The sequence below is a fragment of the Rana temporaria genome, chromosome 5 (assembly GCF_905171775.1).
Source record: "Rana temporaria chromosome 5, aRanTem1.1, whole genome shotgun sequence".
In the NCBI taxonomy this organism is placed as follows: Eukaryota; Metazoa; Chordata; class Amphibia; order Anura; family Ranidae; genus Rana; species Rana temporaria.
This window is the reverse complement of record NC_053493.1, coordinates 231,347-288,454: the sequence shown is the minus strand read 5'-3', so window position 1 is coordinate 288,454 and position 57,108 is coordinate 231,347. Positions and strand designations below refer to the sequence as shown.

Here is a 57,108-nt window from a genome sequence, read left to right as displayed (position 1 = left end):
CACAGCATGGGCGAACTTACAATTACACATCTCCCAAAACACATTCTGCTCCTCCTCCCAAGTATTGGCATACCACATGTGTGACTTTTTCACAGCCTAGATGCATAGAGGGGCCCAAAATCCAAGGAGCGCCTTTCGGCTTTCCAGAAGCATAAAAATTACACATCTAACTTCCTGATTACCTATCACACTTTTGGAGGCCCTGGAGCACCAGGGCAGTGAAAACACCCACAAAATGACCACATTTTGGCGAGTGAACAACTCAATATAAAGGAGGGATGGAGAGGCTTTTATAGACTTAATTTGTTTGCCACATGTTTTTGGAAAAAGCAGAATAAAAATGATAAATTATTTTTTTACACAAAGTTGTAAATTTTAAGATACATCTCACACACAGCATGGGTGTGCTTAAAATTACACCCCGAAACACATTCTGCTACTCTTCCTGAGTATGGGGATACCACACATGTGACTTTTTTTTTACAAGAGGGGCCCAGATGCATAGTGGGGCCCAAAATCCAAGGAGCACATTTGGGAGCATCAATTGAGCACCTGGACAGTGGAAACAACCACAAAATGACCTTATTTTGGAAAGGAACCACCCCAAGATATTTTCTGAAAGGCATGGTGGGTCTTTTGAACAGGTCATTTTTTCGCTACAAGTTTTGGTAAATGCAGAAAGAACATGAATTGTTATATTTATTTTAAAACAAAAGTTGTCATATAAGATATTTCTCACACACATCATGGGCGTACTTACAATTGCACCCCAAAACACATTCTGCTCCTCCCAAGTATGGGGATACCACGTGTGAGACTTTTTAACAGCCCAGCCACATAGAGGGGCCCAAAATCCAAGGAGCACCTTTGGGCTTTTCATAATAATAAGAAAATATTTGTCAAATACATCAAGGGCACACTTAGAATTACACCCCAAAACACATTCTACTACTGTTCCCGAGTATGGGGATACCACACATGTGAAACTTTTTCACAACCTAGATGCATAGAGGGGCCCAAAATCCAGGGAGCGCCTTTGGGCTTTTAAGGAGCATAAAGTACGCATCTAATTTCCTGATTACCTATCAAATTTTTGGAGGCCCTCGAGCACCAGGACAGTGGAAAACACCAACAAAATGACCACATTTTGGAGAGTAACCACCCCAATGTATTTTCTAAGAGGGATGGAAAGGCCTTTTTAGACAATTTGTTAGCCACAAGTTTTTGGAAAATACACAAAGTTGGGGCTCAAAATCCAAGAAGCATGTTTGGGCTTTTAATAATAATAATAATAATAAAATATTTCTCAAATACATCAAGGGCACACTTAGAATTACACCCCAAAACACATTCTGCTACTCCTCCCAAATATGGGGATACCACACGTGTGAAACTTTTTCACAACCTAGATGCATAGGGGGGCCCAAAATCCATCTCTTTCTTTGAAGGGCCACCCTGCCGCAGTAGATCTGCTCGGGACGGTTGATATCACAATGCGCAACTACAATCATTACTACCATAAAAATCCATATAAAATATACTGTATGTGCGTGGAAATCAACAGGCAATAAATTCAAAATCAAATCTCACTTATCTTAAAAAATATGTAAAAAAAATTATGAAAGAAATAAAACAAAAAGATACAAAAAAACAAAAAGGATACAATTCATTTTTTTATTTATATATAAAAGGAGGGGGGTAGAGGAAAAAAAAAGGGGGGGGGGAGTATATACACCGGAGGAGGGCTGTATAGTTATTTTATCCAATATACAAAATAAATAAAAAAACAAACACTTAAACATTGTCTAATTTATTCGATATGACCTAGGAACATAGGGAAAAACAAACCCAAGGGAACAAACAAGCCTAAGGGGGGGGGCGGGGCTTCCCGGAATTACTGCTAAAACAATTCAAGTCAAATACTATATATTTAACCCTTTCGGGGGATAGGACCCAAGTACTGTATCCTGCAGGACTCCATTTGGCTTAGCACCACAATAACATTTCCTTCCCGTCAATGTTTTTGGTAGTTCCTCCAAAACCTCAGACCCTTCGGATCACTTCTACGACGAATTCCAAAAATGGAGCACAGGAGATCCCCTGGATGGTTTTGTTCAATGGACGGAGTCCATGGCGCGCGTGGGGGTGTCACTGCTCTTCCGCCTCCTGAAGTTTTTGGGTCAGGTCCGTTAGACACCCCTCAATGTCTTCTCTGCCGTGGTAAACCCGATCCAGTCCTCGGGGAACGTTTCGGCAGGAGGACAGGTCCAGGTGGGTGAGGGACCGGCAGCTGAGGAGGACATCTCTGTAGAGAGAAGGAGGGGGGGGGGGGTCAGTACTCCGCAGGGGTGGGGGGCAGAATATCACTACAAATATCTATATTGCGGAATGATCACCTGACAGCGTGGGGCGTGGCTCTCGTTCCCGAAAGGTTCAGGGATTGGAGGGTGTCATTTCTGAGGGCGTCGTTGGCTCCGCCGCTTCCTTTGCAGAGATTATGCAAGGCCTCCGCCAGATCCTCCTCTAGGTATCCATGACCCGTCAGGTCCAGTTCCTGCAGGCTGTGCCGCCATTTATGGGTCAGCAGATGGGACCCCGAAACGATCGATGAGGACACCATAGAGCTGCAGTACAAGCCCAGGAAGAGGCGCTCCACATCTGACAAAGACAAGCAAAGATCAGACCCAGAGAACCCAACTGAAGGCTCCATACAGTGTCAGAGGAGATCATAGTACACAGGTAGATAGGAGGTTTATGGGATTTTAAAAGGTGCATATTAACCACTTAAGAACCGGACCTTTAGGCAGCTAAAGGACCCGGACAGTTTTTGCGATTCGGCACTGCGTCGCTTTAACTGACAATTGCGAGTGCGACGTGGCTCCCAAACAAAATTGGCGTCCTTTTTTCCCCACAAATAGAGATTTATTTTGGTGGTATTTGATCACCTCTGCGGTTTTATTTTTTTGCGCTATAAACAAAAATAGAGCGACAATTTTGAAAAAAATGCAATATTTTCTACTTTTTTCTATAATAAATATCCCCCAAAAATATATAAAACATTCTTTTTTTTCCTCAGTTTAGGCCGATACGTATTCTTCTACCTATTTTTGGTAGAAAAAAAAAAAAGAAAATCGCAATAAGCGTTTATTAACCACCTCCATACCGGGCCTATTCTGCCACTTCTCTCCTACATGTACAAATCATCATTTTTTTGCTAGAAAATTACGCAGAACCCCCAAACATTACATTTTTTAGCAGACACCCTAGGGAATAAAAGGAAGGTCATTGCAACGTTTTATCTTGCACGGTATTTGCGCAATCATTTTTCAAACGCTTTTTTTTTTGGAAAAAAATTGTTTCATGAATTAAAAAAAAAATAACAAAACAGTAAAGTTAGCCCAATTTTCTTGTAAAATATGAAAGGTATCTATTTACTCGGTGTAACATAATCTAACACGTCACGCTTTAAAATTGCGCACACTCATGGAATGGTGCCAAACTTCGGTACTTAAAAATCTCGCTTTGAAAATGTTTACAGGTTACCAGTTTAGATTTACAGAGGAGGTCTAGGGCTAGAATTGTTGCTGGCGCTCTAACGCACGCGGCGATACCTCACATGTGTGGTTTAAACGGCATTTACATATGTCGGCGGGACTTGCGTGTCCGTTTTCTTCTGCGCGCGAGCTACCGGGGACAGGGGCGTTTTATTATTTTTTTTTGTACATATTTATTTTTTTACACTTTTTTTTTTTTTTTATTATCACTTTTATTCCTATTACAAGGAATGTAAACATCCCTTGTAATAGGAATGTGTGTGACCGGTACTCTTTATGCGGGGTCAATGAGACCATCCCCTCCCCCCACATCTCTCCTCCAGGCTGGAAAGCATGAGATCGGTGAAAAAAAAAAATTCACCGATCTCATGATTACTGTTGCTTAGTAGCCGCAATCGCGGCTTTGTTTACTTACGGGGACCCGGGCGTGACGTCATCACAGCGCGCCCGGGTCCTCCGACGGTCATAGAGATGACTGGTGACCATCTATGCTTCCTGCCAGCCCTGAACGATTCTTTCTCTGGGCCCCCGATGGCACAGGAGAGCCCGGAGAAGCACCGGATGGCGGGCATCATTGAGATATCCCCCCACAAAGTCCAGGACGTCTTATGACATCCACCCAGGATGGGAGATCCCCTCTGTGGACGTCATATGACTATGGGCCGGTATTGAAGTGGTTAAAATAAAAGGTTGATGAGCGCTATCTCAAGCACATCTAATGTGAATGAATAAGTGTATGGGTCCCTTTAAGTACGTTCACGATGAATAACAATGTGAGTGAATAACTATTGCTGTGATAGTGATATATAATCAACAATCACACAATATGAGTGCAAACAAAACAGCGCGACCGTGACTGCGTGACTGTGTCAGTGAAAATAAAAGAAAAAGAAATAGGGGCAGATCCACAAAAGAATTACGTCGGCGTATCTCTTGATACGCCGGCGTAATTTTAAATTTCCCGCGTCGTATCTTTGTTTTGTATCCACAAAACAAGATACGACGGCATCTCGGGTCGATCCGACAGGCGTACGTCTTAGTACGCCGTCAGATCTAAGCTGCAATTTTTCGGCGGCCGCTAGGTGGCGTTTCCGTCAAAATCCACGTCGAGTATGCAAATTAGCTAGTTACGGCAATCCACGAACGCCCGGCGCATTTTTTTACGTCGTTTGCGTTCGGCTTTTTCCGGCGTATAGTTAAAGCTGCTGTTATGAGGCGTACTCAATGTTAAGTATGGCCGTCCTTCCACGCGTAGAAATTTAAAATGTTTACGTCGTTTGCGAATAGGGATTTGCGTAGAATGACGTCACCGTCAGAAGCATTGGCTTGTTCTGGGATAATTTTGAGCATGCGCACTGGGATACCCCCACGGACGGCGCATGCGCAGTTTAAAAAAAACATTGTTTACGTCGAGTCACGACGTATTAACATAAAACACGCCCCCATCACAGAGATTTGAATGGCGCGCCATTACGCCGCCAAAAGATACACTACGCCGCGAATTCTTTGAGGATTCGAAAAAAAAAAAAAGTTACGGCGGCGTAGTGTATCTTAGATACGCTGCGCCCGGCGTATTATTGCGCGCAGGTACGTGGATCTGCCCCATAATATTGAAGAGAAAATGACAGCTGCTTATACAGTGAGGAAAATAAGTATTTGAACACCCTGCTATTTTGCAAGTTCTCCCACTTGGAAATCATGGAGGGTTCTGAAATTGTCAGCGTAGGTGCATGTCCACTGTGAGAGACATAATCCAGAAATCACAATGTATGATAACTATTTATTTGTATGATACAGCTGCAAATAAGTATTTGAACACCTGTCTATCAGCTAGAATTCTGACCCTCAAAGACCTGTTAGTCTGCCTTTAAAATGTCCACCTCCACTCCATTTATTCTCCTAAATTAGATGCACCTGTTTGAGGTCATTAGCTGCATAAAGACACCTGTCCACCCCATACAATCAGTAAGAATCCAACTACTAACATGGCCAAGACCAAAGAGCTGTCCAAAGACACTAGAGACAAAATTGTACACCTCCACAAGGCTGGAAAGGGCTACGGGGAAATTGGTGAAAAAAGGTCCACTGTTGGAGCAATCATTAGAAAATGGAAGAAGCTAAACATGACTGTCAATCTCCCTCGGACTGGGGCTCCATGCAAAATCTCACCTCGTGGGGTCTCAATGATCCTAAGAAAGGTGAGAAATCAGCCCAGGACTACACGGGAGGAGCTGGTCAATGACCTGAAAAGAGCTGGGACCACCGTTTCCAAGGTTACTGTTGGTAATACACTAAGAAGTCATGGTTTGAAATCATGCATGGCACGGAAGGTTCCCCTGCTTAAACCAGCACATGTCAAGGCCCGTCTTAAGTTTGCCAATGACCATTTGGATGATCCAGAGGAGTCATGGGAGAAAGTCATGTGGTCAGATGAGACCAAAATAGAACTTTTTGGTCATAATTCCACTAACCGTGTTTGGAGGAAGAATGATGATGAGTACCATCCCAAGAACACTATCCCTACTGTGAAGCATGGGGGTGGTAGCATCATGCTTTGGGGGTGTTTTTCTGCACATGGGACAGGGCGACTGCACTGTATTAAGGAGAGAATGACCGGGGCCATGTATTGCGAGATTTTGGGCAACAACCTCCTTCCCTCAGTTAGAGCTTTGAAGATGGGTCGAGGCTGGGTCTTCCAACATGACAATGACCCAAAGCACACAGCCAGGATAACCAAGGAGTGGCTCTGTAAGAAGCATATCAAGGTCTCCAGACCTAAACCCAATAGAGAATCTTTGGAGGGAGCTCAAACTCCGTGTTTCTCAGCGACAGCCCAGAAACCTGACTGATGTAGAGAAGATCTGTGTGGAGGAGTGCGCCAAAATCCCTCCTCCAGTGTGTGCAAAGCTGGTGACAAACTACAAGAAACGTTTGACCTCTGTAATTGCAAACAAAGGCGACTGTACCAAATATTAACATTGATTTTCTCAGGTGTTCAAATACTTATTTGCAGCTGTATCATACAAATAAATAGTTATCATACATTGTGATTTCTGATTATGTCTCTCACAGTGGACATGCACCTACAATGACAATTTCACACCCCTCCATGATTTCCAAGTGGGAGAACTTGCAAAATAGCAGGGGGTTCAAATACTTATTTTCATCACTGTATATGAGCAAAATACATAATATAAAGCTGGTGGCTGATGCATAAAGTGATTTATACATTAGCTACCAGCTTTATTTTATGTATCAATATTTGTTATTTTATTTTCACTGACACGGTCACGCTGTTTTGTTTGCACGCATATTGTATGATTGTTGTGATTGTTGATTATATATCACTATCACAGCAATAGTTATTCACTCACATTGTTCTTCATTGTGGACATACTTAAAGGGACCCATACACTTATTCATTCATTCACATTAGATGTGCCTGAGATAGCGCTCATCAACCTTTTATTTTATTTCCACATTAATAGCGATTTGTACACTTTTAGATTTGAGCAGCAGTCTCATTATATTTGCACTTTTGCATTATTTCCTATTTTATATAGTTTTCCCTATATTCACTTGGCTAGCGCAGAAGATTTTCCCACTTTATAATAAGCGTTTATTGATTGGTTTGCGCAAAAGTTATAGCGTCTACAAAATAGGGGATAGTTTTATGGCATTTTTATTACTAACTTTTTTTTTTTTTACTACTAATGGCGGCGATCTGCGATTTTTTTTTTCGTGACTGCGACATTACGGCGGACACATCGGACACTTTTGACACATTTTTGGCACCATTGTCATTTTCACAGCGAAAAGTGCTATAAAAATGCACTGATTACTGTGAAAATGACAGTGACAGTGAAGGGGTTAACCACTAGGGGGCGCTAAAGGGGTTAAGTGTGTCCTATTCTGTGATTCTTACTGTAGGGGGGCGGGGCTGGACGTGTGACGTCACTGATCGTCGTTCCCTATGACAGGGAGCAGACGATCAATGACAAGCCACAGAGAAGAATGGAGGTTTGTTTACACTCACCTCTCCCCGTTCTTCAGCTCCTGTGACCCGATCGCTGGATACCGACGGCGATTGGGTCCACGGGTCCCGGAGCTTCGGACCGGGTCGCTAATGTGTCACTGCCGGCGCGCTCGCAACCCACGGCTGGGTTCTTAAAGGGGACGTACCTGTACGCCCTTGTGCCCAGCCGTGCCATTCTGTCGACGTATATCGTCGTGCGGCGGTCCTTAAGTGGTTAAATAAACTGGAAGGGACGTGGTTCTCTTTAACAAACCTCAAGGAGCCAGCAAATTGAGGTGCCACAGACAGACCTACAAGTCCAGGGACAAGCAGACTGTGCCAGCAGTGTGACCACGGGGCCCTGGGGGAGGAGGCCCAATTCTTACCCCCAAAAAATCCCCTTTGCCTCCTATGCAGTTCTCAGGAGGACCCTCACACCAGGAATAGGGGGGGGGGTGTGCTCAGATACTGACCAGTACATGGGAGCGCCGACAATCCCTGCGGCGAGATCTTGTAACATCCCCGCAGGTCTAGAACTCGCAGCTTCCTGGAATTTTTCAGCAACCTCTGGAAGGCGGCATCGTTGACGGAGGAGTAGAAGAAGCTGGCGATGAGTTCCTGCAGCTCAGGAAAACCGGGGGTACTAGTGGCGATTTTAGGTTGGGGTTTGGCCTGCCACGGGATGTTTACCAGTCTCAGTACCTGCAATGGAGAACAGAGGAACCTGAGAAGTAAGCTCATCATATGACCATCCCAACAGCATGAACTATAAAGAGGACCTGTCACCTACACAAGACATCTGAACACATTGCATATAACAGAGTTGATCTCTCACTGTAATGGCGTCCTTGGACCCTGATCAGCTGAAAAAGTGGATGATCCCTCATTTCAGCAAAAAGCATTTGGTCGCATGACAGAGCTTTGGAATCCCAGAGCCGCAGCTTCTCTTCTACAGAGCTCTATTTCAGAAGATCTTTTCATAGATTTGAATTTCAAGTTAAAAAACACTTTGCTGCCACGCAGGCTTTTACTTCAGAAACGGCTCCGAATGAAAAGGATTCTCCTCTTCCTTCCTCCCAGATCTTGGTGTTCTGGAGCCCTCTTCCTTCCACCCAGATCTTGGTGTTCTGGAGCCCTCTTCCTTCCACCCAGATCTTGGTGTTCTGGAGCCCTCTTCCTCCCTCCCAGATCTAGGTGTTCTGGAGCCCTCTTCCTTCCACCCAGATCTTGGTGTTCTGGAGCCCTCTTCCTTCCACCCAGATCTTGGTGTTCTGGAGCCCTCTTCCTACCTCCCAGATCTTGGTGTTCTGGAGCCCTCTTCCTCCCTCCCAGATCTTGGTGTTCTGGAGCCCTCTTCCTTCCTCCCAGATCTTGGTGTTCTGGAGCCCTCTTCCTCCCTCCCAGATCTTGGTGTTCTGGAGCCCTCTTCCTTCCTCCCAGATCTTGGTGTTCTGGAGCCCTCTTCCTTCCTCCCAGATCTTGGTGTTCTGGAGCCCTCTTCCTCCCACCCAGATCTTGGTGTTCTCGAGCCCTCTTCCTTCCAAAACCCAAATCTTGGTGTTCTCGAGCCCTCTTCCTTCCACCCAGATCTTGGTGTTCTGGAGCCCTCTTCCTTTCACCCAGATCTTGGTGTTCTGGAGCCCTCTTCCTTCCTCCCAGATCTTGGTGTTCTGGAGCCCTCTTCCTTCCTCCCAGATCTTGGTGTTCTGGAACCCTCTTCCTTCTACCCAGATCTTGGTGTTCTGGAACCCTCTTCCTTCCACCCAGATCTTGGTGTTCTGGAACCCTCTTCCTTCCACCCAGATCTTGGTGTTCTGGAGCCCTCTTCCTTCCACCCAGATCTTGGTGTTCTGGAGCCCTCTTCCTTCCTCCCAGATCTTGGTGTTCTGGAGCCCTCTTCCTCCCACCCAGATCTTGGTGTTCTGGAGCCCTCTTCCTTCCACCCAGATTTTGGTGTTCTGGAGCGCTCTTCCTCCCACCCAGATCTTGGTGTTCTGGTGCATTCTTTCTCCCTCCCAGATCTTGGTGTTCTGGAGCCCTCTTCCTTCCTCCCAGATCTTGGTGTTCTGGAGCCCTCTTCCTTCCACCCAGATCTTGGTGTTCTGGAGCCCTCTTCCTTCCACCCAGATCTTGGTGTTCTGGAGCCCTCTTTCTCCCTCCCAGATCTTGGTGTTCTGGAGCCCTCTTCCTTCCACCCAGATCTTGGTGTTCTGGAGCCCTCTTCCTTCCACCCAGATCTTGGTGTTCTGGAGCCCTCTTCCTTCCTCCCAGATCTTGGTGTTCTGGAGCCCTCTTCCTTCCACCCAGATCTTGGTGTTCTGGAGCCCTCTTCCTTCCACCCAGATCTTGGTGTTCTGGAGCCCTCTTCCTTCCTCCCAGATCTTGGTGTTCTGGAGCCCTCTTCCTTCCTCCCAGATCTTGGTGTTCTGGAGCCCTCTTCCTTCCACCCAGATCTTGGTGTTCTGGAGCCCTCTTCCTCCCTCCCAGATCTTGGTGTTCTGGAGCCCTCTTCCTCCCTCCCAGATCTTGGTGTTCTGGAGCCCTCTTCCTTCCACCCAGATCTTGGTGTTCTGGAGCCCTCTTCCTTCCACCCAGATCTTGGTGTTCTGGAGCCCTCTTCCTTCCTCCCAGATCTTGGTGCTCTGGAGCCCTCTTCCTCCCACCCAGATCTTGGTGTTCTCGAGCCCTCTTCCTTCCAAAACCCAAATCTTGGTGTTCTCGAGCCCTCTTCCTTCCACCCAGATCTTGGTGTTCTGGAGCCCTCTTCCTTTCACCCAGATCTTGGTGTTCTGGAGCCCTCTTCCTTCCACCCAGATCTTGGTGTTCTGGAGCCCTCTTCCTTCCACCCAGATCTTGGTGTTCTGGAGCCCTCTTCCTTCCATCCAGATCTTGGTGTTCTGGAGCCCTCTTCCTTCCACCCAGATCTTGGTGTTCTGGAGTCCTCTTCCTTCCACCCAGATCTTGGTGTTCTGGAGCCCTCTTCCTTCCTCCCAGATCTTGGTGTTCTGGAGCCCTCTTCCTTCCTCCCAGATCTTGGTGTTCTGGAGCCCTCTTCCTTCCACCCAGATCTTGGTGTTCTGGAGTCCTCTTCCTTCCACCCAGATCTTGGTGTTCTGGAGCCCTCTTCCTTCCTCCCAGGTCTTGGTGTTCTGGAGCCCTCTTCCTCCCACCCAGATCTTGGTGTTCTGGAGCCCTCTTTCTCCCTCCCAGATCTTGGTGTTCTGGCGGCCTCTTCCTTCCACCTAGATCTTGGTGTTCTGGAGCCCTCTTCCTTCCACCCAGATCTTGGTGTTCTGGAGCCCTCTTCCTTCCACCCAGATCTTGGTGTTCTGGAGCCCTATTCCTTCCACCCAGATCTTGGTGTTCTGGAGCCCTCTTCCTTCCACCCAGATCTCCTTCCAGACTGCCCACCTTATTATTCAGCGCACACTTTCTGTTCGCCTTCATGAACCAGTTAAACAAGTTCATTAGCATTTTAGCATTTATATACAGGATGCCCAGATTCTGAATTCGAGATGGTAGATAAAAATGTATCATTTCATTTATTAGTTTGCTACTCTTTTTATGCTTTACAATATTGCAGTTTATCCAGCTGCCAACACGCCAAAGAAAATGCCTGGAATCAGCCAATCGAGGATGGAATTCTCCGTTGGTTGCACCTGCTGAAATTTCTGGTCCAACAACTATATTTCAGCAGAGCTCAGGTATACGGCGTATCTAGGATGGTACAATGTGTGGTCACTGATAGCAAAATACTTCCCATTTATTAGGGACTGTGTAGGCAATGACACTCTAAGTATAGTGATTGTTAAGTTCTGTTGACTCCCCGGGAAAGATACAAGCTCCATTTATATACAAGTTTCTTCTAGAAAAGTGGATATCCCATCTGGTGGAAGTAATGGGCCATTGTGAGGTTCCTCCGATTTTACAGGAATACAAAAACATACAACTCTGACAATCATCGACTATCCTCCACCGCATATAATGAGGACCTGTATTCTACTCACTCACCTCCAGCTTGGGGCAGGAAATCTGAAACTCTTCAATGGGGAGCTGAAAGTCCATCACCTTTGAATCCAAGGGAAGATTCACCTCCAAAAGCCTCAGTTCTGGGCACCAGCCATCCTGTTATTACAATATAGACACTATAAGAGGCATGTAGGAGCGAAGGACAAAGAAAAGGAAGAGGATAGACCTGGGTAGGGATATATAATGGAGAGGAGATGAGGGAAGGAGGAGGATAGACCTGGGGAGGGATATATAATGGAGAGGAGATAAGGGAAGGAGGAGGATAGACCTGGGGAGGGATATATAATGGAGAGGAGATAAGGGAAGGAGGAGGATAGACCTGGGGAGGGATATATAATGGAGAGGAGATAAGGGAAGGAGGAGGATAGACCTGGGGAGGGATATATAATGGAGAGGAGATAAGGGAAGGAGGAGGATAGACCTGGGGAGGGATATATAATGGAGAGGAGATAAGGGAAGGAGGAGGATAGACCTGGGGAGGGATATATAATGGAGAGGAGATAAGGGAAGGAGGAGAATAGACCTGGGGAGGGATATATAATGGAGAGGAGATGAGGGAAGGAGGAGGATAGACCTGGGGAGGGATATATAATGGAGAGGAGATAAGGGAAGGAGGAGGATAGACCTGGGGAGGGATATATAATGGAGAGGAGATAAGGGAAGGAGGATAGACCTGGGGAGGGATATATAATGGAGAGGAGATGAGGGAAGGAGGAGGATAGACCTGGGGAGGGATATATAATGGAGAGGAGATAAGGGAAGGAGGAGGATAGACCTGGGGAGGGATATATAATGGAGAGGAGATAAGGGAAGGAGGATAGACCTGGGGAGGGATATATAATGGAGAGGAGATGAGGGAAGGAGGAGGATAGACCTGGGGAGGGATATATAATGGAGAGGAGATAAGGGAAGGAGGATAGACCTGGGGAGGGATATATAATGGAGAGGAGATAAGGGAAGGAGGAGGATAGACCTGGGGAGGGATATATAATGGAGAGGAGATAAGGGAAGGAGGAGGATAGACCTGGGGAGGGATATATAATGGAGAGGAGATAAGGGAAGGAGGAGGATAGACCTGGGGAGGGATATATAATGGGAAGGGAAGGGAAGGAGGAGGATAGACCTGGGGAGGGATATATAATGGAGAGGAGATAAGGGAAGGAGGAGGATAGACCTGGGGAGGGATATATAATGGAGAGGAGATGAGGGAAGGAGGAGGATAGACCTGGGGAGGGATATATAATGGAGAGGAGATAAGGGAAGGAGGAGGATAGACCTGGGGAGGGATATATAATGGAGAGGAGATAAGGGAAGGAGGAGGATAGACCTGGAGAGGGATATATAATGGAGAGGAGATGAGGGAAGGAGGAGGATAGAACTGGGGAGGGATATATAATGGAGAGGAGATAAGGGAAGGAGGAGGATAGACCTGGGGAGGGATATATAATGGAGAGGAGATAAGGGAAGGAGGAGGATAGACCTGGGGAGGGATATATAATGGGGAGGAGATAAGGGAAGGAGGAGGATAGACCTGGGGAGGGATATATAATGGAGAGGAGATAAGGGAACGAGGAGGATAGACCTGGGGAGGGATATATAATGGGGAGGAGATAAGGGAAGGAGGAGGATAGACCTGGGGAGGGATATATAATGGAGAGGAGATGAGGGAAGGGAAGGAGAAGGATAGATAAGGGAGGGATATATAATGGAGAGGAGATAAGGGAAGGAGGAGGATAGACCTGGGGAGGGATATATAATGGAGAGGAGATAAGGGAAGGAGGGGGATAGACCTGGGGAGGGATATATAATGGAGAGGAGATGAGGGAAGGAGGAGGATAGACCTGGGGAGGGATATATAATGGAGAGGAGATAAGGGAAGGAGAAGGATAGATAAGGGAGGACACACCGAAATTCCGGCCATAATGGACTTCATATGAAGGCTGTAGGACAGCGACAGACGCCTGAGCCGGGCTCCGTACTTCTCCAGGAATCTTTGCACGGCATCGAATTGAACCTATGGAGACAACACACCTGTCGTTACAAGATAAGAAGGTGAGGGAAGTATCAGCTGACAATGATCACAGTTAAGCTGTTCCCGTAGCTTAAGACTTCGAATGGAAAAACATAAAACAGTGGGACATTCCCCCATACCGTTGCGTTGCGGATTCTGCAGGGTGTAGAGTGATGCACATCGTACCTTGGAGTTCTGAAGGTTGAGATTCTGTAACTGCGGACAGCAACGTCCTATAGTCAGCAGGTCTTCCACGGTCACCTGATTACAATGCGACAGCGTAAGAGACGACAGCAGGGGGCAGGACTGCGACAAATTCTTAAAATAAAACAGAAAAGACAGTGAGAAGCACAATACGAGGCAAAGTTGTCAGGACAGACATTTTGGGGGGGAGGGCAGGGAAAGAGACAATATTCCCTTTGAGAGTCAGTGACAGGGTGGAGGCCCGGTGGCATTTGGAGACATTTTGAAAACCATCTTGGCATCTAGGGACAGACATGGACCCTTATATCATCTGGGATCAAGTGGAGGTGGAGGTGCCCCAGGGGCCTCAAGGTACAGGTGGGGAGAGCCGCACTCTGAACAAGTTATAGCCTTTATTTAGTGCTGTCCTTTATTAAAAAAAAAAAAAAAAAAAAAAAAAAAAGGACAGCACTAAATAAAGACTATAACTTGTTCAGAGTGCGGCTGTCCAGAGACAATCTTTGTTCCTGCTTTGCTAAGTGCATTGCCTGCACCTGTTGTCTGCAACGGAGGATATTCATCTGGGTTCCCACCTGGAGCGGCTCCTCCCTTTTCCCTTACAGGTGGGGAGACCCCTGGCTTTTGAGAACAGGAAGACACCCCTGATGGCTTGTGTGGGACACACAGGTCACTATGGCATCCAGGCACAAGTCCCCATGGCATGCAGGGAGATGTAGGAGGAACCATGGCACCCAGGAGAAGCTGGAAGGCACCTGTGGCATGTGGGGACAGGCAGGAAGTCACTATGGCATCCAGGGACAGGAGCAAGGACCCAGTGGCATTGGGGGCGGGGAGAGATAGGAGGGACCCGTGGCTCCCAGGTGTAGGAGGGAGGCACTCTTGGCATGTGGAGACATGCAGGAAGTCCCTATGGCATGCAGGGACAAGTGTGAAGGTCCTGTGGAATCCGGGGAGAGTCACCCACGGCACCAAGGGGTATGTGGAAGGCACTCCTCCACCCACCCCTGGGCATAGGGGGTAAACGATTGCACTTACCTGTAGTACAAGAGACACAAAACTCTTCCATTGATGGAGGGAAAAGTCAGAGACCTGAGGAAGCCTAGAAGAAAAACTTGATTACAGACGGCAGCAATGAAGGGGAGGACATGGTTGTCAACATTCCAAACAAATTCTACAACTGGTCGGTGCCAACCCTGGACACAGCTATAGGGATGACCACTATATATGCAACAACAACAAAAGTTTGCAGACAGCAAATTAATAACAGCCATATTGGCCAGATGAGTTTCAGCAGTTTTTTTAAAATAAGATTTTTGTACTTTCCATGAAATCTTTTTCTTGGAGTGCACTGACGGCCAAAGGACTCCTTCCGTCATTGGGTTATTCTGCCGCTTAGAGGTTTGGATTAGGGTTGTCCCGATACCACTTTTTTAGGACTGAGTACAAGTACTGATACTTTTTTTCCAAGTACTCGCCGATACCGAATACCGATACTTTTTTTTAAATGTGTCCCCAAATGCAGCCATGTCCCCCCCATATGCAGCCATGTCCCCCCCCATATCCAGCCATGTCCCCCCACATATGCAGCCATGTCCCCCACATATGCAGCCATGTCCCCCCCATATGCAGCCATGTCCCCCCACATATGCAGCCATGTCCCCCCCATATGCAGCCATGTCCCCCCACATATGCAGCCATGTCCCCCCCATATCCAGCCATGTCCCCCCACATATGCAGCCATGTCCCCCCACATATGCAGCCATGTCCCCCCCATATGCAGCCATGTCCCCCACATATGTGCAGCCATGTCCCCACACATATGCAGCCATGTCCCCACACATATGCAGCCATGTCCCCCCACATATGCAGCCATGTCCCCCCCATATGCAGCCATGTCCCCCCACACATATGCAGCCATGTCCCCCCACACATGCAGCCATGTCCCCACACAGATGCCGCTATGTCCCCACACAGATGCCGCCATGTCCCCACACAGATGCCGCCATGTCCCCCTTAGAAGCAGCCATGTCCCCTTTAGAAGCAGCCATGTCCCCCTTAGAAGCAGCCATGTCCCCCTTAGAAGCAGCCATGTCCCCCCTTAGAAGCAGCCATGTCCCCCTTAGAAGCAGCCATGTCCCCCCTTAGAAGCAGCCATGTCCCCCCTTAGAAGCAGCCATGTCCTTAGAAGCAGCCATGTCCCCCCTTAGAAGCAGCCATGTCCCCCCTTAGAAGCAGCCATGTCCCCCCTTAGAAGCAGCCATGTCCCCCCTTAGAAGCAGCCATTTCCCCTCTTAGAAGCAGCCATGTCCCCCATTAGAAGCAGCCATGTCCCCCCTTAGAAGCAGCCATGTCCCCCCTTATAAGCTGCCTTCTCCCCCCCCCCCCCCCACCTGCATGCTGCCGCGCCGCATGGTTAAACAGCGTGCGGGGAACATTACAGCTTTCATTTGAATAGCTGTAATGATTCGCGCCGCGTATAGACACTCCCCCTCGCTCCGGATTGGACAGATCACCCGAGCAAGGGGGAGTGTCTATACGCGGCGCGGCGGGAAACACTACAGCTATTCAAAGGAAAGCTGTAATGTTCCCCGCTCGTATTAACCAAGCGGCGGGATGCGATGTGGCGGCGGGGGGGAGGACGGGGGCTGAGTATTCTATTTAGGCATCGGCGGTATTTGCGGGAGTACAAGTACTCCCGCAAATACTCGGTATCGGGACAACCCTAGTTTGGATACTGGCAAAGAACGTAAGCCAGTCTCCAGTTTAAACGTTCCTCTACCCAGCAAGTTTTATAAGCAAGCAGAACAAGGGCAACCTGTGCCCCTTACAGAGGGGTGCAACCTGTGCCCCTTACAGAGGGGTGCAACCTGTGCCCCTTACAGAGGGGTGCAACCTGTGCCCCGTACAGAGGGGTGCAACCTGTGCCCCGTACAGAGGGGTGCAACCTGTGCCCCTTACAAAGGGGTGCAACCTGTGCCCCTTACAGAGGGGTGCAACCTGTGCCCCTTACAGAGGGGTGCAACCTGTGCCCCTTACAGAGGGGTGCAACCTGTGCCCCGTACAGAGGGGTGCAACCTGTGCCCCTTACAGAGGGGTGCAACCTATGCCCCTTACAGAGGGGTGCAACCTATGCCCCTTACAGAGGGGTGCAACCTGTGCCCCTTACAGAGGGGTGCAACCTGTGCCCCTTACAAAGGGGTGCAACCTGTGCCCCTTACAGAGGGGTGCAACCTGTGCCCCTTACAGAGGGGTGCAACCTGTGCCCCTTACAGAGGGGGTGCAACCTGTGCCCCTTACAGAGGGGTGCAACCTGTGCCCCTTACAGAAGGGTGCAACCTGTGCCCCTTACAGAGGGGTGCAACCTGTGCCCCTTACAGAGGGGTGCAACCTGTTCCCCTTACAGAAGGGTGCAACCTGTGCCCCTTACAGAAGGGTGCAACCTGTGCCCCTTACAGAGGGGTGCAACCTGTGCCCCTTACAGAGGGGTGCAACCTGTGCCCCTTACAGAAGGGTGCAACCTGTGCCCCTTACAGAAGGGTGCAACCTGTGCCCCTTACAGAGGGGTGCAACCTGTTCCCCTTACAGAAGGGTGCAACCTGTTCCCCTTACAGAAGGGTGCAACCTGTGCCCCTTACAGAGGGGTGCAACCTGTGCCCCTTACAGAAGGGTGCAACCTGTGCCCCTTACAGAAGGGTGCAACCTGTGCCCCTTACAGAAGGGTGCAACCTGTGCCCCTTACAGAGGGGTGCAACCTGTGCCCGCCCCTCAATGGAGCCAAGAAAGATTTTACAGTAGGTACAGAATTCTTATTTTATTTGTCTATTGAGGGACACTGGAATTTTTTAAATATTGGGACATCTAAAAAACAGTTCAACTGGGAGGGCCACTAAAATATCCTAAAACTAACAAATCACAGCCACGTGGGAAGAAGGCCCGAGCTAAACGGGGAACCATCACTAACAAGGGATTCCAAGAGGGTCTACAGTTGTGCTCATAAGTTTACATACCCTGGCAGAATTTATGATTTCTTGGACATTTTTCAGGAGAATGATAAACACAAAGGGCCAGATTATCAGAGGAGATAGGCCGTCGTATCTCTGAGTGCGGCCGGTCGTATCTATGCGCCTGATTCTTAGAATCAGTTACGCATAGATATCTATTAGATCCGACAGGCGTAAGTCTCTTACGCCGTCGGATCGTAACTGCATATTTACGCTGGCCGCTAGGGGCGTGTACGCTGATTTACGCGTCGAAATAGGTTTTCTGTTTATTGTGCCCAGCAATAAAGGGCTAGATTCAGGTAGCCCTGCGTAATGTTGTGTGGGCGTAACGTATCTCCGATACGTTACGCCGATGTAAATTAGGGCGCAAGTTCCGTATTCAGAAAGAACTTGCGCCCTAAGTTACGGCGGAGTAACGTATGTGCTCTGGCGTAAGCCCGCCTAATTCAAATTTGGATGATGTGGGCGTGTTTTACCTAAATTTAGTGTGACCCCACGTATTTGACGTTTTTTACAAACAGCGAAAAATTCGACGCGGTAACGACGTTCATACTTAACATTGCGTACGCCTCATATAGCAGGAGTAGCCTTACGCCGGAAAAAGCCTAACGTAAACAAATGGGCCGGTCGTACGTACGTTTGTGAATCGGCGTATCTACCTAATTAGCATATTCCTTGCGTAAATCGACGGAAGCGCCACCTAGCGGCCAGCGTAAAATTGCAACTAAGACACGACGGCGTAAGAGACTTATGCCGGTCGGATCTTAGTCAAATCTATGCGTAACTGATTCTAAGAATCAGGCGCATAGATACGACGCCGCACACTCAGAGATACGCCGTCGTATCTCGTACGTGAATCTAGCCCATAGTGTCAGCAGCCTTTTTTTAGTTCTTTTTAGTTTATTTTACTTTAAGTGCAACAAATTTGTTATTTTTAAACGGCGCTGGTTGGATTTTCAGGTGGCGCGAAGGACACATTATAGGCTAGTCCTGCATGTCTAGTCCAGTAGAGTCCGGCTACAACCTGTAGGATATGTACAATGTATGTGCAATATATATATATATATATTCCTGAATGTACATTGTATAATCCAGTAGCTGTCCATTTACGCAATTACATGTCCATTTACGCATCTTTCAGGCGGCGTAGCGTATCGTATTTAGGCTACGCCGCCGTAAGTCAGAGAGGCAAGTGCAGTATTCACAAAGCACTTGCCTCCTAAGTTACGGCGGCGTAGCGTAAATGGGGCCGGCGTAAGCACGCCTAATTCAAATGAGGATGAGGGGGGCGTGTTTTATGTTAATGATTGGTGACCCGACGTGATTGACGCATGCGCCGTCCGTGGACATATCCCAGTGTGCATTGCTCCAAAGTACGCCGCAAGGACGTATTGGTTTCGACGTGAACGTAAATTACGTCCAGCCCCATTCACGGACGACTTACGTAAAAATTTCAAATTTCGACGCGGGAACGACGGCCATACTGAACATTGACTAGGCCAGCTATTTGTTCGACTAACTTTACGCCGGAAAAAGCCGTACATAAACGAAGTAAAAAAAAAAAATGCACCGGGCGCACGTACGTTTCGGAATCGGCGTATCTAGTCATTTGCATATTCTACGCCGAACTCAACAGAAGCGCCACCTAGCGGCCAGCGTAAATATTGCACCCTAAGATACGCCGGCGTAGGAGACTTACGCCGCTCGTATCTTAGCCTAATTTAAGCGTATCTGGTTTCCAGAATACGCTTAAATTTAGGACGGCGCAGATTCAGAGTTACGTCGGCGTATCTACTGATACGCCGGCGTAAAGTTATCTGAATCCAGCTATATGTCTTTTTCTTTACATTCTCTTTTTGGAATTGTGACGGAAGTCACTTTGGGTGGGGGGTTTGTGGAACTCAGCTTAACTTGGAGAGCTCTGGAAACTCCTTGTCCAGCTTCCCCGACCCCTCTTATGTGTAAATCACCCTGGCCCGGATTCAGAGAGCAATTGCGCCTGCGTAACCATAGTTACGCAGCGCAATTGCTTACTTGCCCCGGCGTTACGAATGCTCCTGATTCAGGAACATCGTAACGCCGACTGCAGCCTAAAATCTGCGTGGCATAAGGCTCTTATGCCCGCATATCTTAGGCTGCATTCTTGCGATGACCGCTAGGGGGCGCTCCCATTGTGCTCAGTGTATAGTATACAAATTGCATACTAACACCGATTCACAATGTTGCGCGAGCCCTGCGTACGCAAGTTACGTCGTTTCCGTACGGCGTGTTTAGCGTAAGGCTGCCCCTGCTAATAGTAGGGGCAGCCAATGCTAAGGATCCCCGTCGTTCCCGCGTCGCGAGATTTGAAATCTACGTCGTTTGCGTAAGTGATTCGTGAATGGCGCTGGACGCCATTCACGTTCACTTTGAAGCAAATGACGTCCTTGCGACGTCATTTGCCGCAATGCACGTCGGGAAAGTTTCCCGACGGAGCATGCGCTCTACGCTCGGCGCGGGAGCGCGCCTAATTAAAATGATTCCCGCCCCCTACGGGATCATTTAAATTGCGTGCTCTAGCGCCGGGCAATTTTGCCGGCGGGCCCGCGCAATTCACGGAGCTTCTGCTCCGTGAATCAAGGGCAGCAGAGCAAATTTGCGGGGGCGCAGGGCAAAATCGTTGCCCTGCGCCTCCGCAAAAAAAGCGCAAATCTCTTTGAACCCGGGCCCCTGTGTCTGAGTTGGATATCCGTTGTAACATGTGCTTGAATAAAGCGAATCTGCTGGTTTTTACCCGACACTGAAGTACGGAGTACGTGGATGGCGCTGGTTCTGGACAGAGGAACCACTGACGGCGGACCTAGTTCTGTTGAAGACAAGGGTTCCTCACAGGAATATTAACAAATTTTGGGGTCTTCGTGTTTTTGGGATTTCTGCAGATCCCTCACTTCCTGCTGCCCAATTCTACAACCCGTCTAACATGCGTCTAAGGAAGACCTGAACTGACCGTTGCTGGATGAGCGCCTCAATTGTCTTCATCACCCGTTTCTGGGTTCTCGGTGGATCCGTGATGCCTGGAAGGACACAGCAGCGACTCACCGTCACACGACGCCAGAGGTCCCGACTGGACGCTACCTGTCGCCATAGCCGACAAACCTGGGAGAGCCTGCAGATGAAAAGGGGACACGGGGAGATAAGAGATGAGGAGGATGACCCCCTGGGATACACCCCCGTTGTCTTGTGTCCTCACCTGCACAGAATGGGCACCGCGCCCTCACTGTCCGCCAACAACCTGAAGACCCGATGTAAGATCTCCACCGGGATGATAGAGCTCCAGCAAAAGTCGGTAGTGACATCTTCCGTGTCCATCGATGCCTCCTCACTGCCTCCGCTCTGCTCACAGACCGATTCATCTAGATCGTTGTTGGAGTTCAGGAGCAACATGTCCGCGTCTGTGTGGTGGATGGAATAGGAAGGGTCCGCATTTTTGGATTGCTCCCTGGAGCTGGAGCGTTTTGGGGAGCGACCGCGCTATGCAGAGTACTTTTCGCGGCAAGACATCTAAAAGACATAATAATAATAATTAGGGGTGTCCCGATACCACTTTTTTAGGACCAAATACAAGTACCGATACTTTTTTTTAAATGTGTCCCCAAATGCAGCCATGTCCCCCCACAAATGCAGCCATGTCCCCCCACAAATGCAGCCATGTCCCCCCACATAAATGCAGCCATATCCCCCACATATTGCAGCCATGTCCCCGCACATATGCAGCCATGTACCCCCACATATTGCAGCCATGTCCCCCCACATATATCCAGCCATGTCCCCCCACATATGCAGCCATATCCCCCACATATATGCAGCCATGTCCCCCACATATATGCAGCCATGTCCCCCCACATATGCAGCCATATCCCCCACATATATGCAGCCATGTCCCCCCACATATGCAGCCATATCCCCCACATATATGCAGCCATGTCCCCCCACATATGCAGCCATATCCCCCACATATATGCAGCCATGTCCCCCACATATATGCAGCCATGTCCCCCCACATATATGCAGCCATGTCCCCCCACATATATGCAGCCATGTCCCCCCACATATTGCAGCCATGTCCCCCCACATATATGCAGCCATGTCCCCCCACATATATGCAGCCATGTCCCCCACATATATGCAGCAATGTCCCCCCACAGATGCAGCCATGTCCCCCACAGATGCAGCCATGTCCCCCACATATATGCAGCCATGTCTCCCCACATATGCAGCCATGTCCCCCATATATCCAGCCATGTCCCCAAACATATGCAGCCATGTCCCCCATATATCCAGCCATGTCCCCAAACATATGCAGCCATGTCCCCCATACCTAATGATGATGCCGCGTTAATCACCGTGCGGCGAACATTACAGGCAGCTTTCGTTTGAATAGCTGTTTTCCCTGCCACGCCGTGTATAGACACTCCCCCTTGCTCGGGATTGGACAGATCCGTCCAAGGGGGAGTGTCTATACACGGCGCGGCGGGCAAAACAGCTATTCAAACTAAAGGTGCCTGGAATGTTCGCCGCACGGTGATTAACGCGGCAGGTTTGCGATTTACGGCGGGGCGCAAGTATTCTATTTAGGCATCGGGGGTATTTGCGGGAGTACAAGTACTCCCGCAAATACTCGGTATCGGTCCCGATACCAATACTGGTATCGGGACAACCCTAATAATAATTATTATAATAATAATACTTCCGGCAAAAGGGTGACATCTGAAAAGAGAAAATACTAATATATTGATGGAAGAATTGTACAATTCCTTTCCAGGAGTCCACTAAGGGCACAGAAAGTCACTCTGTCGGGTTATACTTCTGTCTACAGGAGGATTGGATACTGCTCAACAATATACCGTATATACTCGAGTATAAGCCGAGATTTTCAGCACATTTTTTTTGTGCTGAAAATGCCCCCCTCGGCTTATACCGAGTCACCTTTTTGCGCCTGATCTCTTGAACTTTGGGGACCCGGTACCGGCCAGCCATAGGTCCCCTGGACCCCACACATGTAGCCCCCTCTTCCTCTACAAGTGTGGAAAGTTTGTTGTCCGGGGGACCTACGGCCGGGCAGGGTTTGACAAATTTGCTTGGAATCTCAGAGCCAGCTAAAAAAGTTAGGAGCCAGAAAACGCGCCCCGTCCCGACGAGCTCGCACGCAGAAGCGAACGCATACGTGAGCAGCGCCCGCATATGTAAACGGTGTTCAAACCACACATGTGAGGTATCGCCGCGATCGGTAGAGCGAGAGCAATAATTCTAGCCCTAGACCTCCTCTGTAACTCAAAACATGCAACCTGTAGAATTTTTTAAACGTCGCCTATGAAGATTTTAAAGGGTAAAAGTTTGTCGGCATTCCACGAGCGGACGCAATTTTGAAGCGTGACATGTTGGGTATCAATTTACTCTGCGTAACATTATCTTTCATAATATTAAAAAAAAAAGTGGATAACTTTACTGTTGTCTTATTTTTTAATTAAAAAAAGTGTAATTTTTTCCCAAAAAAGTGCGCTTGTAAGACCGCTGCGCAAATATGGCGTGACAGAAAGTATTGCAACGATCGCCATTTTATTCCCTAGGGTGTTAGGATAAAAAATATATATATAATGTTTGGGGGGTTCTAAAAAGAGGGAAGAAGATGGCAGTGAAAATAGTGAAAAATGACATTAGAATTGCCGTTTAACTTGTAATGCCAACGGCCACCACCAGATGGCGCCAGCTTCCAAGCCAAGTCGCCAGGACACTATTTCTAGTTGCCATGGCGACCTGGCGACCGGGATTTGTCGAGCCCTGAGTTAAGGACACCTTAAGGGGGCATCAGATGAGATCTAAACATCAGCCTAGTAAAGTTTGGAGACGGCCTATGTGGGCTCCTATGAGAGTCATTAAAAAATCGAGTTTCTAGGAGGTCCAATCACATCCCTTCCTCTGACAACAGCGATGAAAGCAGTCCTGGAAGAATGGCGGATGGCTCGGGTAGAAAGACCCCCCGGGCACTCATCACAATATACTCCATCAAGGGCATTAAATACCTGGATCAGATCTGCCCGGGAGGGGGGGGGGCAATAGGCTCGGTTTTGTATTCAATTCTATTAGTCTCAAAAACCTCAATAAAGAGAATAATAATAATAAAAACAGTCCAGGCATTAACCTTGCAAGAGGCACTTTCCAAACCTCGGAGACCCTCAGGAATGAGGGCCCGGAGGGCCGCATGTCACGTCTCCCCCCCAGTGTAACATGCAGGGGATCCAGAACTGTTAGGGGGGTGTCTGTGTAACAAACTGTGGGGTGCTGTGTAATGTAAAGGGGCCCAGAGGTGCGGTGCTGTGTAATGTGAAGGGGCCCAGAGGTGCGGGGTGCTGTGTAATGTGAAGGGGCCCAGAGGTGCGGGGTGCTGTGTAATGTAAAGGGGCCCAGAGGTGCAGGGTGCTGTGTAATGTAAAGGGGCCCAGAGGTGCAGGGTGCTGTGCAATGTAAAGGGGTCCAGAGGTGCAGGGTGCTGTGTAATGTAAAGGGGTCCAGAGGTGCAGGGTGCTGTGTAATGTAAAGGGGTCCAGAGGTGCAGGGGACTGTGTAATGTAAAGGGTCCAGAGGTGCAGGGTGCTGTGTAATGTAAAGGGGTCCAGAGGTGCAGGGTGCTGTGTAATGTAAAGGGTCCAGAGGTGCAGGGTGCTGTGTAATGTAAAGGGGCCCAGAGGTGCAGGGTGCTGTGTAATGTAAAGGGGTCCAGAGGTGCAGGGTGCTGTGTAATGTAAAGGGGCCCAGAGGTGCAGGGTGCTGTTTAATGTAAAAGGGTCCTGAGATGCAGGGTGCTGTGTAATGTAAAGGGGTCCAGAGGTGCAGGGTGCTGTGTAATGTAAAGGGGCCCAGAGGTGCTGTGTAATGTAAAGGGGCCCAGAGGTGCAGGGTGCTGTGTAATGTAATGGGGCCCAGAGGTGCAGGGTGCTGTGTAATGTAAAGGGGCCCAGAGGTGCAGGGTGCTGTGTAATGTAAAGGGGCCCAGAGGTGCAGGGTGCTGTGTAATGTAAAAGGGTCCAGAGGTGCAGGGTGCTGTGTAATGTAAAGGGGTCCAGAGGTGCAGGGTGCTGTGTAATGTAAAGGGGTCCAGAGGTGCAGGGTGCTGTGTAATGTAAAGGGGTCCAGAGGTGCAGGGTGCTGTGTAATGTAAAGGGGCCCAGAGGTGCAGGGTGCTGTGTAATGTAAAGGGTCCAGAGGTGCTGTGTAATGTAAAGGGTCCAGAGGTGCAGGGTGCTGTGTAATGTAAAGGGGTCCTGAGATGCAGGGTGCTGTGTAATGTAAAGGGTCCAGAGGTGCAGGGTGCTGTGTAATGTAAAGGGGTCCAGAGGTGCAGGGTGCTGTGTAATGTAAAGGGGTCCAGAGGTGCAGGGTGCTGTGTAATGTAAAGGGGTCCAGAGGTGCAGGGTGCTGTGTAATGTAAAGGGGTCCAGAGGTGCAGGGTGCTGTGTAATGTAAAGGAGTCCAGAGGTGCAGGGTGTTGTGTAATGTAAAGGGGCCCAGAGGTGCAGGGTGCTGTGTAATGTAAAGGGGTCCAGAGGTGCAGGGTGCTGTGTAATGTAAAGGGGTCCAGAGGTGCAGGGTGCTGTGCAATGTAAAGGGGTCCAGAGGTGCAGGGTGCTGTGTAATGTAAAGGAGTCCAGAGGTGCAGGGTGCTGTGTAATGTAAAGGGGTCCAGAGGTGCAGGGTGCTGTGTAATGTAAAGGGGTCCAGAGGTGCAGGGTGCTGTGTAATGTAAAGGGGTCCAGAGGTGCAGGGTGCTGTGTAATGTAAAGGGGTCCAGAGGTGCAGGGTGCTGTGTAATGTAAAGGGGCCCAGAGGTGCAGGGTGCTGTGTAATGTAAAGGGGCCCAGAGGTGCAGGGTGCTGTGTAATGTAAAGGGGTCCAGAGGTGCAGGGTGCTGTGTAATGTAAAGGAGTCCAGAGGTGCAGGGTGTTGTGTAATGTAAAGGGGCCCAGAGGTGCAGGGTGCTGTGTAATGTAAAGGGGTCCAGAGGTGCAGGGTGCTGTGTAATGTAAAGGAGTCCAGAGGTGCAGGGTGCTGTGCAATGTAAAGGGGTCCAGAGGTGCAGGGTGCTGTGTAATGTAAAGGGGTCCAGAGGTGCAGGGTGCTGTGCAATGTAAAGGGGTCCAGAGGTGCAGGGTGCTGTGTAATGTAAAGGGGTCCAGAGGTGCAGGGTGCTGTGTCATGTAAAGGGGTCCAGAGGTGCAGGGTGCTGTGTAATGTAAAGGGGTCCAGAGGTGCAGGGTGCTGTGTAATGTAAAGGGGTCCAGAGGTGCAGGGTGCTGTGTAATGTAAAGGGGTCCAGAGGTGCAGGGTGCTGTGTAATGTAAAGGGGTCCAGAGGTGCAGGGTGCTGTGTAATGTAAAGGGGCCCAGAGGAGCAGGATGCTGTGTAATGTAAAGGGGTCCAGAGGTGCAGGGTGCTGTGTAATGTAAAGGGGCCCAGAGGTGCAGGGGTGCTGTGTAATGTAAAGGGGCCCAGAGGAGCAGGATGCTGTGTAATGTAAAGGGGCCCAGAGGTGCAGAGTGCTGTGTAATGTAAAGGGGCCCAGAGATGCAGGGTGCTGTGTAATGTAAAGGGGCCCAGAGGTGCAGGGTGCTGTGTAATGTAAAGGGGTCCAGAGGTGCAGGGTGCTGTGTAATGTAAAGGGGCCCAGAGGTGCAGGGTGCTGTGTAATGTAAAGGGGCCCAGAGGTGCAGGGTGCTGTGTAATGTAAAGGGGCCCAGAGGTGCAGGGTGCTGTGTAATGTAAAGGGGCCCAGAGGTGCAGGGTGCTGTGTAATGTAAAGGGGCCCAGAGGTGCAGGGTGCTGTGTAATGTAAAGGGGCCCAGAGGTGCGGGACGCCGCTATTACTAGTAAAAGAAAATATATATAATAATAAAAACGCTCTATTTTTGTTTATAGCGCAAAAAATATAAAAACCGCAGAGGAGATCAAATCCCACCAAAAGAAAGCTCTAATTGGGGGGGAAAGTTTCATTTGAGTACAGTGTTGCACGACCGCACAATTGTCACTCAAAGTGCAATAGCGCTGAGAGATGAGAATTGTGCTGGACGGGGGAGGGGAATGTCACCGGCACTCTGATCTCCAATACGAGTCCAAAGATTTATCCACCAATCACATGACAGGGAGATTCCTCTTCTGCGTTATCATTGGAAGGGAATGGAAACCCCGGAGGTTGGGGTGTCACCAGAACAGGAAGAGAGGAAATATCTGCAATGGGGACACCAAACCAGAGAGTCATGTAGGATCCCTTCATCAGACATGTGACTCCAAACCTCACACCCTGCTTGTATCCATCCGGTGTGCGGGAAAGTATCTCCTTTGTATCCATCCGGTGTGCGGGAAAGTATCTCCATTGTATCCATCCGGTGTGCGGGAAAGTATCTCCTTTGTACCGATCCGCGGTGTGCGGGAAAGTATCTCCTTTGTATCGATCCGCGGTGTGCGGGAAAGTATCTCCTTTGTACCGATCCGCGGGAAAGTATCTTCTTTGTATCGATCCGCGGTGTGCGGGAAAGTATCTCCTTTGTACCGATCCGCGGTGTGCGGGAAAGTATCTTCTTTGTATCGATCCGCGGTGTGCGGGAAAGTATCTCCTTTGTATCCATCCGGTGTGCGGGAAAGTATCTCCTTTGTACCGATCCGCGGGAAAGTATCTTCTTTGTATCGATCCGCGGTGTGCGGGAAAGTATCTCCTTTGTACCGATCCGCGGGAAAGTATCTTCTTTGTATCCATCCGGTGTGCGGGAAAGTATCTCCTTTGTACCGATCCGCGGTGTGCGGGAAAGTATCTCCTTTGTACCGATCCGCGGTGTGCGGGAAAGTATCTTCTTTGTATCGATCCGCGGTGTGCGGGAAAGTATCTCCTTTGTACCGATCCGCGGGAAAGTATCTTCTTTGTATCGATCCGCGGTGTGCGGGAAAGTATCTCTACCGATCCGCGGTGTGCGGGAAAGTATCTCTTTTGTATCGATCCGCGGGAAAGTATCTCCTTTGTATCCATCTGGTGTGCGGGAAAGTATCTCCTTTGTATCGATCCGCGGTGTGCGGGAAAGTATCTCCTTTGTACCGATCCGCAGTGTGCGGGAAAGTATCTCCTTTGTATCGATCCGCGGTGTGCGGGAAAGTATCTCCTTTGTATCCATCCGGTGTGCGGGAAAGTATCTCCATTGTATCCATCCGGTGTGCGGGAAAGTATCTCCTTTGTACCGATCCGCGGTGTGCGGGAAAGTATCTCCTTTGTATCGATCCGCGGTGTGCGGGAAAGTATCTCCTTTGTACCGATCCGCGGGAAAGTATCTTCTTTGTATCGATCCGCGGTGTGCGGGAAAGTATCTCCTTTGTACCGATCCGCGGTGTGCGGGAAAGTATCTTCTTTGTATCGATCCGCGGTGTGCGGGAAAGTATCTCCTTTGTATCCATCCGGTGTGCGGGAAAGTATCTCCTTTGTACCGATCCGCGGGAAAGTATCTTCTTTGTATCGATCCGCGGTGTGCGGGAAAGTATCTCCTTTGTACCGATCCGCGGGAAAGTATCTTCTTTGTATCCATCCGGTGTGCGGGAAAGTATCTCCTTTGTACCGATCCGCGGTGTGCGGGAAAGTATCTCCTTTGTACCGATCCGCGGTGTGCGGGAAAGTATCTTCTTTGTATCGATCCGCGGTGTGCGGGAAAGTATCTCCTTTGTACCGATCCGCGGGAAAGTATCTTCTTTGTATCGATCCGCGGTGTGCGGGAAAGTATCTCTACCGATCCGCGGTGTGCGGGAAAGTATCTCTTTTGTATCGATCCGCGGGAAAGTATCTCCTTTGTATCCATCTGGTGTGCGGGAAAGTATCTCCTTTGTATCGATCCGCGGTGTGCGGGAAAGTATCTCCTTTGTATCGATCCGCGGTGTGCGGGAAAATATCTCCTTTGTATCGATCTGCGGTGTGCGGGAAAGTATCTTCTTTGTATCGATCCGCAGTGTGCGGGAAAGTATCTCCTTTGTATCGATCTGCGGTGTGCGGGAAAGTATCTTCTTTGTATCGATCCGCGGTGTGCGGGAAAGTATCTTCTTTGTATCGATCCGCGGTGTGCGGGAAAGTATCTTCTTTGTATCGATCCGCGGTGTGCGGGAAAGTATCTCCTTTGTATCGATCTGCGGTGTGCGGGAAAGTATCTTCTTTGTATCGATCCGCGGTGTGCGGGAAAGTATCTCCTTTGTAACGATCCGCGGGAAAGTATCTTCTTTGTATCGATCCGCGGTGTGCGGGAAAGTATCTCCTTTGTATCGATCCGCGGTGTGCGGGAAAGTATCTCCTTTGTATCGATCCGCGGTGTGCGGGAAAGTATCTCCTTTGTAACGATCCGCGGGAAAGTATCATCTTTGTATTGATCTGCGGTGTGCGGGAAAGTATCTTCTTTGTATCGATCCGCGGTGTGCGGGAAAGTATCTTCTTTGTATCGATCTGCGGTGTGCGGGAAAGTATCTCCTTTGTATCGATCCGCAGTGTGCGGGAAAGTATCTCCTTTGTATCGATCCGCAGTGTGCGGGAAAGTATCTCCTTTGTATCGATCCGCGGTGTGCGGGAAAGTATCTCCTTTGTATCGATCCGCGGTGTGCGGGAAAGTATCTCCTTTGTATCGATCCGCAGTGTGCGGGAAAGTATCTCCTTTGTATCGATCCGCAGTGTGCAGGAAAGTATCTCCTTTGTATCGATCCGCGGTGTGCGGGAAAGTATCTCCTTTGTATCCATCCGCGGTGTGCGGGAAAATATCTTCTTTGTATCGATCCGCAGTGTGCGGGAAAGTATCTCCTTTGTATCGATCCGCAGTGTGCGGGAAAGTATCTCCTTTGTATCGATCCGCGGTGTGCGGGAAAGTATCTCCTTTGTACCGATCCGCGGGAAAGTATCTTCTTTGTATCCATCCGGTGTGCGGGAAAGTATCTCCTTTGTACCGATCCGCGGGAAAGTATCTTCTTTGTATCCATCCGGTGTGCGGGAAAGTATCTCCTTTGTATCTGTGACGGTATCGGTATGATATCCCCGTCAACGTTCCCTTCTTCCCATAACGACAATCACCCCAATATTCCACGAGGAGGGATATCCCTGGAATCGCCCAGAAAGCCACACATGAGACAAGCTTACTGCTGGAACAAGACACTTTATTGACACAAAAACTCAGCTTATATGTGGTTACAGCCTGTTAGGAACGCCCCCCTCACACAGTGGGGTTTCCCATACAGATTATAGGAGACAAGTCGGAGCCGACCATGCAGACATGTTTCTTTAGATAACGACATCAGCGGAGTTAATTACTAGGTGTAACAGCCTGACCACAATGAAGCAATCAGAATAATTAACATGAGCCCCTTATCTAATCATTGTAAACAGTAAGGCCGGTCTCCTTCCCACACACAATAAATCAATTACCATTTGACTAGGGAGCTGGCTGAGGAAGGGTCATTAACATGTCAATAGCTTGTGACACATGAACCAAGCAGGGAGATTTACACTGACATCCTTCACAATGGCCCCCCTTTTTCTCCCTGCTCCGGCAAACCCGGTTGGACCTTCCCTGGTCCAGTAGGGTTGACGGGTTCAGAGCTTTTAGTCCGAGGTTAACTCCGTTTGGCGTGACTGACCTCCATTGGTAACTGCTTCCGACTCAGGTATGCTACCGGGTCGTCAGATCACACGCCGGTCAGTCCCCAAGTCTTTGTGCGATCTGCAAAGTCACCAGAAGTCAGTGTGAAGTCAGCGAATGGGTCTGTGCGCCGCCGTCTAGGTGTCCCGCTATGGGAGGGGGCAGGTTATGGCTCTGAAGTGACAATCACAGGAGATTCATAAAAAGAAAAAGTTATATTTGTTGAAATGCTGTAGCACTGGTGCTCAGAGTCCGGGGGGGGGGGGGGGGAGAGGGGACTCAGAGCCCCATAAGGTCAGCCACCCCCTGCTCCCTCCGCAGCCGCCGGTTCTCCTCTTTGAGCTTCTCCAGCTCCATCTCCAGTTCATGGAGCCTGGGGGGGTCAGCCCGCTGTGACCTCAGGTGGTTGTTCTCCTCCTCCATGCGGCTTATGCACTCCTCCAGCTCTATGTACTCACGGATCAGATCCTGCTTGCTCATGTCCTGCAGGCTCTCCACGTGGTCCTTCATCATCAGGAACTGGGTGGTGGTGTAAGGGGCCACCGGTGGGCCCTTGGCGAACATCTCGGCCCGCATCTGGGGCGCCCGCTGCGATTCCATCTCCTCCAGTCGCTTCTTCTCCTCCCAGGTCCGCTGGTTATATGACTTCCAGGACCTCTTCTTCTTGGAGGGTAGCTGGCGGTGCCTCTTTCTGCCCAGCTCCCTCCAGGGCCCCTCCGGCTCATGGCGGTCGCCCATGACCAGCTGACAATGGTGTTCCCTGTTGTCCGTAATAACAGATTGTACCATGAGGGCTTCGTAAGGGGTGCCCAATGGTTCTTCCGGACCCAGCTCCTGGAGATCCCAAGCCGAGTCTACACAATGGGCTGCTGCTGGTGGGCGGTACCCAGGTTGAGACCAATTTGACCTGGTGTTGTCGTTCATGGGGCAATTCTGCTTGAAGTGACCCAACTGTTTGCACCGGAAGCAGCGCTGTTCGTTGTCCTCCTGGCGTGGGTAGCGAGGGCTAGATGTCATCGGTCTGTTAGGCGGTTGGTATCTAGCGGCTGGTGGGTGTGAGGGCGCCGTTGGTTGTGGATGTTGTACCCGTGGTGTGACCTGGTTTGTCTTGCGAGTATCCGCATATTCATCCGCCAACTTCGCGGCCTCTGGTAGAGTCATGGGCCTGCGATCTCTCACCCAATCTTTGACATCCGTCTGGATGTGATTGTAAAATTGCTCCAGGAGCATTAGTTGCAAAATGTCCTCTGCGGTGGTGGCCTGGCTGCTGTTAACCCAGTTAGAGGCCGACAGGGACAGCTGGCATGCCCATTCTGCGTAAGAGTCTTTCGTGGTTTTGCGTGAGTCCCTGAACTTCTGTCGGTGGGACTCTGGGGTTACTGCATAACGAGCCAGGAGCGCTTCTTTAACCCGGGCGTAGCTATGGATATCCTGATCTGGCACGGTCCGGAAAGCATCAGAAGCTTTGCCTGACAGTTTGCCTGACAATATTGCAACCCACTCTCCTCTAGCTATTCGGTGCAGGTTACATTGTCGCTCAAAATCCGCCAGGAAGTTATCAATCTCACAGTCCTTTTCATCAAAAGCTTTAAAAGCGCTAAACGGAATCTTCCTTGCGTCTGCTGTGCTGTACTCACTGTTTGGAGAATGTGCGGCTGCTTGTTGGACTGCTGCCAGTTTTAACTGTAGCTCTGCGTCCCTTATTTGTTTATCCTTCTGTAGTTCTGCGTCCCTTATTTGTTTATCCTTCTGTAGTTCTGCGTCCCTTATTTGTTTATCCTTCTGTAGCTCCGCGTCTCTTATTTCTTTAGCCTCCGTCGCTAACATGTCCATCACTTTCAGTACCACATCTGGCGTTGGGTTCGGGCCGAACCACGCTAGCTTCTCTCTCATTAGCTTGTTGGCTGGCGATTCCTCCTCCTGAATCACTGGTGTCTCCATCTCTTGTACTGCTGGCGTTGCTGCAATCCCGTCCTCCTGGTCTAGCTCCATTGATTCTGCTATGATGACCCGCTTGGTTTTGTTGCTAGCAATCCTTCCACGAACTTCCAGTAGTTCTTCCAGTGTCTGCTTGGAATCCGGGTGTGAAGGGGAATAGAAGGGAAGATCCCGCTGCTGCCAACCAATTGTGACGGTATCGGTATGATATCCCCGTCAACGTTCCCTTCTTCCCATAACGACAATCACCCCAATATTCCACGAGGAGGGATATCCCTGGAATCGCCCAGAAAGCCACACATGAGACAAGCTTACTGCTGGAACAAGACACTTTATTGACACAAAAACTCAGCTTATATGTGGTTACAGCCTGTTAGGAACGCCCCCTCACACAGTGGGGTTTCCCATACAGATTATAGGAGACAAGTCGGAGCCGACCATGCAGACATGTTTCTTTAGATAACGACATCAGCGGAGTTAATTACTAGGTGTAACAGCCTGACCACAATGAAGCAATCAGAATAATTAACATGAGCCCCTTATCTAATCATTGTAAACAGTAAGGCCGGTCTCCTTCCCACACACAATAAATCAATTACCATTTGACTAGGGAGCTGGCTGAGGAAGGGTCATTAACATATCAATAGCTTGTGACACATGAACCAAGCAGGGAGATTTACACTGACATCCTTCACAGTATCGATCCGCAGTGTGCGGGAAAGTATCTTCTTTGTATCGATCCGCGGTGTGCGGGAAAGTATCTCCTTTGTAACGATCCGCGGGAAAGTATCTTCTTTGTATCGATCCGCGGTGTGCGGGAAAGTATCTCCTTTGTATCGATCCGCGGTGTGCGGGAAAGTATCTCCTTTGTATCGATCCGCGGTGTGCGGGAAAGTATCTCCTTTGTAACGATCCGCGGGAAAGTATCATCTTTGTATTGATCTGCGGTGTGCGGGAAAGTATCTTCTTTGTATCGATCCGCGGTGTGCGGGAAAGTATCTTCTTTGTATCGATCCGCGGTGTGCGGGAAAGTATCTCCTTTGTAACGATCCGCGGGAAAGTATCTTCTTTGTATCGATCCGCGGTGTGCGGGAAAGTATCTCCTTTGTATCGATCCGCGGTGTGCGGGAAAGTATCTCCTTTGTATCGATCCGCGGTGTGCGGGAAAGTATCTCCTTTGTAACGATCCGCGGGAAAGTATCATCTTTGTATTGATCTGCGGTGTGCGGGAAAGTATCTTCTTTGTATCGATCCGCGGTGTGCGGGAAAGTATCTTCTTTGTATCGATCTGCGGTGTGCGGGAAAGTATCTCCTTTGTATCGATCCGCAGTGTGCGGGAAAGTATCTCCTTTGTATCGATCCGCAGTGTGCGGGAAAGTATCTCCTTTGTATCGATCCGCGGTGTGCGGGAAAGTATCTCCTTTGTATCGATCCGCGGTGTGCGGGAAAGTATCTCCTTTGTATCGATCCGCAGTGTGCGGGAAAGTATCTCCTTTGTATCGATCCGCAGTGTGCAGGAAAGTATCTCCTTTGTATCGATCCGTGGTGTGCGGGAAAGTATCTCCTTTGTATCCATCCGCGGTGTGCGGGAAAATATCTTCTTTGTATCGATCCGCAGTGTGCGGGAAAGTATCTCCTTTGTATCGATCCGCAGTGTGCGGGAAAGTATCTCCTTTGTATCGATCCGCGGTGTGCGGGAAAGTATCTCCTTTGTATCCATCCGCGGTGTGCGGGAAAGTATCTCCTTTGTATCGATCCGCAGTGTGCGGGAAAGTATCTCCTTTGTATCGATCCGCAGTCTGCGGGAAAGTATCTCCTTTGTATCGATCCGCGGTGTGCGGGAAAGTATCTCCTTTGTATCGATCCGCAGTGTGCGGGAAAGTATCTCCTTTGTATCGATCCGCAGTGTGCGGGAAAGTATCTCCTTTGTATCCATCCGCGGTGTGCAGGAAAGTATCTCCTTTGTATCGATCCGCAGTGTGCGGGAAAGTATCTCCTTTGTATCGATCCGCGGTGTGCGGGAAAGTATCTCCTTTGTATCGATCCGCGGTGTGCGGGAAAGTATCTCCTTTGTATCGATCTCTCCAATGGGGGACAAACACAGGATCTGGTGACTTCCTGTTGTGTCTCTGGGACCGGAAGTGAAGGAAATCTCCTCTATGGGGACACCTGACATGACCTATGACCTTCCCTGACTCCAAGGGGGAAGGGTGAGCGGGGGCGGGGCTGTGCCCTCTTATTATCATAGACTCCGCCCCCTCCCGATGAAAGAGACGTGTGAGGGAAGAATTACCATCCGGTCCCCTCCCCCTCTATACAATGACTCCTCCCCCCTCCCGCTTTATCGTACGATACCCTCCCCTCCCCCCCCGTACGGTGCACACCGACCTCTCTCCGCCTCCCGGATTCTTGCTTCTGCTCGGAGGGCGGGGCTGACATCTCTTTTTATCCCTCCCACTGTCAGGAGGCAGAAGAGAAGAGATGTGACGCCATCTTGGTACACCCGGCTGTGAACTCCGCCCCCCAACCCCGGATGTGCTTTGTGGCGGCGACCAATCCGGACGTGGTGTGCGGTCATGTGACCTCCGAAATCCAGCCAATCGCCTCACCGCTGCCGGACCCCGCCCACTGACCTGCGCCCACCGACTGGAGTGAGGGGAGGAGCCTCGACTCAGGTGAGATCTGACCACCTACCTACCCATCCCCCCACCTACCTACCCATCCCCCCCATCTACCTCTCCATTCCGTTACCGAATTACCCTCCATGTAGGGCCGCCCCTCCCCCTCTAATACTGAACACATCGGAGTGTTCATCCAATCACATCATAGGGGCGTACACCCCAATCCTCCCTCACCCCACCCCTCAGATGTACTGTACTGGGATTGGATGGGAGGAAGCTCTGTGCTGGGAGGAGCTCTGTGCTGGGAGGGGCTCTGTGATGGGTGGAGCTCTGTGATGGGAGGGGCTCTGTGCTGGGAGGAGCTCTGTGATGGGAGGGGCTCTGTGATGGGTGGAGCTCTGTGATGGGAGGGGCTCTGTGCTGGGAGGAGCTCTGTGATGGGAGGGGCTCTGTGCTGGTATGGAATCTGTGAATGTAGGAGCTCTGTGATGGGAGGGGCTCTGTGATGGGAGGGGCTCTGTGCTGGGAGGGGCTCTGTGATGGGAGGAGCTCTGTGCTGGGAGGGGCTCTGTGATGGGAGGAGCTCTGTGCTGGGAGGGGCTCTGTGATGGGAGGAGCTCTGTGATGGGAGTAATAAATGAACACCCAGTCATAAATGCTTCAGTCATAAATGAACACAGAAAGTGATTGTCATCGTATTGAAAAGGAAGGAGCTGGTAGATGACATATTTGTTAGCCTTTCCCCGGCTCTCAGTCCTGACACATCCCCCGCAGCAGCCGGGGGAGGGGGGAGAGGAGGGAGGCCAGCGAGGGACATCGCCCCAGAACCCGACAATAATCTGTGTTCAGTATTATAGAGATGAGGGGGAACTCATCCATCATTTTACTTTTCCCTATCCCCCCTCCCCCCACATCTGACTCCTCCCCCACGCCTGACTCCTCCCACATGACCCCTCCCCCCACACCTGACTCCTCTCCCACCACCTGACTCCTCCCACCACACCTGACTCCCCCCCACATGACTCCTCCCACCTTACCCCTCCCCCACACGTGACTCCTCCCTCACACATGACTCCTCCCCCCACCACCTGACCCCTCCCCCAATTCTCATACTTACCTTTGCAGGTGTTATAAGTCACTTCTCTTCCCTGTTCCTCCTTTCTCTCTTCTTACCCCGCCTTCATTTATTTATTTTTCAGAGCCGACCGATTCCACAAGATGGCGCACTAATGGCGAGCGTAACCCTGTACAACCCCCGCCCCACTCTACTTCCATAATCCTCCATCCCCCCCCCCCATTCCCCATAATCCTCCATACCCCATTCCCCATAATCCTCCATACCCCCCCATTCCCCATAATCCTCCATACCCCACCCCCCATTCCCCTCCACCCCATTCCCCATAATCCTCCATACCCCCCCATTCCCCATAATCCTCCATACCCCCCCATTCCCCTCCACCCCATTCCCCATAATCCTCCATACCCCACCCCCCCTTCCCCTCCACCCCATTCCCCATAATCCTCCATACCCCCCCATTCCCCATAATCCTCCATACCCCCCCATTCCCCTCCACCCCATAATCCTTCATACCCCACCCCCACCCCCCATTCCCCATAATCCTCCATACCCCCCCATCCCCATAATCCTCCATACCCCACCCCCCATTCCCCTCCACCCCATTCCCCATAATCCTTCATACCCCACCCCCACCCCCCATTCCCCTCCACCCCATTCCCCATAATCCTCCATACCCCCCCATTCCCCATAATCCTCCATACCCCACCCCCCATTCCCCTCCACCCCATTCCCCATAATCCTCCATACCCCCCCATTCCCCATAATCCTCCATACCCCCCCATTCCCCATAATCCTCCATACCCCACCCCCCATTCCCCTCCACCCCATTCCCCATAATCCTCCATACCCCCCCATTCCCCATAATCCTCCATACCCCACCCCCCATTCCCCTCCACCCCATTCCCCATAATCCTCCATACCCCCCCATTCCCCTCCACCCCATTCCCCATAATCCTCCATACCCCACCCCCCATTCCCCTCCACCCCATTCCCCATAATCCTCCATCCCCCCCATTCCCCATAATCCTCCATACCCCCCCATTCCCCTCCACCCCATAATCCTTCATACCCCACCCCCACCCCCCATTCCCCATAATCCTCCATACCCCCCCATTCCCCATAATCCTCCATACCCCACCCCCCATTCCCCTCCACCCCATTCCCCATAATCCTTCATACCCCACCCCCACCCCCCATTCCCCTCCACCCCATTCCCCATAATCCTCCATACCCCCCCATTCCCCATAATCCTCCATACCCCCCCATTCCCCATAATCCTCCATACCCCCCCATTCCCCATAATCCTCCATACCCCCCCATTCCCCTCCACCCCATTCCCCATAATCCTCCATACCCCACCCCCCATTCCCCTCCCCCCCATTCCCCATAATCCTCCATACCCCCCCATTCCCCATAATCCTCCATACCCCCCCATTCCCCTCCACCCCATAATCCTTCATACCCCACCCCCACCCCCCATTCCCCATAATCCTCCATACCCCCCCATTCCCCATAATCCTCCATACCCCACCCCCCATTCCCCTCCACCCCATTCCCCATAATCCTTCATACCCCACCCCCACCCCCCATTCCCCTCCACCCCATTCCCCATAATCCTCCATACCCCCCCATTCCCCATAATCCTTCATACCCCACCCCCACCCCCCATTCCCCATAATCCTCCATACCCCAACCCCCATACCCCCCCATTCCCCATAATCCTCCATATCCCACCCCTACCCCCATACCCCCTCCACCCCATTCCCCATAAACCTCCATACCCCAACCCCCATTCCCCATAATCCTTCATACCCCACCCCCTCCCATTCCCCTCCACCCCATTATCCTCCATACCCCACCCCCACCCCCTATTCCCCTCCACCACATTCCCCATAATCCTCCATACCCCAACCCCCATACCCTCCATACTCCACCTCTACCCAATTCCCTGTAATCCTTCATACCCCACCTCCACCCTCCACCCCATAATCCTCCATACCCCCCCCCCCCCCATACTCCTCCACCCTCTACCCCATTCCCCATAATCCTTCTTACCCCCGCCCTCCATACTCCATTTCCACCCCATTCCCCATAATCCTTCATACCCCCCCCCCCCCCCCAGTCTCCATCCTTTATCACCACCCAGAGTCCTCCATGACTTTCGGCCATATTTTATATCTCTTTCCCCATCCTGACACCTCCTCCTCCGCCATCACCTTCTATCCTCCTCGTTCCTCCTCCATCCTCCTACCTTGCAGCACATAAAGCCACCCTCCCCCCATCCTTTAGAACAGAGTCCTCCGCCATGGTTCACAGTGTGGATTCATCTGGTGCCGGTCGCCTTCTATCCTCCCTGTCCAGTCCGTACGTCCCTCTAGGGGTCCTCTACTTGGTCCAGGGTTTCCCATATGGCCTCCAGTCTGGCCTCCTTCCAGTTCTTCTTCGCACCCAGGGCCTCTCCCTCTCCCACATTGGCCTCACCAGAGTCTTGTACCTGCCATGGCTGCTGAAGGTCATGTGGTCTCCACTGGTGGATGGATTGTGGAGCCGCCGGACGTGGCTTCTGCTCTGTACAGGAGGACTCTGTGCGTGTTGTCTCCTGTGCTCACTGCTGCCCCCTGGAACTGCTTTCACCTCTCTGGCCTGGCTCCTCCTGCTCATGCACATTCTGTCCTCCATGCAGGACGTGGCTTTGGACGCAGTGACCGTGGCGGTCCTCACGCAGGAGCAGGTGGGGCTGGGCAACTCTCTCCAGGTTGTGGCCTACAAGCTGGGCTCAGTGCTGGCCGGAGGGGGTGCGCTCACCTTGCTGGATATATTGGGATGGAGGATGGTCTTTCTGCTTCTTTCCGTTGGATATCTTCTGGCAACGTTGTGTGCTTGGTGGGCGAGAGCCCTCAAAGGGGAGGAGCCAGCATCTCGAGAAAACTCCAAGGAGACAAGAAGAAAGTTGAGTCTGGGTAGCCTTGTATCGAGTGTGTTCCGGGTTCCGGGGACGGGATGGACCATCATCTATGTTCTGATCTACAAGCTGGGTGAGTGAGATGAGGCCCGGAGTCCTCTGTGTGTCCTCTGCCTATCCCGGTGTCCTCTGCCTGCCCCGGTGTCCTCTGCCTATCCCGGTGTCCTCTGCCTGCCTCGGTGTCCTCTGCCTGTCCCGGTGTCCTCTGCCTGTCCCGGTGTCCTCTGCCTGTCCCAGAGTCCTCTGCCTGTCCCAGAGTCCTCTGCCTGCCTCGGTGTCCTCTGCCTGTCCCGGTGTCCTCTGCCTGTCCCGGTGTCCTCTGCCTGTCCCGGTGTCCTCTGCCTGTCCCGGCGTTCTCTGTGTGTCCTCTCTGTGTCCCGGTGTCCTCTGCCTATCCCGGTGTCCTCTGCCTGTCCCGGTGTCCTCCGTGTGTCCTCTCTGTGTCCCGGTGTCCTCTGCCTGTCCCGGTGTTCTCTGTGTCTCCTCTCTGTGTCCCGGTGTCCTCTGCCTGTCCCGGAGTCCTCTGTCTGTCGCGGTGTGCTCTGTGTGTCCTCTGCCTGTCCGGGTGTTCTCTGCCTGTCCCATTGTCCTCTGCCTGTCCCATTGTCCCCTGCCTGACCCAGTTGCCCCTGCCTATCCCGGTGTCCTCTGCCTATCCCGGTGTCCTCTGCCTATCCCGGTGTCCTCTGCCTGCCCCGGTGTCCTCTGCCTGCCCCGGTGTCCTCTGCCTGCCTCGGTGTCCTCTGCCTGCCTCGGTGTCCTCTGCCTGTCCCGGTGTCCCCTGCCTATCCCGGTTTCCCCTGCCTGTCCTGGTGTCCTCTGCCTGTCCCGGCGTTCTCTGCCTGTTCTCCATCTCTAACACAGTGACTCTCCACAGGTGAGCAGGGCTCTCTCTCTATGGTTCCCCTCCTACTCTTGGATTACGGCGTGTCTCCTGCTGACCTCGGGATATGGAATGGGATCCTGGCACTGATGGCGTCCATTGTAGGCTCAACTCTCGGAGGAATGGTGCTCGGCAAGGGCAGGTAAGGCCCATTACTGAGGTCCCTCATCCCCCATAACTGAGGTCCCTCATCCCCCATAAATGAGGTCCCCCATCCCCCAAAACTGAGGTCCCCCATCCCCCAAAACTGAGGTCCCCCATCCCCCATAACTGAGGTCCCCCATAACTGAGGTCCCCCATCCCCCAAAACTGAGGTCCCCCATCCCCCAAAACTGAGGTCCTCCATAAATGAGGTCCTCCATCATCAATAACTGAGGTCCACCATCCCCCCCATGACTGAGGTCCTCCATCCACCATAAATGAGGTCCTCCATCCCCCCCATGACTGAGGTCCTCCATCCCCCCCATGACTGAGGTCCTCCATCCCCCCCATGACTGCGGTCCTCCACCCCCCCCCCCCCCCCCCCCATGACTGAGGTCCTCCATCCCCCATGACTGAGGTCCTCCATTCCCCCATGTCTGGTGTGTTCCTCGGCCTTCATGATGCTGTTTGTTCACTAAGGTTCTCTAACAAACCTCTGAGGGCTTCACAGAACAGCTGTATTTATACTGAGATTAAATGACACACAGGGGGACTCTATTTACTAAATAGGTGACTTCTGAAGACAATTGGTTCCTCTAGATTTTAGTTAGGGGTATCAGAGTGAAAGGGGGCTGAATACAAATGCCCCCCCCCCCACACTTTTCACATATTTATTTGTATCGTTTTCCTTCCACTTCACAATTATGTGACACTTTGTGTTGGTCTCTCACATAAAATCCCAATAAATACATTTACGTTTTTTGGTTGTAACCTGAGAAGATGTGGGGAATTTCAAGGGGTATGAATACTTTTTCCTGTCTCTGTGTATAGAGGGGTATGAATACTTTTTCCAGGCTCTGTCTATAGAGGGGTATGAATACTTTTTCCTGTATATAGAGGGGTGTGAATACTTTTTCCTGTCTCTGTCTATAGAGGGGTATGAATTCTTTTTCCAGGCACTGTATGTGGCTCAGTCAGTCTCCTCGGATTGCCATTTATTTTGGATATCACCCCCAATGTACGAACGCAATGCAGAGTAGCGCACAGATCTGAATAACCAATGAGGTGCGTCGTATTGAGAGAAGAGTGAGCGCCATCTTTGTCGCGTTGTGGCCCGTTCTGGATGAATGGACTTCTCAGCGCAATGTATGATCGGCCCAGAGGTGTGATCGGCCCAGAGGTGTGATCAGCCCCTAGGTGTGATCGGCCCAGAGGTGTGATCGGCCCAGAGGTGTGATCAGCCCCTAGGTGTGATCGGCCCAGAGGTGTGATCGTGCCAGAGGTGTGATCGTGCCAGAGGTGTGATCGGCCCAGAGGTGTGATCGTGCCAGAGGTGTGATCGGCCCCTAGGTGTGATCGGCCCAGAGGTGTGATCGGCCCCTAGGTGTGATCGGCCCCTAGGTGTGATCGGCCCAGAGGTGTGATCGGCCCAGAGGTGTGATCGGCCCAGAGGTGTGATCGGCCCAGAGGTGTGATCGGCCCAGAGCTGTGATCGGCCCAGAGCTGTGATCGGCCCAGAGGTGTGATCGGCCCAGAGGTGTGATCGGCCCAGAAGTGTGATAGGCCCAGAAGTGTGATAGGCCCAGAAGTGTGATAGGCCCAGAGGTGTGATCGGTCCAGAGGTGTGATCGGTCCAGAGGTGTGATCGGTCCAGAGGTGTGATCGTGGCAGAGGTGTGATCAGCCCCTAGGTGTGATCGGCCCAGAGGTGTGATCGGCCCAGAGGTGTGATCGGTCCAGAGGTGTGATCGGCCCCTAGGTGTGATCGGCCCAGAGGTGTGATCGGCCCAGAGGTGTGATCGGCCCAGAGGTGTGATCGTGCCAGAGGTGTGATCGTGCCAGAGGTGTGATCGGCCCCTAGGTGTGATCGGCCCAGAGGTGTGATCGTGCCAGAGGTGTGATCGTGCCAGAGGTGTGATCGGCCCAGAGGTGTGATCGGCCCAGAGGTGTGATCGTGCCAGAGGTGTGATCGGCCCAGAGGTGTGATCGGCCCAGATGTGTGATCGTGCCAGAGGTGTGATCGTGCCAGAGGTGTGATCGTGCCAGAGGTGTGATCGTGCCAGAGGTGTGATCGGCCCCTAGGTGTGATCGGCCCCTAGGTGTGATCGTGCCAGAACTGTGATCTGCCCAGAGGTGTGATCGGCCCAGATGTGTGATCGGCCCAGAGCTGTGATCTGCCCAGAGCTGTGATCTGCCCAGAGGTGTGATCGGCCCAGATGTGTGATCGGCCCAGAGGTGTGATCGTGCCAGAGGTGTGATCGTGCCAGAGGTGTGATCGTGCCAGAGGTGTGATCGTGCCAGAGGTGTGATCGTGCCAGAGGTGTGATCGGTCCAGAGGTGTGATCGGCCCCTAGGTGTGATCGGCCCAGAGGTGTGATCGTGCCAGAGGTGTGATCGGCCCCTAGGTGTGATCGGCCCAGAGGTGTGTTCGGCCCAGAGGTGTGTTCGGCCCAGAGGTGTGATGGGCCCCTAGGTGTGATTGGCCCCTAGGTGTGATTGGCCCCTAGGTGTGATGGGCCCCTAGGTGTGATGGGCCCAGAGGTGTGATTGGCCCAGAGGTGTGATGGGCCCCTAGGTGTGATGGGCCCCTAGGTGTGATGGGCCCCGAGGTGTGATGGGCCCCGAGGTGTGATGGGCCCCTAGGTGTGATGGGCCCCGAGGTGTGATGGGCCCCGAGGTGTGATCGGCCCTCAGTCGATCATCGTTTTCTCCTTCTCCTCCAGGTCCATCAAGTCGTTGCTGGGGACGGTCCTGGGTTTGCGGCTCTCCTGCCTCGTCCTCCAGACGTCGCTCCTCTCAGCTCTCGGTACAGACACGGGTCTTGTGAAAGGTAAGGTGGGAGGGGCCGGGGGGAGGAGAGATTCACTCTCCTCTGATGATCTCTGTCCTCTCCTCTGATGATCACTGTCCTCTCCTCTGATGATCACTGTCCTCTCCTCTGATGATCTCTGTCCTCTCCTCTGATGATCACTGTCCTCTCCTCTGATGATCTCTGTCCTCTCCTCTGATGATCACTGTCCTCTCCTCTGATGATCTCTGTCCTCTCCTCTGATGATCTCTGTCCTCTCCTCTGATGATCTCTGTCCTCTCCTCTGATGATCTCTGTCCTCTCCTCTGATGATCTCTGTCCTCTCCTCTGATGATCTCTGTCCTCTCCTCTGATGATCTCTGTCCTCTCCTCTGATGATCTCTGTCCTCTCCTCTGATGATCTCTGTCCTCTCCTCTGATGATCTCTGTCCTCTCCTCTGATGATCTCTGTCCTCTCCTCTGATGATCTCTGTCCTCTCCTCTGATCTCTGTCCTCTCCTCTGATGATCTCTGTCCTCTCCTCTGATGATCTCTGTCCTCTCCTCTGATGATCTCTGTCCTCTCCTCTGATGATCTCTGTCCTCTCCTCTGATGATCTCTGTCCTCTCCTCTGATGATCTCTGTCTTCTCCTCTGATGATCTCTGTCCTCTCCTCTGATGATCTCTGTCCTCTCCTCTGATGATCACTGTCCTCTCCTCTGATGATCTCTGTCCTCTCCTCTGATGATCACTGTCCTCTCCTCTGATGATCACTGTCCTCTCCTCTGATGATCATTGTCCTCTCCTCTGATGATAACCAGCCATGTCCCCCGTATATCCAGCCATGTCCCCCGTATATCCAGCCATGTCCCCCGTATATCCAGCCATGTCCCCCGTATAACCAGCCATGTCCCCCGTATATCCAGCCATGTCCCCCGTATAACCAGCCATGTCCCCCGTATATCCAGCCATGTCCCCCGTATATCCAGCCATGTCCCCCGTATATCCAGCCATGTCCCCCGTATATCCAGCCATGTCCCCCGTATATACAGCCATGTCCCCTGTATATCCAGCCATGTCCCCCGTATATCCAGCCATGTCCCCCGTATATCCAGCCATGTCCCCTGTATATCCAGCCATGTCCCCCGTATATCCAGTCATGTCCCCCGTATATCCAGCCATGTCCCCCGTATAACCAGCCATGTCCCCCGTATATACAGCCATGTCCCCCGTATATCCAGTCATGTCCCCCGTATATCCAGCCATGTCCCCTGTATAACCAGCCATGTCCCCCGTATAACCAGCCATGTCCCCCGTATAACCAGCCATGTCCCCCGTATATCCAGTCATGTCCCCCGTATATCCAGCCATGTCCCCCGTATAACCAGCCATGTCCCCCGTATATCCAGCCATGTCCCCTGTATATCCAGCCATGTCCCCCGTATATCCAGCCATGTCCCCCGTATATCCAGCCATGTCCCCTGTATATCCAGCCATGTCCCCTGTATATCCAGCCATGTCCCCCGTATATCCAGCCATGTCCCCCGTATATCCAGCCATGTCCCCCGTATATCCAGCCATGTCCCCCGTATATCCAGCCATGTCCCCCGTATATCCAGCCATGTCCCCCGTATATCCAGCCATGTCCCCCGTATATCCAGCCATGTCCCCCGTATATCCAGCCATGTCCCCCGTATATCCAGCCATGTCCCCTGTATATCCAGCCATGTCCCCTGTATATCCAGTCATGTCCCCCGTATATCCAGCCATGTCCCCCGTATAACCAGCCATGTCCCCCGTATATACAGCCATGTCCCCCGTATATCCAGTCATGTCCCCCGTATATCCAGTCATGTCCCCTGTATAACCAGCCATGTCCCCCGTATAACCAGCCATGTCCCCCGTATAACCAGCCATGTCCCCCGTATATCCAGTCATGTCCCCCGTATATCCAGCCATGTCCCCCGTATAACCAGCCATGTCCCCCGTATATCCAGCCATGTCCCCCGTATATCCAGCCATGTCCCCCGTATATCCAGCCATGTCCCCTGTATATCCAGCCATGTCCCCCGTATATCCAGCCATGTCCCCCGTATATCCAGCCATGTCCCCCGTATATCCAGCCATGTCCCCCGTATATCCAGCCATGTCCCCCGTATATCCAGCCATGTCCCCCGTATATCCAGCCATGTCCCCCGTATATCCAGCCATGTCCCCCGTATATCCAGCCATGTCCCCCGTATATCCAGCCATGTCCCCCGTATATCCAGTCATGTCCCCCGTATATCCAGCCATGTCCCCTGTATAACCAGCCATGTCCCCCGTATAACCAGCCATGTCCCCCGTATATCCAGCCATGTCCCCCGTATAACCAGCCATGTCCCCCGTATAACCAGCCATGTCCCCCGTATAACCAGCCATGTCCCCCGTATAACCAGCCATGTCCCCCGTATAACCAGCCATGTCCCCCGTATAACCAGCCATGTCCCCCGTATATCCAGTCATGTCCCCCGTATATCCAGCCATGTCCCCCGTATAACCAGCCATGTCCCCTGTATAACCAGCCATGTCCCCTGTATATCCAGCCATGTCCCCCGTATATCCAGCCATGTCCCCCGTATATCCAGCCATGTCCCCTGTATATCCAGCCATGTCCCCCGTATATCCAGTCATGTCCCCCGTATATCCAGCCATGTCCCCCGTATAACCAGCCATGTCTCCTGTATAACCAGCCATGTCCCCTGTATATCCAGCCATGTCCCCTGTATATCCAGCCATGTCCCCCGTATATCCAGCCATGTCCCCCGTATATCCAGCCATGTCCCCCGTATAACCAGCCATGTCCCCTGTATAACCAGCCATGTCCCCTGTATATCCAGCCATGTCCCCTGTATATCCAGCCATGTCCCCTGTATATCCAGCCATGTCCCCTGTATAACCAGCCATGTCCCCTGTATAACCAGCCATGTCTCCCGTATGTCCAGCCATGTCCCCCGTATATCCAGCCATGTCCCCCGTATAACCAGCCATGTCCCCCGTATATACAGCCATGTCCCCCGTATATCCAGCCATGTCCCCCGTATAACCAGCCATGTCCCCTGTATAACCAGCCATGGCCCCTGTATAACCAGCCATGTCCCCCGTATATCCAGCCATGTCCCCCGTATATCCAGCCATGTCCCCCGTATATCCAGCCATGTCCCCCGTATATCCAGCCATGTCCCCCGTATATCCAGCCATGTCCCCCGTATATCCAGCCATGTCCCCCGTATATCCAGCCATGTCCCCCGTATAACCAGCCATGTCCCCCGTATATCCAGCCATGTCCCCCGTATATCCAGCCATGTCCTCTGTATATCCAGCCATGTCCCCCGTATATCCAGCCATGTCCCCCGTATATACAACCATGTCCCCCGTATATCCAGCCATGTCCCCCGTATATCCAGCCATGTCCCCCGTATATATCCAGCCATGTCCCCCGTATATATCCAGCCATGTCCCCCGTATATCCAGCCATGTCCCCTGTATATCCAGCCATGTCCCCTGTATATACAGCCATGTCCCCTGTATATACAACCATGTCCCCTGTATATACAGCCATGTCCCCTGTACCTACTGTTAATCACTGCGGCGCAGGGAACATTACAGTCAGCGTTCGTTTGAACAGCCGTTTTCCCCGCCGCACATAGACACTCCCCCTTGCTCGCGATTGGACAGATCTGTCCAAGGGGGAGTGTCTATGCGTGGCGGGGAAAACAGCTATTCAAACGAAAGCTGTCTGTAATGTTTCCCGCGCCGCAGTGATTAACGTGGCAGCGGCGGCGGGGGGGAAGTATTCTATTTTAGTATTGGTGGTATTAGCGGGAGTACGAGTACTCCCGCTAATACTCGGCTGCTAGGGGTTCGGATCCCGGTCTCGGCTACATGTGAATTGAGTTTGGTGGTCTCAGCCCGGCTCCCGGTGGGTGTGCTATGCGAGGTAAGCTTGCGCTTAGTACTCCCACCCCCCTCCCACAAAAACCACCACACTTACACACACTCGAAATTGGGTTAACATGCACGCACTTTGACCACGCGGTCTCTAAAAAGAGAGGCGAAGGACTAACGGGGCTGGTTGAGCGGGCAAATCCTCTCACTCCCTTATAGGAAGTCCCTCTGCCCCGTTGGGCTTCAAAGCGGAGCAGGTAGGGCGGGCTGTGTGGGAGGACCCCCTCACACACCCACCATTGCCACCCGGGGCATGGAGAAAGGTGGCAGATTGCCTCTGGGGGAGGCCTGCCTACTCCCAACTCCTGCAGTCCGGCTCCTCTTTCCAGTACACGCACAAAATACACTTTAAAAAAAAAAAAAAAATACTCGGTATCCGTCCCGATACCGATACTGGTATCGGTCTCGGGACAACCCTACTCTCCTGTGATGATCACACTCTCTGATGATCACTGTCCTCTCCTGTGATGATCACTGTCCTCTCCTCTGATGATCTCTGTCCTCTCCTCTGATGATCTCTGTCTTGTCCTCAGTGTGTCTTCTGCTCAGTGTGGTGGTTCAGCATTTCCTGGCCGGAGTTGTCACCACCGTCACCTTCACTCTGATGATGCATTGCACCCGCCAGGCCCGGCCCAACATTCAGGTAAGGCTGCAGTGTATGTGTCACCCCTTGATGTCCCAAACTCTATGATTAAGTCCCACCAGGGAATGCATCAGAGGTAAAGGACCCGGAGGAGATGGCAGGAGGAAGATGGACAAGAGAAAGATGGAGGGAAGGAGATGGAGGAGAGGGACAGGACAAGCAAAAGACGACTAGGAGAAGAGGGATGGCAGGAGAGAGAATGGGTGGGAGGAGATGGAAAGGAAGAGAGGGGCAGAAGGGGAGGAGGTGGATGGGAGGGGATAGGTGTCAGGAGAGAGACTGGGTGGGAGGAGATGGAAAGGAAGAGAGGGGCAGGAGGGGAGGAGGTGGGTGGGAGGGGATAGGTGTCAGGAGAGAGACTGGGTGGGAGGAGATGGAAAGGAAGAGAGGGGCAGAAGGAGAGGAGGTGGATGGGAGGGGGTAGGTGGCAGGAGAGAGCCTGGGTGGGAGGAGATGGAAAGGAAGAGAGGGGCAGGAGGGGAGGAGGTGGATGGGAGGGGGTAGGTGGCAGGAGAGAGCCTGGGTGGGAGGAGGTGGAAAGGAAGAGAGGGGCAGAAGGGGAGGAGGTGGATGGGAGGGGGTAGGTGGCAGGAGAGAGACTGTATGAAAGAAGATGGAAAGGAAGAGAGGGACAGAAGGAGAGGAGATGGAAAGGAAGAGAGGGATAGAAGGAGAGGAGATGGATGGGAGGGGATAGGTGGCAGGAGAGAGACTGGGTGGGAGGACATGGAAGGGAAGAGAGGGGCAGAAGGGGAGGAGGTGGATGGGAGGAGATAGGTGGCAGGAGAGAGACTAGATGGAAGGCAAGAGAGGGGCAGAAGGGGAGAAGGTGGGTGGGAGGGGAAAGGTGGCAGGAGAGAGACTGGATTGGATGAGATGGAAAGGAAGCGAGGGGCAGAACGAGAGGAGATGGATGGGAGGGGATAGGTGGCAGGAGAGAGACTGGGTGGGAGGAGATGGAAAGGAAGAGAGGGGCAGAAGGAGAGGAGGTGGTGGGAGGGGATAGGTGGCAGGAGAGAGACTGGGTGGGAGGAGATGGAAAAGAAGAGAGGGGCAGAAGGGGAGGAGGTGGATGGGAGGGGGTAGGTGGCAGGAGAGAGACTGGGTGGGAGGAGATGGAAGGGAAGAGAGGGGCAGAAGGGGAGGAGGTGGATGGGAGGGGGTAGGTGGCAGGAGAGAGACTGGATTGGAGGAGATGGAAAGGAAGCGAGGGGCAGAAGGGGAGGAGGGGGTAGGTGTCAGGAGAGAGACTGGATTGGAGGAGATGGAAAGGAAGAGAGGGGCAGAAGGGGAGAAGTTGGATGGGAGGGGGTAGGTGGCAGGAGAGAGACTGGATTGGAGGAGATGGAAAGGAAGCGAGGGGCAGAAGGGGAGGAGGTGGATGGGAGGGGATAGGTGGCAGGAGAGAGACTGGATTGGAGGAGATGGAAAGTAAGAGAGGGGCAGAAGGGGAGGAGGTGGAAAGGAAGAGAGGGGCAGAAGGAAAGGAGATGGAAAGTAAGAGAGGGGCAGAAGGGGAGGAGGTGGAAAGGAAGAGAGGGGCAGAAGGAAAGGAGATGGAAAGTAAGAGAGGGGCAGAAGGAAAGGAGATGGAAAGTAAGAGAGGGGCAGAAGGAAAGGAGATGGAAAGGAAGAGAGGGGCAGAAGGAGAGGAGGTGGATGGGAGGGGATAGGTGTCGGGAGAGAGACTGGGTGGGAGGAGATGGAAAGGAAGAGAGGGGCAGAAAGGAGAGGAGATGGAGGGGGCAGGTGGCAGGAGAGAGACTGGGTGGGAGGAGATGGAAAGGAAGAGAGGGGCAGAAGGAGAGGAGATAGGTGGGAGGGGATAGGTGGCAGGAGAGAGACTGGAAGAGAGGGATCAGAGGAGATGGAGGGGAGTAGAGGAGGGGGGGGGGGAGTAGAGAGACTGGAAGAGAGGGATCAGAGGAGATGGAGGGGAGGGGGTGGGAGGAGAGTCCCTGCCACTTCTCACAATGAAGTTCTGCAAGTATAATGGGAAGTGCTGTGCAGCTCTGTTATTTCAGGCTGACCACAGCCAGTCCCTCTCCGGCCCTGGGGGGTCCAGCGAGGGCCGATTCCAGAGGGACTGCATGTAGGATATCTGAGGAGTTCTGTACAGAAGTCCCTGGAGGTTTCTCTATACTCATCATGGGGGTCCCACATGAAATCCCCCAATCCAAGTCCTCCTGCATGGTTTTTATCTCCAGCTTGTGTAGAAAGTTATAATCCGGTGCAAACCCGCCTAATTCAAATCAGCCGGGTAGAGGGGGCGTAGAGCATTTAAATTAGGCGCGTTCCCCGCGCCGAACCTAATGCGCATGCGCCGTCCCTATAATTTTCCGACGTGCATTGCGCTAAATGACGTCGCAAGGACGTATTGGTTTCGACCTGAACGTAATTGACTTCCGGCCCCACTCACGGACGAGTTACGCAAACAACGTTAAATTTCAAAATTGCGACGTGGGAACGACGGCCATACTTAACATAGGATACGCCACCTAGGGGGCATGTTTATCTTTACGCCGCGTGTCGCTTACGGAAACGGCGTATCTTTACTGCGACGGGCAAGCGTACGTTCGTGAATCAGCGTAACTACACATTAGCATATTCTACGGCGACCTCAATAGACGCGCCACCTAGCGGCCAACGTAAATATTGCAGCCTAAGATACGCCGGCGCAGGCAGTCGTATCTTAGGCATGTTTAAGTGTATCTCAGTTTGAGAATACATGTAGACATACGACGGCCTTAGATTCCGAGTTACGTCGGCGTAATTCTACGTGAATCTGGCCCAGTGACGTGGACACCCGAAGAACCCCACCGGGTGGGACTTTTCGATCAGTGGGGGTGGGGGGTTGTATGTAGCTGATGGTGACATGTTTCTGTGTTTTCTCTCGGCAGGCCGGTCATTACAGCCTCCTGTCCTCCCTGGAGGTCCTGGGGAAGGTCTCCTTCAGCGCAGTGTCGGGGCTCCTGGTTGACTCTCTCGGAGTTCCCGTGTCGTTCTCGGTGTTCATCGCTCTGTCCTGCCTTCCTCTCCTGCACCTCCTGAACCTCCCACCATCCTTACCCCTCTGACCCCAGAGCTGACACTCTGCACCTCCTGAACCTTCCACCATCCTTACCCCTCTGACCCCCGAGCTGACACTCTGCACCTCCTGAACCCCCCACCAACCTTACCCCTCTGACCCCAGAGCTGACACTCTGCACCTCCTGAACCTCCCACCAACCTTACCCCTCTGACCCCAGAGCTGACACTCTGCACCTCCTGAACCTCCCACCAACCTTACCCCTCTGACCCCAGAGCTGACACTCTGCACCTCCTGAACCTTCCACCATCCTTACCCCTCTGACCCCAGAGCTGACACTCTGCACCTCCTGAACCTCTCACCATCCTTACCCCTCTGACCCCAGAGCTGACACTCTGCACCTCCTGAACCCCCCACCAACCTTACCCCTCTGACCCCAGAGCTGACACTCTGCACCTCCTGAACCTCCCACCAACCTTACCCCTCTGACCCCAGAGCTGACACTCTGCACCTCCTGAACCTCCCACCAACCTTACCCCTCTGACCCCAGAGCTGACACTCTGCACCTCCTGAACCTCCCACCATCCTTACCCCTCTGACCCCAGAGCTGACACTCTGCACCTCCTGAACCTCCCACCATCCTTACCCCTCTGACCCCAGAGCTGACACTCTGCACCTCCTGAACCTCCCACCATCCTTACCCCTCTGACCCCAGAGCTGACACTCTGCACCTCCTGAACCTCCCACCATCCTTACCCCTCTGACCCCAGAGCTGACACTCTGCACCTCCTGAACCCCCCACCATCCTTACCCCTCTGACCCCAGAGCTGACACTCTGCACCACAAACTTTCCATGCTCTGCTGTTGTGGATCCCGGAGATCCTTTCTATTGATCTGGTCCAGGACATGAAACCGATCGTCTTTCTAGGGAGGCGTAATGCCCCCCCCCCCCCCCAGTGCAATAAATAAAGTCCTGATTTGTGATATCTGTGTGTTCACTTACTCTAGATTCAGTCCTCAGTCATGCAATTGTGGGACTACGGAACTATGGCTACCTTCGTTCTTCATGGTCCCAGGACTATGGAACTATGGCTACCTTAGGAATAAATACGTTTTGTGGACAAGTATCAGGCACCTCACCCCAATGATAAGAAAAAATGAGAAGAGGGGGGAAAAAAAAGGGGGTAACCAAAAGGACCCCGGGGCTTTTGAATGGTGCAAATAGATAATCAGACAAAATTTGATTATAAAAATTAGAAAATATAATTTATTACACAAATAATTAATATGCCATAAATACGATAAATTTGAAATACATCTCGATTAAATACGTGATATCAAGACGAAGCATTGTTTAAGTCAGCTCTACATGTTTCACTCCGACGAGTTTCTTCAGGAGCTTTCAGACATACAATGCTAAATATCAGAAGAAAAAACAACAAGACATATAATTAAATGACTGTTGAAAACAATCATTTATATATCAATACATTTTGGTAAATAATGTCAAAAAAGGGAAAAGAAAAATATTGATCATGAATACATCAGTTATTGTAGATAATGCATGCTCAAGGATCTCAACTATATATAAACAGGGGCCAAAAATAAAAACAATAATATTTACTTACCAACGAGGTAAAACAGCAAAAGACAGCAGACCATACAGGAAGGAACCAGAGTCCTCAGGGAAAACAGAATAGTTCAGGAGAACCACAGCAGGATTTTGAGCCATTGATAGAATTAATCTGAAAAATCAGGAAAGCACATGTGGAAACACATATGCAAACTACTCTCAGTTGTATTATGCAACAGTGGGTAAAGAGAATATACACTCCAAAAACTTGTTATAATGAATAATATATGTAATATATATACCTGTCAATAGTAAGCAAAAATGCCTATTGTCAGTAGAAACAGTCTAATGTTTGCCATAGATATGGATTGAAAGAGGATAAAGGGGAAGGAAGACACTCTCACAGCCCCTCAAGTAACCTGATCAAAAAGCGGCATCCGCTCTGTTAGGAAAAAAGGGGAGAAATAAAAAAGTATATTATAAGTAAATAGGCATAGTTCAGTGCCAAAAGATGCACAGAACAAACAAATCCCTAATGCTCACAGTGTGTAAGCACAAAGCCAAAAAGCTTGTAAGGTAAATACCTGATTAGGACAAAGTCCAAAGATGAAAAGGCAGAGCCACCTAGATAGCTGTGCATACAGCAGCCTTTCCTTGCATTAATTAGGTCTGGTCTCAGCTGGAGCGCCTAACACAGCGCTTGGGCTTTAAATCTGCCACCACGGCGATGATTGACCAATCAAAGCGCCGCAGTGCAGACACATGACCTGGGCGTCAGCAGAAGGAAAATAATCCACCCAGCTGACAAGCTCAGCTGATCCCAATGTAGCCAAAAGTAATGACAGCACACATGAGACCAAGGAAAAGGTCTCTGTGGGCGGTCCAAAAACGATCGGCGCCATTTTGGAGGCTGGAAAGGTTTCCAGTACAAGATAGCTGGAAGGCAAATGGAATAGACAGCGCAGCAGCGCTGAAAAAACACACAAAACTCAAGCTGGGAATGGATGTGCTGGCGTAAATGGTCTAAAAGAAAGGGACCTGAGGGGAAACAATAATGAAAGGGGAGTGATAAACCCTCTTAACCCCTGCAGCTCCCTACGTGTCCGTATGGCTCTCCTGAATCCATCCTGCGCCCAGAGGCATAAGGGAAAAACATTCCTTGGTGTGCCGTCATTATGAATAGAAGTAATACAATGAAAATAAATATAAATAATAAAACAGTATGATATATTGTTACTACTTGAAAGTAGAAAAAGCAAGGTGTTTTGACATATAGTGTTCTTAATTAATATTTGTAAATAGCACTCTGTTTTATGAGATCCATGAGCAAGCAGATCCAACAATCATTAACCACTTCCCGCCCGGCCTATGGCCGATTTACGTCCGGGAAGTGGTTATGAAATCCTGACAGGACGTTCTAGAACGTCCTGCAGGATTTAATGCCGCGCGCGCCCGTGGGGGCGCGCATCGCGGCGATCGGTGATGCGGGGTGTCAGTCTGACACCCTGCATCTCCGATCTCGGTAAAGAGCCTCCGGCGGAGACTCTTTACCACGTGATCAGCCGTGTCCAACCACGGCTGATCACGATGTAAACAGGAAGAGCCGTCGATGGCTCTTCCTCACTCGCGTCTGACAGACGCGAGTAGAGGATAGCCGATCGGCGGCTCCCCTGACAGGGGGGGTTAGCGCTGATTGTTTATCAGCGCAGCCCCCCCTCGGATCGCCACACTGGACCACCAGGGATGCCCACCCTGGAGCACCAGGGTGGGCAAAAAAAAAAAAAAATGCCCAAAAAAAAGTCTAAAAAATAAATAAAAAAAAAAGCATAAAGAAAAAAGATGCCAGTCAGTGCCCACAAATGGGCACTGACTGGCAACCTGGCAAAAATCAGTGCTGCCACCCCAGTGTCCATCAGCGCCACCCCAGTGTCCATCAGTGCCACCCCACAGTGCCCATCCATGCCCAGTGCCCACCTATCAGTGCCCATCTGTGCCACCCATAAGTATCCATCAGTGCCGCCCATGAGTGCCCATCTGTGCCGCCTATGAGTGCCCAGTGCCGCCCATGAGTGCCCATCAGTGTCGCCTATGTGTGCCCATCAGTGCCGCCTATGTGTGCCCATCAGTGCCGCCTATGTGTGCCCATCAGTGCCGCCTATGTGTGCCCATCAGTGTCGCATACCAGCGCCGCCAATCAGTGCCACCTCATCTGTGCCCGTCAGTACTACCTCATCGATGTCCATCAGTGCCATCTCATCGGTGCCCATTAGTGCCGCCATATCAGTGCCCGTAATTGAAAGAGAAAACTTATTTACAAAAAAATTAACAGAAAAAAATAAAAACGTAATTTTTTTTCCAAATTTTCAGCCTTTTTTTAGTTGTTGCACAAAAAAAAAAAATCGCAGAGGTGATCGAATACCACCAAAAGAAAGCTCTATTTGTGGGGAAAAAAGGACGCCAATTTTGTTTGGGTACAGTGTAGCATGACTGCGCAATTGCCATTCAAAGTGCGACAGTGCTGAAAGCTGAAAATTGGCTTGGGCGGGAAGCTGCGTAAGTACCTGGTATGGAAGTGGTTAAACACAAAGTTTTATTTGGAGAGACAATCCATACATAATTGCATAAGAAGTTACAGTATGATAAACATACAGTGATTATTACATCTGGAAATATCCTAAGTGATTTTTGGATTTCAATAAAAAGAAAAAAAAAAAGAAAAACAGAAAACAAAAAACAAAATAAATAAAATAAAAATAAAAATGAAGAAAAAGAAATTAATTGTAATTAATAAGTAGATGAAAAATAAATAAAAAGAAAATGAAATTTTATAGAAGATACATATGAGTATCAATATACAATGATGTTGATAAATATTGCTATGAAATCAGAAACATATATATATATGTGATATATGAATTATGAATTTTAACAATAATGATATAATAGAAGTGAAAATGAAAGACAGCCCTATAAGAAAGGCTTGAAGCTCAAAGCTTCATTTAACCCTGGAGCAATCAAAGCGGACAAAGAGTAAATCCACTTTACCTCCCTTTGGAGCAGTATTTTATCATAGTCGCCCCCTCTCTCACCGGGGGTGATGTATTCCAAGGCAGAGAATTTCATTTTATGACTGTTGAATTGGTGGTGAATGCCTGAGTGGCGGCTTATCGGGGTTTCCATCTTTTTCTTAGCAATCAAGGCAACATGGTCCCTGATCCTATGAAAAAATGGACGCTTGGTTTTTCCCACGTAAAAAGCCCCACATTCGCATTGCATCAAATATACTATGCCAATAGATTGGCATGTTACAGAAAAAGTGGGTTTCAATATTTGTCCATTTGGAAGATTCACGGTGGTGGAAGCGTGAATGTAGCAACAAAATGGGCATTTGTGGCATGGTCTAGAGCCCCTGGGTCCACACAGGCGTGTGTTACCTAAGGAAAAATGGCTGCGGACCAGCCGGTCCCGCAGCGATCTAGATTTCCTAAAGGTAATCTGTGGATAGTCCTGTAAATGTCTAGACACAGCTTCATCGCTGAGTAAAAGACACCAATATTTCTGAAGGATAGAACGCACCTTCTGGTGGTGGCCAGAAAAGCGTGTGATCAATCGTATGCCCGGATCGGGTTTGGAAGTTTTTTGGTCATGGAGCAAGGAACTTCTTTTGTTTTGCTTTGCCCTGAGGTATGCCTTTTTAAGGCCCTTTTTGCTATATCCTCTCTCTTGGAATCTGGTTTGCAATAACTTTGCCTCATGCTCAAAGTTAGAATTCAGTACTACAATTGCGACGTAGTCGCAAATATTGTCCATAAGGAATATTAGAGATAAGAGATCTCGGATGTGAGCTAGAGGCATGCAAAAGTGCATTGCCTGCCGATGGTTTACGGAATAAGGATGTCTCAATCATTCCTACATTGTCTATTGAAATCTGAATGTCTAAAAACGTTATAGACAGTTGGCTCATCTCAGAGGTAAACTTAAGATTATATTCATTGCTCTCCAAACTTTTCAAGAAGGATAAAAGATCAACCTTGGGGCCCGTCCAAAAGAAAAAAACATTGTCTATAAAACGACGCCACAGGGGGATGTGCTCAAAAAATGAATGCACATCATCCGTGCGTAGCAAATTTTGCTCCCACCCCCCCAAGTACAAGTTCGCGTAGGAAGGGGCGCACTTAGTCCCCATAGCTACGCCTTGTACTTGGAGGTAGTGGGAGCCATCAAAAAGAAAAATATTATTGGATAAGATAAAGTCCAACAAATCCAAAATGAATTTATTGTATGCCGGGGAGGCTTCAGAATTTTCCAAGATGAAGCCCTCTACAACCCTCAACCCCAATGAATGGGGGATGGAGTTGTAGAGGGCCTCCACGTCCAAGGCTACCAGCCACGAATCCTTGGGGATATTAATCCCATCCAATGTTTTCAGAAGATCGGTAGTATCCTGTAAATGCGAAGCCAGATTTTCAACCCAAGGACGAAGATACTCGTCGATGAGTTGACTGGCTTTTTCAGTTAGGGATCCGTTACCCGAAACAATCGGTCTGCCCGGTGGATTAGTCGAATTTTTGTGAATTTTGGGCAACGCATACAGCGTCGGTGTCCTAGGATGCATCACATTCAAAAATTCCCATGTAGATTTCACAATGAGGCCCTGATGAGCATGCATTATCTACAATAACTGATGTATTCATGATCAATATTTTTCTTTTCCCTTTTTTGACATTATTTACCAAAATGTATTGATATATAAATGATTGTTTTCAACAGTCATTTAATTATATGTCTTGTTGTTTTTTCTTCTGATATTTAGCATTGTATGTCTGAAAGCTCCTGAAGAAACTCGTCGGAGTGAAACATGTAGAGCTGACTTAAACAATGCTTCGTCTTGATATCACGTATTTAATCGAGATGTATTTCAAATTTATCGTATTTATGGCATACTAATTATTTGTGTAATAAATTATATTTTCTAA

The 57,108-nt window shown here is 50.8% G+C and overlaps 2 protein-coding genes and 1 long non-coding RNA gene across 4 annotated transcripts; 1 reads left to right on the top strand and 2 right to left on the bottom strand.

Moving 5' to 3' along the window:
• Positions 1 to 1,794: 1,794 nt before the first annotated feature.
• LOC120939731 (F-box/LRR-repeat protein 6-like) lies at positions 1,795 to 34,955 on the bottom strand. Of its 2 annotated transcripts, none has more exons than XM_040352059.1 (10): positions 34,814 to 34,955; positions 21,044 to 21,354; positions 20,801 to 20,959; positions 14,849 to 14,912; positions 13,796 to 13,927; positions 13,505 to 13,612; positions 11,581 to 11,694; positions 8,043 to 8,271; positions 2,397 to 2,658; positions 1,795 to 2,305 (listed from the first exon to the last, which is right to left on the bottom strand). In XM_040352059.1, exons 2-10 carry the CDS (start codon positions 21,235 to 21,237, stop codon positions 2,149 to 2,151), a joined length of 1,419 nt encoding a protein of 472 aa, XP_040207993.1. In that variant the 5' UTR covers positions 21,238 to 21,354; positions 34,814 to 34,955; the 3' UTR covers positions 1,795 to 2,148. The 2 variants fall into 2 exon arrangements, with proteins under 2 accessions (XP_040207993.1, XP_040207992.1); XM_040352058.1 differs by having other exon boundaries at positions 34,818 to 34,955.
• A 3,294-nt stretch (positions 34,956 to 38,249) lies between these two features.
• On the top strand, positions 38,250 to 51,348 carry MFSD3 (major facilitator superfamily domain containing 3). Its single transcript, XM_040352061.1, has 5 exons — positions 38,250 to 39,163; positions 39,968 to 40,115; positions 42,837 to 42,943; positions 47,422 to 47,531; positions 50,432 to 51,348. Exons 1-5 carry the CDS (start codon positions 38,434 to 38,436, stop codon positions 50,606 to 50,608), a joined length of 1,272 nt encoding a protein of 423 aa, XP_040207995.1. The 5' UTR covers positions 38,250 to 38,433; the 3' UTR covers positions 50,609 to 51,348.
• Positions 51,349 to 51,944: 596 nt separating this feature from the next.
• LOC120939556 lies at positions 51,945 to 52,476 on the bottom strand. The gene is made up of 3 exons (XR_005749262.1): positions 52,435 to 52,476; positions 52,188 to 52,345; positions 51,945 to 51,975 (listed from the first exon to the last, which is right to left on the bottom strand). It is a non-coding gene; the product is annotated as an uncharacterized LOC120939556 (long non-coding RNA).
• Between the last annotated feature and the right edge of the window lie 4,632 nt (positions 52,477 to 57,108).

Excerpts from the sequence above, each read along its gene's own strand:
- LOC120939731 (XM_040352059.1), bottom strand. The coding sequence starts at position 21,237 with ATGTTGCTCCTGAACTCCAACAACGATCTAGATGAATCGGTCTGTGAG. Across the intron at positions 13,613-13,795 it reads TCAACCTTCAGAACTCCAAG|GTTCAATTCGATGCCGTGCA; the intron begins GTACGATGTGCA and ends TTGTCTCCATAG. Across the intron at positions 11,695-13,504 it reads CCATTATGGCCGGAATTTCG|GATGGCTGGTGCCCAGAACT; the intron begins GTGTGTCCTCCC and ends TTGTAATAACAG.
- MFSD3 (XM_040352061.1), top strand. The coding sequence starts at position 38,434 with ATGGTTCACAGTGTGGATTCATCTGGTGCCGGTCGCCTTCTATCCTCC. Across the intron at positions 40,116-42,836 it reads ATGGTGCTCGGCAAGGGCAG|GTCCATCAAGTCGTTGCTGG; the intron begins GTAAGGCCCATT and ends CTTCTCCTCCAG. Across the intron at positions 42,944-47,421 it reads AGACACGGGTCTTGTGAAAG|TGTGTCTTCTGCTCAGTGTG; the intron begins GTAAGGTGGGAG and ends TCTTGTCCTCAG.